Source organism: Chlamydotis macqueenii, chromosome 14 (genome assembly GCF_036417535.1).
Source record: "Chlamydotis macqueenii isolate bChlMac1 chromosome 14, bChlMac1.mat, whole genome shotgun sequence".
In the NCBI taxonomy this organism is placed as follows: Eukaryota; Metazoa; Chordata; class Aves; order Otidiformes; family Otididae; genus Chlamydotis; species Chlamydotis macqueenii.
In genome coordinates this window covers 20,165,772-20,218,443 of record NC_141569.1, presented here as the reverse complement: position 1 = coordinate 20,218,443, position 52,672 = coordinate 20,165,772, and the positions used below count along the sequence as shown (strand labels likewise).

The following is a 52,672-nucleotide window of genomic DNA, read 5'->3' as shown; positions in this document are numbered from 1 at the left end:
TCTGCGCTCTGTGATTAACGCTCGTGTTGTGTTTCCATCTGATTGGAAAGGAAACAGGATTAGAAATGTCTTGCAGCGGGCAGGGGTGGTTCTGAAGCTGACCGGCTGGTTAATGCTCATCTCCGACCAGCTCTGTTTTGTGAATGCTTCTTCAATTTTTCCTGAACTTTAAGGGCCAGTCTGCTTCAGTTGTACTACCACGACAACTGAAACCCCGACAATCGGCGAGGCGGCCGGCCGAGGGGCTGTGACTGCCTGGGCTGGCCGAGGGGCTGGGACTCGCCCCTTCAGCGCAAGGCCCGGCAGCGGGAAGCACACCGTTCATCTCCCGAGCGTGCCACCGGGTGCTGAAGCTCTGGGCGGCCCTGTCCCCGGAGCTGACTGCGACTCCAGCCCCTCTCCCGCCTGCGGATGGCTGAGGCAGGGACGGGGGCTTTTTCCAGCCCCGAGTTTCTAAATGGCCTGGTGCAGCGAGGCTCTGATCCTGATTGCAGGCTCCGGGTTCTGCTGCAATATACAAGGCAGTGATGCTAACGCTTAGCATTTATATAACACTTTAAGTCTTCAAAGCACTTTCCAAATGCTAATTCATCTCTGGAACGCCCCTCGGGCTGAGCACCAGCCCCACTTTATGTGGAGAACACCAGGAGAGGAGGCCGCACAGCATATCAATGTCCAATTTGGGATCAAAGCGTGGGGCTGTCCTGGTTCTCCGCCTAACGCTCAGACCATCCTGCTGGACTTTATGATCTGCCACCGCCGCTCCCCTGCAACGCGTCTCGTAATTGGGCTTACAAAATGAAGGCAGAGCTGGAAAGCTGCTAGTCCTTCCCTTTCATTTAAAAAGGCTCCGTTTGATGCCGATGCTGTAATTAACTCCAGGCTGGATGCAGCGGGGTGCCTGGTCTGGAGGACGCTGCTCCTCGGCAGCACTGGCGCTGCGGAGGCTCCGGCACGGCCGCGCATTGCCTGCTGCCGCCCCGGTCCCGCTCCTCGCCTCGCCAGCGCAGGGGTGCCTCGCACCGAAGGGGTGAAACCGCTGTAACACGTATTGACATAGTCTTTTAATCAAAGAGGTTTACCATGAACCTGGAGGTTGGGAAACAGCACTTACAGCAGAAATAGTCGCTCTGCTCTGCTGTGCCCGTCCTCACTTCGGCTGCACACGCATGTCTCCCCACGGAGCTGCATCCTTCGGCTTCCCCCACCTCCAAAGTCGACTCAGAAAAGAGCTCAAATGATCCCAAACCAAACAGCAAATACGTTTTGTCCCCATCATCCCGCAGGAGCCGTGCTGCCCCGTGAGCGCTTCTGCCCAGCTGGACAACGTCACCGCCGGGCCAGGCTGTGTGTGCCCAGCCTTGCAGGAGCTCGTCCGCACGCTCGCTCCTCTGAGGAGAGGGCTTGCTGCCGCTCCGGAGAGCACGGGGGTTTACAGCCGAGTCTCTTGCTGCTGATGCTCGAGCCTTGGCGAGTTGTTCCATGGCGAGAAGCGTCAGTTTGTGCTCTCAGGGCTGTCACGGCGCGTGCCTTGTGAGAGCCTCAGTCTCTCCCACCACCTCACACCAAACCCTTCTCCTCCTGGCTTCTCTGGGAGAAAATCAGAGGGATTTCTGTGTTTACCTGAGTGTGTGCCGCTCCTCCTGCTTTAACCCCGGCTCGTGGCTCTGAGTTTCCAAGGCATAAAGACAATGGTACAAAAGTATTGTCTTTACCAGCTCTGAATTTCACCGTTTTTAGCATTGCTGGCTACAGCCGGTTCTGGTGGTTACGAGACACTAACATATAAAGAAGCTCTATATTTAATACCTTTAGATCACAAAGAACTCCATGCGGTTGGATGTAATTACTCCTGTTTACAGAGGGGGAAAATCAGAGGTGGGGCGACTCTTCAAGGTCATAAACGCAGGCAGTGGCAGAGAGGTGAGGGAAGCCGACATCAAACAACCCCGTGATCGGCTCTGCCTCACGCGTGGCCTGATGTACCGGGATGCACCCTTACCGTACCAAAACCGGCTCACTCGCTTTTCTGACGGCTGCCTGGGCAGAGGTACCAGAAGACAGGGCATGGTTACAAGAAATGGAGAACTCCACTCATTTCACACGTATCATACTGTTTCTATACCGAAGGGTAATGAAACACAGGAAACCTGCTCGTGAAAGCCCTGCTGTGGCAAAGCAAACCCTTGGTCTGTACAGCCATGGAATTTTTAAGCTGCTGCTCTGTCAAACCAAGCGGGTTTTGTGTGGCACACCAGCAGCATGACTCCCACGGAGCTCGGCCACCTCCAGTCTTCCGGAGAGGCTGGAGCAGCTGCGTCTCCGCTCAGCGACCCCGGCGGGCTGTGGCACCTCTGGGCGCCGTGCCAGGCAGGCTGCCCTCGCCCCGGCTGCGTGAGGTGGCTCTCCAGGCCTGACGTCCCACGTGGGGCTGTCATGGGCTCCTAAAAAGTCCCCTTGGCAGCGGTGGGGCCACTCTCGTTTCTGGGTCCCTCTGAGCTCCCCGCTCAAAGTAACAATGGGGAATGGTGTGAGCAAGTGAGAGGAGCTTCCCTCCATCACTCCTTGCCTCGTGTGCTCTGGAGCCGTCCTCCTTGCCTGTCCTCCATCCCACCACACAGCACAGAGCCCGGGCAGCCAGTCCCGCGGGCGTCAGGGACCCCATGCCTGCTGCGAGCGCCGCGGGGGCACCAGGCTGCGGTTCAACGATCGCTACGGCCCTGCCGCGGACGGGGAGCGCAGGCATGGCAGCGCTTCCAGGGGGCTGTAAAACGCCTCCGCTCCCCTGCATCTCGCGAGTGGATGCCACACGCCTCCTCCTCCGGAGAAGAGGGACCTCTGGGGCTGTTTTTAGCTCCTGGAGGGCAGGGAGAGGGGGTGCCTCTTGCAAACTGCACAAATTATAGCTCTGAAGCTAACAGCTTGTCCTCCTACCCACCCCAAACACAGCGCGCGGTACTGCTGCTGAGGGAGGCCGAGCGGCACGTCCTGCCTGTGCCCCCGGCCCCAAGGGCCAGGAGGGGGAGCGGTGCCCCCCTCATCTCGGGATCGCTCCCTCTGCCCCTCAGCTCCCCCGCGGACCGCGAGCCATGGGCGCACAGTTGCAGTGGTGGGATTCGACATGTGGGCTCATGCTAATTCAGAGGAGCCGGCACATTTAGTAAATGCACTGCCTTCGCTTGAAGACATAATTAGGCCAGCGCGGATCTGCTGGCCAGGAGTGCAAAAGTCTCCCTGAAATCTTCCACCTCTCGGCCCTGCACCTGGTCCCCTCCGCTGCGTCCCGGTCGGGCAGGCAGCCAGCCGCCACGGCTCCCTGCTCCCACCGCCCCGCTCCTCGCCCTCTGGAGGGGCACACAGTGGCGACAGACCCCTGGCAGCGCGATAGCAAGTCTGTCTTTCGCCTTTTTGCCTTTTGTTAGGGATGCGCCAGCGGGCAGACAAAAGCCAAGCACGGAGCAGCCGTCTACGCTTATGCAAGAGCAGTGGTTTGGAGAGTGGCTTGTGACTCTGAGGGAGGGTCAAATGCTGGACTTTGGGTGAACAGCCTTGCACAGTCCTGCTGTCGGGCAGCACGAGGGCTTCAGCCCATTCTGAAGCAGCTGGAGCAGAGTGGTGCCTATCCAGAAATAGAGAATTATTTTTAAACTAAATTTATTCACTGATTTTCCTTAAGACAGATTGTTATGTATTTGTTGGAGTGTCTTTAGAAGGAGCTGGAGATGGAGCAGCAGCGAGCTGGACACCATTCTCCCTGCCCCGGGGAGGTCACCCAGACCTGCTCCTTCTCCTCCTCCTCCTCCTCCTCCTCCTGCCGTCTGGCCTCTGCACCGAGGGCTGCGGCGGCAGCCCAAGAGGGGAATGGAGGTGATTAAAGGGGACACCAGGCTTGGGGGGGTTCTGGGCCAGACCCAGAACAGGCTTGGGCACCTCTGCACCTGCGAGGTCTGAGCTCCGGCACCACATCCGAGTGGGTGCAGCTGGCGGGCGATGGGGTGACACAGCCACCCCTCCTGAGGACAGCCGCCCTGTGCGCCGTCTGCGTGGGTGACGGGGCTCCGACACGAGATGAGAGCCGTGCGGCGGGCTGCTGGCTGGCCTGCTGTTGGAGGGTCCCGGGGAGGGAAGGGACAGCAGCCCCTGCTCAGGGAACCCAGGCTGGATGGTGAGACCGTGCCTCAGCGGACCAATGCCGCTGCTGCCAGCCCCTGCTCCGCGCTCCTGCCGCGGCTCTCTCTGTCCCTGCTTTCTGGTACATTCATCCTTTTTTCCCTACAGCGCAGCTAAGAACCGCAGAACACCAGCACTGAATCCTGCTCCACTGGGGCTGGCCCAAAAGGGCCGAATCTGCAGGGACGCAATTCTCACTTTTAAGATGAAGAGAAATACGGTTCCCAAGCAGCGATGGGCCCGGGCACCAGCCCAGCAGGCCTTTGAAAGCGGCTTTGGGCACTCCTCAGCTGCTCCTCATGCAGCTCTGACCACAGAAAATGTCAGGTTTCAGTTACCTAATTAAACACAGATGCAAGTAACAGCCCAGCCTGCACCCACGCATCACCTCCCAGTGCTCCCAGCTGCTGCTGGCCAAGGGCGAGTGCTGCAGCCCGGAGCAGGGCCCACGGCTCAGCGGGCGAAGCCGAGCAGGCTATAAATGCTGCTGCCTGTGGCTCTGGGCATGGAGGGGGTGCTGGTGGGACAGGAGGGGGAGCATGGAGGGGTAAGTATTCAACAGACTGCTGCAAATGTACCTCTGCTTTATGGAATTAAGGAACAGCTGGCTCAGCTACCTGCTGCTGGTTCGTTTGGTCGTGTGATGACCTGGGGGCTGGCAGTCTGAGCCAGCTTCCCCAACAGCTCCTGCTCGCAGAGCAGTGCTGCTTGTGGAAGGAGGTCTGGAGGTCTGGATCCAGGCTGCTCCTGAGCCCAGTCCCAGGTACTGTGGGATCGGAGTCCTCGTGGCAGAGTTACCCTGTGCTGGCAGACTGGTTTCTGTGTCTGCAGGCTCCCACCTGGGAGCTGTGCTATGGACCAGCGATCCTTACGTGCTTGCCTCTGATGTGAGCCGGTGTTTGTCCAAGAGCTGGCCGTTGCCCTTCCCTGGCTCCTGTTCGGAGCTGACCCCCATGTGTCTCTGGAGACGCTCGCTGGGCAGTGCCGCCCTCGTGCCGCGGCTGCTCTGCTCTCTGCCCAGTGCACGCGTGTTCTCCTGAACGCTGGTTTCGGGCTGTGCTGCTGCTCTCAGGAGGAGCTGAGGGAGGTTTGCCTCTGTAGGCGAAACTCAGTCCTTGGGAATTTCCCTCTTTGAAGCGCTTTTTCCTGGTTTTTGTTTCTTTGTGACTTCAAGATTTTTGTGCTTACTTAGGGCTCTCACCTGCCCAGGTGATGGTCTCCCGGGCTGGGGTGGGTGCGAGGTACGCTGGCTTTCCCCAGGGAGCCTGGTGCTGCTGCCAGAGGTGCCGGCTGTCCTCCGCTCCCGCTGACCTCAGCCCCCAGGAATGTGCGGCGGGCCCTGCCCGCGCGTGAGGCGAGGCCGCAGCCGGCAAAAGGAGACCTCAGCTTGGTTTCCTAAAGAAATGGAGTCTTCTGAACTTGCAGTGCATGTGAAGGTGTGTATGTGCAGCTCTGCGTACCCTCATAACTTGTGAATGCAGTTCGGTGGAGAGTAAAAGCGTCTGGAATTTTAAATATCCTGTGACTTTTGTGAAAACAGGCGGCTGAGCACAAAAGAAGGAAACCCTGTTAGCCCCTTCACAAAGGGAGACATGCAACATGACTTCACGCCTTATCTCAACTCTAGTGAGGTGCTCACGGCTCCCCACAGGAGATGTTAAGTGTGTGCCAAACAAGAGAGGAGGTCTGCATCACAGCAGACATCAGAGAATCCAACCATGAGCTAAATCGATATGAAATCAGGTTTTCTTTAGCTGCCCTGTGCGTAAATCTGCTAGTTCTTACCAGAATACCGATGGCTTCTTCCGGCTGTGCCCAGCCCCTTAGCCACACGGGCTGTGTCGACAAGGGAGTTCACCCCTGTTCGTATGAGGCTTGGCTCGGGGCAAGAGGTGCCCAGGAAGCCCCGAGGCTGGGAGTGTGCACCGGCGCTGGTGGTGGCCGAGCAGCGTCTAACCGCCGAGCGATGCGCGTGCGGGTCGGCAAGCGAACGGACGCTGCTGGGGGAGCAGATCTCTGGGGCGCCACTGGCACCCCGCACGAGCAACCGGGGAGCGGAGCGGGAGCGTGGGGGCTGCCCCGCCAGCCCTCTGCGGGAGCGGTGTGAGTCTGCTGATGTGTCCCGGCTGGGAGGGAAACCCCTGCTCTGGCTCCTTGGAATTTCAGCAGCATCCATGCCTGCCCCTGTATTTCACCACAGGAATGAAGTTGCTTGCCCAGTGCTTCAGGGGTTTTTAGGTAAATCTCTGGCAGGGGATGAAGATGGCCGTGGACTTCAGCGATGCTCCGTGCAGGTCAGACTGCTTGCCATCACCAGAGACAAAGCTTGGTGCCTCTTGATCTGAGCATTACAGCTCGCGCTAGCGTCCAAGGCTGAGCAAACCTCGCCATGCTTTCCATGATGTGGAACTTGTGTTGTTAGGGTAATTAGCTTCAGTGCTGCTTGCACTGGTGCCACCCATTTCAGTTCATGGGTGCTGCTCTTTTGTGCCTGTTTTCTGCTGATGGTATTAAACAAATTCGCTGCTGTGCAGATCCGTAGGAACAGAGAACACCACACAGGCTGCTTGGAGCGGGAGGTGGGATTGGAGACCTCCTGGGGTCACTTCCACTGGTGACCCACAGTGAACACTACACAGCTGGCACCGAGCACCGTGCGACCTGCACGTTCAGCTGGAGCTGGCTGGGGCAACTCGGACTTAGCAAATTCTTCAGACTGTTTTTAAATTGTTTGTGTAAAAAATGATGTGGTGTCTAAGGTCAGATAAAAGATTACAAATGATAGGAGCTGCTTGCAGAGATAAATGGGAGACAGCTAGAAGCAGAGCTTTGCCTGTCTTTTCTTATGGAGGCTTTTCTTATGGGTTTGTAAGACCCCCAGTACACAACAATCTCAGCTGAGACGTTCTCGATGCTGCTGAATAGGAAAGCACAGAGCAGCAATCTGCAGAATACTTTTAGTTACGAAGGTGTGTGTCTAGCTGCAGCTGCGGCATCTCCCAGTACTGTGGGTAAGCAGAGGCGTAAGGCTGCTGTCTTGCAGCCCCACGTCCATGCCCCACATCTCTGCCTGCATTTTTCTGTAGTGTATTTGCACCACGTCACTGTCACCTGCCCAGCGCAGAGGTGGCCACGCTGCTGGCTGGGGACCATGTGGGGACACGATGATGCAGCTGGTGTGCCATGCGATGGCCAGCCTCCTACCAACCGAGCTGGAGGCAAAAACCTGGCTCTAAGGAGTGCTTTGGGCAGCGCTTCCAAGTGCAGCCCTTGTCTGATGGAGGTGGTGATCCAGCCCAGCACTGGGAAGAAGTTCAGCACTTGAAAAGGCGGCGATCTCGCTGCTCAGCAGGCAGGGTGTTGCATTTTCTCCTACATGGGAACACAGGACTTTATTTCTGAAACACATTTAAGATATGCCAAAAGGGGGAATTATTTTCTGCTACAGAGCAGAGGACTGGTCTGGTCCTGTCCTTTTTGCCACCATTCCCCAGAATTGCTATACTTCACTGTCACTATAACTGTCTTCAACACAAACATGTGTCGTGGTAGCAGTTAATGGAAAGAGGAGTGGTGAAATGTGAATCTTTACATCAATGGCATGTGCCCATTTACTGGAATGGAAGCCTGGCTGGAGCAGGCTCATGTGTCACCACTTTGGCTAAAAATACAGGTGGGTGTTTGACAGACTTGGATGGGGCAAGGGGAGCCAGCAGCAGCGGAGCGCCTAGCTTGAGAGCTCTGAGACCGTGCACCTGACAAACGCAGTACGTGCCTGTGCCAAGTCCAGTCTGGTGTGAGAGGAGCGGGTCCCTGCGAGGAGGGGACGGCACGGACCCCCAGCCATCAGTGGAGGAGGGCTGTCCTGTTCCCAGGGCACAGGAACGCATCTGAACCTCCTGGTGGCAATTCTGCTGCTGGGAGGAGAACGGAGCGTGGCAGCAGGGAGCCTGAAAATGGGACTGAAGAGCAAACACGTGAATAACTGCCAAAGGGCCAAAAACCGGCTCCGGCTCGGACAAACCCCCCGTTTCTGTGCTGGGACTCTGACTGCCACTCCTTACATTGTTTTTCCGCTTTCACAGCGACTTGTCTCCATGCCTGAGCCACTGGCTAACGGGCTTGCTAGAGCCAGCAGGCTAACGGCTGCGAGGGGATACGACTGCTCTCTAAATACACCCGGAGGTAAAACTATCACCGGAGAAGCGGTGTTAAACCAAAGGACAGTATTGGCGCAGGCACAGATGAGTACCAACTGGCTGCAGACAGGTTTAGGCTGCAGAGGAGAATATTTCTAATTGTGCGAGGAGCTAGCATGTGTAACAGAGAACAGCAAACAGAGGAAAGGTTCCCTTTGCCAGCAGTCAGCTGTGGTCAACGCGGCGTGCCTGAGCTCCTCACGTGCCACCACCTTCACTGCGGCAATACCACTGTCTTCCCTACCACTAAACCTCACACCCAGCAAGCGAGCCCTTCCCTTCTTGCTCTTCGTGCATCCAAGAGGTGTCTACGTGCTGGTGAGGTTTTCCTAGCACATATCCAAACGTGACCTTTTCCTCAGGTTAGCGGCTCCGTTTGTGACTCCATGCAGAATCTCTTCTCTCCTGCGTTACTTGCTGGCCTCTTCAGCACGCACAGAGCCTGCTCCAACGCCTTCAAATTATCACCTAAAATTATTGTATTGACCTGCTGACTCGAACCTTTCTGCTCCCTGCTCCCACGCTGAAGCAAGCGTAACGCTTGTGTCCTGGCTGTCAAGCCTCTACCCGGCTCCTTCGCTTCCTCCGTACTGGACCTGCCTGCTCGTCCGTGAGCTCCAGCCCTTCAAAGCCTTGAAAAAGCAGCAGTGCTGAGGCCTGGTTCACGCAGGACTGACAGGAGAAAGGGGTGGATCAAGCTGCTCCAGCAAACGCAGCGAGAGCTGAGCTTGATTCATGCAAATCAAAGGTTTCACATAAGGTGAGCTCCTCCTGTTTGAGATAGCACGGGAGACTGACGGGATGTTGTAATCGCGGTGTGGCAGGGAACAGGCGTGTCCGTGGCTGTGTGTTCACCCAGGCGTGTTCACGCACGTTCCCTTGGTGGAACGCGCATCTTCTACCTGTGCCTACGATGAGCTCCCACAGCCCGAGGAGCCTGCAAGAGCAACGCTGTCAGGACAGGAACCGCCCCCTACGCAGGAAGGCTGGCTGGGGTCTGCGCTGTAGGGGTTCCCTTCGAGCGCAGGGTAGAGCACTGATAGGATAAATGCTTCTGAACTGCCCTCACAGCGTTTCATCAACAATCCTTTGACAAATGTAATAAACCAACCTACTGAGAATATTAAGCTTTCAGAGTGCTGGCTTTGAATTAAAAGAGGACAGCCTTTGCAGGAGGTAGGCAGAAAGCTAAGTCCCGTTCAATGAAACTGCACTTAGTAGTGGAAACTGACTGAAACCGTGGAACCTGAAGGAAGAGAGATTTTAACTCCTGTTGTGTGTACTTGACACAAGTAGGTATCAGCAGAAGTTGAACCCAGACAGCAGTTACTCTGTGGATGCATTTTGTAATAACTGTACTCTTCATTTTCTCCCTCAAAAGGAAAGAGAAGCCTGAACCACACAGCTGGGGACGGGTGCGGCGGACAAACTCCACTTTAACAGAGCGACAAAGCATGTGCAGCAAGGTACTGGGTTTGGGGTAACCGGCGGGGATCTCCAGCAACAGGCTGTCACGGGAAGGCAGTTTGGGTCGCTGCCGCCGTCGGGATGGAGGGCTGCCTCCACGCCCAAGGCAGGGCCCTCAGCTGGTGCTGAGCAAGGCTGGCTGTAACCAGCCCCCGGCAGAGCTGCGCAGAGCAGAGACCTAGCACTGACATCCCTTCTCTTCCAGGATCACCCAAACCCTGCCTCTTCTGCTCTGCACCTCTGCAAGCCTCTGCTTTGCCTACTGTAAAAGAGGAGGACCAAACTGGAATAGCTGTGTTATCTGCGCTCCTTGAGCGCTGGCAAGGGTGTTGTGGTTTAACCTAGCAGGCAGCTAAACACCATGCAGCCGTTCACTCACCCCCGCCCCAGTGGGATGGGGAGAGAATTGGGAGAAAAAAGGTAAAAGTCATGGGCTGAGATAAAAACAGTTTAATAATTTAAACAGAATTAAAAAATAAAAGGAAAATAACAAAAAGAGACAGAGAGATAAAACCCAACACAGACAAATGATGCAAATGAAAAACAATTGCTCACCACCAACCAACCGCTGCCCAGCCCATTCCCTGAGTGGCAGCTGCTCCCCAGCCAACTCCCCCAGTTTATATGCTGAGCAGGACACCGTATGGACTGGACTGGAATATCCCTGTGGCCAGTTCGGGTCAGCTGTCCTGGCTGTGCACCCCCAGCCTCCTCGCTGGCAGGGAGAGAGAAGCTGAAAAGTCCTTGACTTAGTGTAAGCACTACTTAGCAACAACTAAAACATCAGTGTGCTACCAACATTATTCTCATCCTAAATCCAAACCACAGCGCTATACCAGCTACTAGGAAGAAAATTAACTCTATCCCAGGCAAAACCAGGACAAAGAGACTGTGAATGAGCAGAGGATCGGGCCTCTGGTCACTCTCGGGAGGTGACTGTCTTTAAAAAATGAAAAGCAAACCCAGAACAGTCAAAAGGCTCTGAAAGCCTGCAAGAATTACAAATAGGGATTGAAAGCTAGAGAGAAAATCTTAATTAGATCTCTACCAACCTGTAGAGGAAAGCATTTGGATTAAAATGAAATGGAGCTTAGTACTCTCAGGGTCTCAGTGCAAGAATGGATGAGGAATTATTCACATTTGTTATTTGTGAAGCTGGATTGCTTTTTCTGTGAACTTGTCTTAACTTCTCACCTTGTCAGAAAATTGTGAAAAGCTGCCAGGATGGTGTATTTGGGGTAGTTCTTATCACAGCACAGAGCAGAAACATTTCCATGGTTTCAGAACATGGGCAGAGTTTAATTTAATCCTGCCCTCCGCAGGTGAACTCCTCTCCTCGTGTGGTGAGCCTGCCTGCCCACCATTCAACAACCTGCCTTGCATTTCACTACCATCGACGTTTTCTCTTTGTGATCATCAATCAATATTTAATACAGTGGTGTCAGTTCTGAGGTAAGATGAGAGGCACTACTAGAAACCTTGAATTATGCATGGTGTGGCTGGGGAAAGCTCGGGACAGTTTCCTTTTGGACCCAAAGCTCTCAGAGTTGATCTCCAGGACCTGCAGCTTGAAGTCTAACAATGGATGAGCACCAGCAGAAACTCAGTCAGCGGCACGAGGGAAGGCCCCGCAAAGTGAGGTTCAAAATATCGTCAGCTTACAGCGGGCGAGTGTTAAAACAAGTCTACGAAGACGGGCAGGAACTGGAGCCCCCCGCCAAAGAGCACTCTCGGCGCTTTCTCCGCCACAGCTTCGAGCCAGGGGACCGTTTCTGTGGGGCTGGGGAAGCGCCAGAAAACAGGCTGTACTCGCCAGCCCAGCTGACTGCCCAGCGGATCAGCATATTCAAAGAGGATACGAAATACAGTCTCTCCAGCAGCTCGCCGCTCCTCAGCGACTGCCCGGCCAGCGACAGTCACTGCAGGGTAAGTAACGCCCAGCCTGGGGCTGCAAACGCGGGGAAGCCACGCCAGGGTAAGCCACTGTACAGCAGTGTGGTAATGGGAGTCTCAGACTGGAACCTCATTCAGCTAAAACTCAGTGTTGTCAGTCCAGGATTTTAAAGGGTGATTGTAATCTTCAGCCTTTATCCCACAAATTCTGTGTTCTGCTTACCCTGCAAATGGCAGGAGCCGTGTTTCGCAGCAGCAAGCGAACAGCATCTGCCAGCTGTGCTCCAGCTTCTCACTGGGCTGATCCGCATCTGTTCGTTCTGTAGAACAAGATACAACATCTCCATATACATAAATACCTATACATAGTAATCCTCATGCATCTAAAGCGGTCAAATGCACGGTGGATATTACCTTAACTAGTTATATTTTAAATATTAAAGTTGCATGACTTGAGCTGGCTGAAAGGTTGGTGCCACGGGCAGCGTACCAGCCAGCCTGCAGCGAGGCAGCCGCGTCCTCTCAAGGCAGAACTCCCCTTCTGCGGCTTTGAAAATCCCAGCTCGGTTTCACTGGATACTTTGGTAATATATAATTAATGCCATTGATATAAAGTGTCTCTTTAGTCCTAATAAAAAGCCTGTACATGCATAATATATGTTAAGTTGATTAATGCACAGGGATTACGTTCATTTTCTTACCCTGGCGAATTAGATTTGTGTATCCTTTACTGGCGTTCGGTTTTATAAAATCTGGATGTACCAACTAAACCATTCGTACCAATGCTGGCGTATGGACCCTGCTGGTAACAGCCGCGTCACGCTGACACGCACGCTCTCCACGGGGTACCTTGTACCGATCTCATCAGCAGGCTTCCAAAACTTGAGGCGAGTCTGCTCAGAGAAAAGGTGATAAAAAGGAAGATGGTGTGAGGTCAGCCGGCTTGCTGGATCGGGGTCAGGCCTTTCCCTGGGAGATGGCTCATTCCAACGCGGTCCAGACTGAACGACGAGCAGCGCTGGCAAACAAGCCAGCCCGCTGGCCAGTCCCCTCGCGCACCAGCCCCGTCCCGTCGTGCCTGCTGGGCCACGGTGCCCCAGCTGCTTGCAGAACGCTCGAGGACTGAGCATCTCCAGAGGGAAACGCGGGGTCACTCCAGCACGCCCACCGCTGCAGTACAGAGGAAGCTGTGTCATCATCTGTGGTGGGCTTTGGGTGAACAAGGAACGTCACTCTGGCATTGCGCTACTAAAGAGACTGAAGGGCTTCAAAGAGTACAAAATGCTTTTTATGGCCTCGATTTGAATACATTGAAAGTCTATTAATTGTTGGTGCTAATCAAAGCTGTGTGTAGGAAACCCAGATGGCTGATATCTGACCTATATTTAGTTGATACACCGGACATCTGCTTTAACTGAAAATACCAAACCACGCTTCATCTCTCCTGCCTAAGGATGGAGCACTACTGTGATCTTATCTGCACCATTAATTTGTTCTGCGTTCTTGGTAACTCTCACCTGTACTCCCCAGTCTCCCTAACCATAAGTGTCCTGAGTAATCCTGCTATCCAGTACCAGTTCTGTTTTGTATCAACATGCCTTTGGTCTCTGGAGACACCATGTCCGCGTAGCGCATACGAGGCTCTTAAAGCCTCCTGCTCAGGGTAAGGACCGGTGCTCGCCTGCCTCCCCTCCACGCCTCTCCCATAGAGCAGCAGCGCCCTGCGGCCCGGAGAGCTGTCGGCCGCCTCACGCCAGGTGATGGGACTCTGGCAGTGTATTTTCTTGGGAGAACATCTCTTCTTGACACAGACACTAAACAGAGTGAAATATGAAGAGTGTGTAAACTGCCAGGTGATACCTGTGCAAAGGGAAAAAGGGACCAGGTAAGCAAAATGCTGCTCAGAGAAATGTCTGACCGTACCCGGTTTAGCTTTTAAATCATTAGAAAAGAATACAAATTCAAGTGTGCCCAGAGATGGTTACTGAGACTGGCTCCTCAGCACTAGGAACACAATTTAGCATTAGATAATGAGGTTTTTTATCATCTGACCCTTTTGCCAGTATTAATAAATGACAAAGAAAAGCTTTCTTTTAAATCTGAAAAACTCCATCAGAGGCTGCAGAATAGGGCACCATCACGGGGAGTTTCTGCTTCTGGCCAAAGCCATGAATGCAGCTCTCCACGCCCCACACCCTCCTCCAACTACTCATCCTTCAAAGAAATGTAGATCGGTCCCCGGTGCAGAGGCTGCTTTTCCACACAGGCCAGCGCCACTTGCAACTGTGCCTTCTTTTCTTCTTGCGTATAGGTTGGAATGAGAATTTGTGTCCCAGAAAGCCTTCCCCATCCAGAACGTGACATTAACGAGAGGCTCCCAAGATGGACCCAGAGCCTTGGTCTGGTCCCGCAGCCCCGAGGGCCGTCTCTCTGCCGCTGCTCTGCTCCGTGCTGGGGGTGGCAGTGGGGAGCTGGCTCGTGCTGCAGAGCCCACTGAGCAGATGATGGGCGGAGGGGATGTTCTTCTGAAAGCGCAGTGTTTGCGAAGTGTATTTATACAGGCCAGACACTGATATCATCCTTCTGCAGGTTTCCCCTGTTGTAGACTTTGGCAAGATCATCATCTACACCAATAACCTGAAAATCATCCGTGCACCCATGGACCAGAAAGAGCTCATGAGAAGAATCATCCAGACTGAGGGAATAAGTGACTGGGCCTTCGTATACCGGGAGAGGAAAGAAAGATTTGGTGGCGGACACAAAAAAGATGTGGAAAAAAAGGTTGCCTGCAACCAGTATGTGCAGGTAAGGGAAAATGGAAAGTGCTTTTTTTTTTTTTCCTAAGGTTTTTGGGTCTTACAGCCCTGGTCAGAGCACTGAGTATTGCCACCCAAGCCCCGTCTATGTCTGTATCTGGCACTTAACTAAATTTGGGTTAAAACCATCCCTTTGTTCCTCTCTCCGCTCGGGAGATAAGCGATCAACGCTGCACTGCAGTTTGCGCTCTGGGGACAGCTGTTCCGTTTCCAGATGCTCGTGTCTCCCACTTGGTTCTTCCCCTGGAGATCACTGACGTTCGTGTAGCTTGGCTTAGGTCCATCCTTCGTCACTGTCTCCCAGGGGAATAGGAGCAGGCCGGAGTTTCTCCAGCCTGACAAGGCTAAACACAGCTGCTCTGCGGTTGAGAATGCTGGAGGCTAAAATTTTAATATCAGCTGAAATAAGATCGTGCCTTCGCCTTGTTTTCTCATGGGTTAGTCTCTGTTGGTCAGAACCCCAATTAGTCTGACCACAATGTGATCCCACAAAACACAGTGTTGTGGTGCAGGGCAAACACGAAGCGTTACAGTTTTGTGGATCTGAGACCAGCCTGTGCCGAGGGCAGGCCACCTCGATCCTTCTGCAGCCACGAGCCTTGCTGAGGGCTCACTGGCACCAAGACCCCTGGAAACCGAAAACAGCCCTGAGAAATTTTGGCCTTTGTCAGTTTGGAAATAAACTGGATTTTCAGAAAGACAGCATTAACATAAAAGCCAAGATTCATCCCATCTACTTGCAAACGCCTATCTGAGCCATCAAAAGATCCCTTCAGGCCTTTGGGGGAATATATGTCAAACAGGACCTCCACGAGGTAACGGCCTGCCGTCCTCCAGTCGCCCTCACTGGAGGAGCACGCCTCGGAGAAGGACAACAGCTCCTTTAGGCACTGTTCCAGAGAAACCCGTTAACCTTGGGAGAACGCGGCAAAGTACTTCTGTGCTCCCTGATGTTCGGGAACAAAAAGTAAAACACGAAGGTCCTAAAACGATGGTTTTTTTAAGAATTATTTTAGACTTTCTATGCACTGGTATGACTGTTCATTTAAAGATGACCAAAGCACAGGAAGGTAGTTCTTCTGAGAAGTCAGTTAATTTAGACTATCAAATTCATAAGCAGGCTCTCATGTGAAGCATACCTGGCGCCAGCTCCCCATCTCTTAGTGAAAACCTCGTTCTACAGTGCCACGTGAAGCAGAACTGCTGCACAGGAACGATGCAGGACTCTGAACCTGACATCAAAAGACTGAACCTATGCCGTGCCACATCCTTCCCAGTGCAGATATTTAATCATTCCTGGGCTCTGTGGAAGCATTTAATTTTAAGATGGGGTTTGAAAGAGGCTGTCTGGTACCCTGGGAGAGAGTTTCAGGCACATGGGACAGCTTGAAAGAAGCTGTGCACGTTGGTGATACGGGATCTGGGGGGAGAGGGCAAGGAGAAATGCCTGAAGAAATGAAGCGTGGCTCAAAACTGAGGATGCAGAGCTGAGAAGATAGACGTGTTAAGAAACAACAGAAAGATGAGTGGAGTTATGCAGACCTTTGCAGGAGGGGAAAGATGAATTTGCAAGTATTGTGTTATAAGCCCAGTTGCATTGACTTCTCGTTTTCTAGACGTATCCACAAATTGTTCCCAAATATACAGTAGCCTTTTTCTAGACAATCTTGCTGTAGAGAACTGAACATTATTGGCAGAGTGGCACGTCAGGAGCAACAGCTACTTAAAAGACCAGAAGACAGAATTCCCTCTTTCAGGTATGTTACTGACTTTGGTGTCTGATACCCAGTAACAGACTCTTCCATCATCTGTCTCTTTTAGGAGGGAGATGCTGAACACGGTTGTTCCCAGTGCAAAGGGTCAGGCTCTGCTCCTTGCTCGCTGTGCCATGGAAGCAAGTTTTCAATGCTGGCAAACAGATTCAGAGAGTCTTACAGGGCTCTGCGCTGTCCGGCTTGCAACGAGAGCGGCCTGCAGCCCTGCCAGATCTGCGCGGCCTGATCAGGACCGCCACCCCTGCAGCAGGCTACAGGCACCACAGCAACGTTTCGTTGAGAACTTTGAATTGTCTAACCTTCAAGCAGCCTCACTATGATAACAAGTTTTTTAAAAGTGGGAAAGGCACGTTATACATCCCTCACCATAAATGAGAACACCACATGTCTGCTACCGACTGCCCCTCTCGTCTGCTACGCACATCTGTCCAACTTCCGAGTCAGTCAGCCCAGAGCCCAGGGTCCGCAGGGGTGAACGTAGCCCCCGACACGTAAATGTCTCTGGCACCTGGGACTCAGCCTAATTTGCTGGCGCTGTCCCGCAGAGGGGTATTTGGTGCTCCGACCCACCAGGCCCTCCAGAAACAGCGTTAAAAGCAGCAGAAGCAGGTGCAGTGTGGGCACGTTGCTAACGTGTCGGGGTGTACAACAATGATTTAAAAGCTAAACTGTCTGTACGACAGCAGCAGAGCTGTGCCTCCCCAGGGTTTTACCTTGCTGAATGTTTTAAGATGGCACTGTGTCTTGTCGTTAACTGTGTACTGCCCTGCAGTGTCACAGGCGTTTCCTGAAGATTTGGCTGATTCTCACATCTGCTTTAGCGGACACCACGATTCCTTTGGGGTCTAATTTATGGGAAGAGGTTGGAAACTCTTCTTAAACACGGAGCTATAAAAATGTGTAATAATTTATTATTATAAATAGAATTTACTAAGTTTTTAGCCTACTTATGAGGAAGCGCTGAACTAAAATTCCCCTGTACGATGCTCAGCACTTTTCAGGATCAGGCTGGTGGTGAGCAGGGCTTCTGTTGCTCAATATTAATCCCATGTTGTAATCTGCAGAAGGTAAACTCTAATTAGCTGAGGTGAAGCAATGATGTGGGATACTTTGCAGGCTGCCACTGGTGGCACAGAACACAGGGGCTTCAAGAAGCTGCGGCAAACAGGGGAAATGGTGTTTTTTCCCCAAAGCATTAACTTATTACATTTAATATTCAGGAGTAACATTAATGCAGCCTTAACTCACGTTACCTCCGAGACTCCGATGAGTTAAGAGACTGCTCGCATGTACTTCATGCTGAGGTTGCAAGCCTAGACAGGGTAATTTATGGCCAAGTTTCTGTTTTCCTGTGGTAGGTTATAAGATCTCTCTGCAATATTTAAATGGTCAGAAATAACACTGGTTTAGCTCTTAAACTTCCATATGTCTCCTACTGAAATTGTTCAGTGGGTACTAAGGGTTTATTTTTTAAAAAGTGCATAATTCTATAGCAGATACTTGACTGGCTTCGTTTATGGTATCAGGATCTGCACTAGGAAAAAGGTAGTCCTTGGGGTATTTGCTGAGGGCAGGGGAGACCTCACGGACCAGAAATTGTTGTCAAGCAGATCTCTTCCCTCAAATTTGACCTGGTTTGATCTCATAGTTTGCTGGGCTTGTTTAAAAAATTGCTGGCTAAAGATAAGAAAGAAGCAACCAGGTGAAATTGTTGCCTGATAGTTTAATGTTTACAGTAAAAGTAGATGCAAATATGCATTTATAAAACCAATATTTATTGTTCTTTGGTAATTACCATCTTTCTCAACCACTGTTACTCCTCCTGGCTGCGTCAGCGATTCCCATTCCTCCTGACACGTCAGCGGGGCGATGCTTGCAGCGAGGAGCCGTGCTTTTCCCTTATTTAGCCCTGAGTCTCGCAGGCCCCGGCACGCGCCCTGCCCCAGTGCCCCGGGGACCGCAGGACTTGTCCCTGCGCAGCATGGGCGGGCTGTGAGGGACACAGTCAGAGGAGCGCTGGGTGGATCTGCGTTACGTGCACTCATTTTATTTTTGGTAATACACTGACTTAATTTACCCAATAAATGCTCTCTTATTTCACGTGCAAAGGAGGTTTGAGCTTTCCTAAAGCAGCATGGTGAGGCTATTGTTGAGGCAATGGGTTACTTTAAACATGTTGCCGGTTTTATTTCCTTATTAGCCACAGGCTGCCGTCCGTCCCACTGGGCCCAGCCTGCGGCACACAACGCGGTGCAAAGGCGTGACGTGCAACGCTGGCTGCGGCCCTCGCTGGCTGCTGCAGTCAGTGCTACCTTTGTCCAGTCCAGTTTGTTACCAGCTTTGAGAAACACAAATCTGCCAGGGCCATCACCCGGTGTTTGTGGCCGAGCCCAGGCCTGCTGTGAGGCATCAACGCTGCAGGACTAGGGCTGTGGGCTGGGGGCTGCAGCTGAGGCGCTCCCTTCATAGCACAGAATCCCAGGGTTTGGGTGGGAAGGGACTGTTAAAGCCCACCCAGTCCAACCCCCCTGCCAGGAGCAGGGACATCTCCAACCAGATCAGGTTGCTCAGAGCCCCGTCCAACCTGGCCTGGAATGTTTCCAGGGATGGGGCTTTCACCGCCTCTCTGGGCAACCTGGGCCAGTGTTTCACCACCTGTATTGTAAATAGTTTTCTCTTTATGTCCAGTCTGAATCTGCTTCCTTCTATTTTAAAACCATTTCTCCTCATCCTGTCACAGCAGGCCCTGCTGAAGAGTCTCTCCCCATCTTTCCTGCAGCCCCCTTTAGGCACTGGGAGCCGCTCTCAGGTCTCCCCGGAGCCTCCTCTTCTCCAGGCTGAACAGCCCCAGCTCTCCCAGCCTGGCCTCACAGCAGAGCTGCTCCAGCCCTCTCAGCATCTGCGTGGCCTCCTCTGGACCCTCTCCAACAGGTCCATGTCCTTCTCATGTTGGGGGCTCCAGAGCTGGACACAGTGCTGCAGGTGGGGTCTCACCAGGGCAGAGCAGAGGGGGAGAATCACCTCCCTCAAGCTGCTGCCCACGCTGCTGGGGATGCAGCCCAGGATGCGGTTGGCCTTCTGGGCTGCAAGTGCGCATTGCCGGCTCATGTTGAGCTTCTCGTCCACCAGCACCCCCAAGTCCTTCTCTTCAGGGCTGCTCTCCATCCACTCTCTGCCCACCCTGGATTTGTGCCTGGGATTGCCCTGACCCACGTGCGGGACCTTCCTTCCGATCTGCGGTGGTGCTGTGCAACAACACCCCGCCACCAACCCAACCGTCCCGCGGCCCTGTGCGCGGCCTCTCGGCAGCCCCTTCCAGCGGGGCAGGACCCCGCCCAGCCCGGCTCTCCGGCGCACGCCGGGGCGTAGCGGGGGCGGCGGCCCCGCCGGCCGCACACAAGATGGTGGCGGGGCGGGGCGGCCCGGCGGCGGGCCCGCGGGGCGGAGCGGGCAGGAAAGGGGTCGGGCCGCGCCCCGGGCCGCAGCCCGCCATGGGGGTGACGGTGGAGGTGCACCGCGTGTACCGGTACCCCTTCGAGCAGGTGGTGGCCAGCTACCTCCGCAAGGTAACCGGGCCGGCCCGCCTGCCCCGCCCTCCCGGGCGCTGCCGGCCGGGGCAGGAGCGCCTCGCGGCGGCGGCGGGGCCCGGCCGCGGGGTGTGCCCGCCCCGGAGCCGCTCGGCCCTGCGCTGCCCGCTGGCTCTGCCCCGGTTCTCTCTCAAACAGCCTTTCTTTGTCCCTGCTTGCGCGGTGACTGTGCGGGAAACCGGCGGGGCGAGGCGCAGGGCGCAGAACCCAGCACCCGCCTGCTGCCTCTGCGGGTCCCGCTCTGCGGCCTCGGGCGTGTGCGGGCCCTTCTGCAGCCGAACGCTCAGCTTTCCTCTGTCGGTGCTTTTCTCGTGCTTGGGTGGAAACGTGTCTTTCTGCGCCCGAGGTACTGGTTGCATGTTCGCTGCTCCAGAGCAGCGCGGCCTCACCCGCACCGTGCCCGGGCTGGGTCCGGCTGCCTGGCCCGCGGTCACTTCCAGCAGGGCCGGTGCCAGCCCTGGTGTAGAGGACAGCGTGGGCAGCGCAGTGGCCATGCTGGAAGGCATGTGGCCATTCTTCCTGGCCAGAAGCAGTCCGCTGCTTGCAGAGCATGGCCTGGTCGAAACGTGCGAGAGGCGCTTCGATGCACTAAGCAAAGCCACCAGATCTGCCCCACAGGCGGTGTGTGCCGGTCTACGAGCCGCGATGGCCTCGGCAGGGCACGGCCAGGCTGCCCCGTGGCACAGGGGACGCACACAGCCGGGACGGCAGCGCCTGCCCTGCCAGGGACGCGGCCGTGGCGGCTGGGATCTGCTCCGAAGGAAGATCGGGTCAGTAGAAGTGAATTCTGGCTTTCTGTCCTTGCGGACCGCGAACCCCAGCATCACTGCTCAGTGCAGTACGGCTTTAGGCCTAGTACAGCAATCGTTAGACTTTTAAGTAGGCTTTAAAATGAAAATGTTTTGCAGTGGCGGAAGGCTGTGTTAATGGCAGGTAAACAGCATTTCCGTGTTGCAGCTGCTCCTAGCAAAACAGCATCCTGCTAAATTTTCCTTCTGAGCACTGTTGTCTCTCAGACCCAAGCTCCAAGCTGTGCCTCAAAGCTGTCTTTTTTTTTTGGTGTTTTCCTTTGAACAGTACCACAGAAACAGGGACAAATTCTGATCTTTATTACAAGGTGATGCCGGGCTTTTGCCCTCTAGCTGACTGGTTTTTGTGAACACCAAGGTGAAGATTAGAGCAGGTTCCATTATATTTGTTTTGGCCGCCTGTGTTTAAACATTAACGATAGAAGTGAGCAGCTTTATAGCGCAGGGCATTTCCTTGGCACAAAACCCCATGGGCCTGTGAGTGTTCTCAGCAGGACAAGATGTTTAAACAAATGTTGTCTTTGGGCTAAATTTATCCGTGATGCAACCGACTAAAACACAAGGAAGGGTTTTTTTGTCTCAGCCAGCTGCCAGTTCTCCATCTCCTGTTAGCAGACGTCGGGCTTTGACGCAGGCAGTGCCAAGAGGAACCCGCGGTGTCCCCGCCTGCGAGACGCACAGCCCGCTCTGGCACCCCATGGCTGTGTGACGGATGAACGTGTGGGGCTGTGTCCTGTGGCCCACCCTGCCCGGTGTTCTGCTGCGGTGCGGGCACCCAGGGCAGCCCTGGCCGGCGCGGCGGTGGAGCAGAGCCCCACGCGCTCACTTGCAGCCGAGGCAGTCCCAGCGACGCTAATTCATCAGCGGTGGCGCGACAACCTGCGGTGCGCAGCCTTGCTCCCGCTGCTGTGCTGGGAGACAGAGAACGCCTCGTGCTACGTAGCCTTTTATTAAAAATTGTCAGATCCTTAAAAACTGCATTGGTTTTATGGGCTAGGGTAGGAGTGGAAGATGACATGTTGCAGTTCTACCAAGAAATAACAAGTTTTTCAGTGTTTGCTGAAAGCCTGTAAAGGTGACATTGGGCTTGCTGAAGTCACCAGGCTTCTGCACACGATCTTGGTGGGGTCAGCGTCTCGTCTCCAGAGTCCCTCTCTTGAGGAAATGACTATGAGACACATGAATGTCTAAAAGACATGATGACGTGTTTCTGTTTTAATTGGCTGCCTATTTTTTTTTTTCTGGTGTTCGATGGCTCAGTACAAAGTGGAATTGGATCTCTGATGTGATGCCCTGTACTGAAAACCAAACTGACATGTACATGAAATTCTTTTACAAAGGAAAAACTCCAGATTTCCTTACAAGCCAAAGCGCCAGAACTTTGAATGGTAAATACAGGAAAAGATGTTTATTTTGGAGTCTTTCTATTTCTCTTCTGTTAACGTTCTACAGCTGTTCTTTTCTTTTTTGTCTTTTTTTTTTTTTGGCACAGAAGAGGACTGTGCAAAGATGCATTTAAGGTTTAAGGTTTTCTTTTTTTTAAAAAAAAAAAGGCAAAAATGCAAATATGTTTTTTTCTCCTGGGCTGGTACAGAAATCCTGGGCTGTATTCCTGGCGAGCTTGGGCAGTTAGATTTGCTAACCGTGTAGTTTAGAGTGCCACACTATGGCTGAGCAATGCATGTGCTCCGAAATACTCATTTGAAAGCTGAACAGACTTGGAAAAGAGAAGGCAGGGCCACCTTCTGCTGATTCTCTGGAGTGCTTGGCAACTAGAGGTGAGAGGAACAGCAGAGTTAGGGCTTTTCGTTGTGGAAGATTTGAACCAGAGTGGAAAAGCAAATGGAAATTGTATTCTGTAGTATACTTCCATGTGACTTGAGAAGGACAGTTGGAGGTGAATAGTGAGGCTAATTATGACAGCCAGAAGCACAGAGCAGAAAGGTTAAAATAATCCTCATTTGTATGTGGCAGCAAAGTGCATGGCATGCTTTTAACCAGGAATCTGATATGATTGAAAAAATAATTGCCATAGTTACTCCTAAATGCCATAGTTAAAGTTGACTTTAGGGTTCCTGCTCTTGTGCTCTTGTTCTTTCTGCCGTGACTCTGAAGTTGAACCTTTGAACGTTGTTATGTTGCAGAACAGAGTGGGAAGGTGCAAGCAGACGTGCTCTCAGAGGAGACCAAAGCCAGAGCAGTCGGGGTTCTTCAAGGGCACGTTTGTGCCGAGACACCCCCGGCTCACAGAAATCCCATGTGCTGCCTGCGCTGGGGCATTTTGCGCGTCGGCTGCAATTGGTGATCTCTGAGGATGGAGCACAGAAATCACTCAGGCTGTGGAAGGCGTCAATGTGGGCTTTTTTTTTTTTTTTTTTTTTTCCCACCACCCCCTCCCTCTTGTGCATCTCTCAGGTTAGGTTTAAAACATCGCCACACTCTCTAGCAGAATTACACCCAGCTTCTCTAGAACCGTGCCCTTACTGGAGAACTGCGTCCTCTGCTTTCCTTACATAGAACCAGGGGGAAACAGGCAGTGATCAGGTGGACAGCCTGCTACATCAGTATTGGGGTACATATTCTTCTGTGTGGGTTCAGAAATATGCTAGAAAATATTCTGCTAGAAAATATTCTAGATGTGTGTCTAGAGAAATGGTACGAATCCTGGAGCGGGATGACGGCGAGACGTGGTGCAGGGCTCTCTGGGCGCTGCGTCGCTGAGGCTGTGGGAAGGCCATGCTGGTCACTTCATGCCTTTGTGGGGTGCGGAGCCGCACGCCCAGGGCCCGAGCCCGCTGGCACCCACAGCAGCTTCTGCCAGGGTGGCCTTTGGGCTAGCGCAGCTGTCGTTTTAGTCAGCCTCTGAACTGTGAATCGGGCATGTAGTTCAAGTATGACAAATTGATTTTACTTGAAATAAGTGTATCTGTATGTGAAAGGCTTTTGTATTTATTCATCTTTATCACAGCAAGTAATCTGTGCAGTGAGTTTGCTAGACTTTTTTTTTTTTTTTTCCAATTTACGTTTATTCACAACCACCACCCTTCCAAACCGGTAACAAAGTAGAGGGATCTGGAAAGGTTTAGCTGATTTTGCAGTGTCACTGCTTCATTTCCTTGCAGTTAAAAAAGAAAGAATCAGAATATTTATGAATGTAAATATTACTTTTTGCAAGTCTTTGAAGCTGTCATTTTGATTTATGTGGGCTCCATTTGATCTTGCCTGTAAAACCAGCCCTTCATTGCTTTGAAATATTTCATTTTTATACAAATCATTATGTGTAACCTGCAGTGATTTCTCTCTGCTACTAAACACGGTGCTGCTTTTAGAGGCCTGCTGTTTCCCTCAAATAACTTCTAAGAAACATCGCTGTGGTTAGGAACTGCTACTTTTGATAAATGATCGTACACATTCCAGTTAGGAACGGTATGTGAGGCTCTTAATTCCTGGGATTCAGAATAATGACTAATGCAATCATTTCTGCTTGTTGTTATTTGTAGCAAACAATCAATACGTTAGCAGGAAGACCGAATGAGAGCAGAGGAATTCTCTACCGGATTTTAATTGTTGGGTTTTTGCAAGTGGAGAATGCGGTGCTTCAGTTCTGGTAGGAGTGCGATGAGGGGTAACCCCGAAACGGCTCGGGTTCCCCCATGCTGGGTGCTGAGGGGTTTCTGGCCGCGGGGCTCTTGGCGATGCTGAACTGCTGCTGGCCAGTACCGCGCTTGCCGCTCCGCACCTGTAACGGGGGAGACACTCATGACCGGCATCCGGGGCAGAAAAAAGTAACTTAAAAACTATGGATAGCTTAAAGTCAAAGTCAGCGTGGTGGCTTCCGCTGTCGCTGGTTTGTGTGGGGCCCTCTTGGTGTGCTGGAGGGGAAATGTCTTCAAAACGAGAAAATCCATCTGGAAAGAAATTTACTAAAGGAATTGATTTGAACTATTTATTTAAAAGCAATGCACTCTCTATCTGGATGAGTGTTTATTTTTCATAGAAGTGCGGGAGCGGGGCCCGGCGGCCGGCGCTGCGCCGCTGCGGGCCGGCCCACAAGATGGCGTTCGCGCCTTACCGCGCGCGGCCGGCGCTGCGGGAGCGGCCTCGGGTGCCCGCGGCACTGGGGGATGCCGCTGCAGCCCCGGCGGCGCCGGGCTTTGGGATCTGGCCTGCCTGTTCCGCTGCCCTTCGACGCCCCGGCCGGCCTCTGCCCGTCCTCTCGGCTCGCAGCCCCGTGCTCCTGGTCAGCCCCGGCGCGCTCCCTGGGGCCGGTGTGCCAGCGCAGGCGGAGGGGACGGTGGCTGCGCCTCCAGAGCTGCCAGGGCCGCATGGCGAGGGCGGGTCGGCGGCCCGCCCCTGTCTCGGCCCGCCCCTGTCTCGGCCCGCCGACTCCTCTCTCCCGGCGCCGGGGGCCCTTTGCGGCGTGGCTGCTGTGTTCGCGGGGACCCGTGCGTGGTGGGAGCTGCCACGTTTGGGCACGACGGCCGGCGAGCAGCACAGCAGCAGCCGCCTCTCTTCAGGCAGTTCCGAATTTTGGAAGTCCGTGCTCTGTCCTGTGGCCCGGCACGCGGCGCTGGGGATGCAGGCGCTGGGGCCGGTGTCTGTGTGGCCGCTGGTGGGGCCCTTGCCGGGCAGGAGAGGTGCTGCGGGCGGTTTGGGCTTGTGCTCCCGGGCCAGGGGGCCGCGGGGCAGCGCTGAGCCCTTCAGACGGGAAGGGGGGTCCGGTGCCCTGCTTGCCGGGAGCGGGGCTGGCGAGCTGGGCTCCTGCGGGGCTGGAACAGCGGCCGGGCTGAGGTCTCTGTTCTCCTGCCCTTAGCTGCGGCCTCCCCGGGGAATGGCAGCCTTGCAGGGAGGCTGCGGCTGGCTGGAAACACTATTTTTGTGCCTGTTAGACTCTCCTAGCCATTACATCTGCTTGTAAACTTGTGATGTTATTTCTTTTACTGTGGCATGTAGGAAATTGAGTCTATTTCTGTTTAAATGCTGGGGTAATAGAGCCTGCTATTTAGTGAAAGATTTATGTAAATGGCTCTTTGTTTCACACGATTGGGCCTTACAGAGCGAAAGTTACATCGATAATGTAATTATGCCACTACTGCCATTTCAAAGCAGCACGTTGTGGAGGAGCCTCCAATTTCTGTATAGAATAGGACTTGAAATCTTGCACTTTTAAAATCAACTTTTACTGTGCAGCAAAAAAAAAAAATAATAGAGCTGGATTACAGAACAGTCTGTTCTGGAGTTGTCCATCTTTTACGCTTAGAACCCAAGATTTATATCAGAATTTTGGAGCATCTGTTACTGCACATCATAATTGCATTACATGAACTGAGTTAGCCTTAAAATGCAATTTCCCCACCTTTCCTAAAGCTTTGTATTTTGTTTAATGTTAATCTTTATCCAGTGCTCGGTATTTCTTCAGCCTGGTGTTTGTATTAGCATGGAGGTTACAGTCACTGTTGAGTATTATTTGAGTTCAATAAATTATCTTGTGCTTTACAATTTAGAGTTCATTATTCAAGTGAACGTTGATTGCTTTTTGCAATGTAGAGCAAGGTCCTTGTAGCCTTCTGTGTCTCATTTCTAGCCAGAGGAGGTTGGTAACTTCCAAAATAGACTCTTCATCCTTGGAAGTCTTGTTCTTGTGCATACCTTTCTTATATAGGAGGTTGCCCTGCAGGCAATTTGTACAATTTTGGCATAATTCCTTTTCAGTGAGGGTCTTGGAGCAGGAATCTCTTTCTTCCAGGCTTGAAATGACTTGTCTGTGCAGCCTAAGGAAGATAGGTTACCCTGAGCAGGAGCAGGCCGTAGCAATCCCTTGCCCTTGCTGCGGGCCAGCCCCTGAGCAGAAGAACGTGCCCTCATGCCAGGGTGGACCTGCACTGCGATCCCAAGTGACGTCCTGCTGTCACGCTCTCCTAGCAGCTTTTGTGGGACAGGGAAATGTTATGTACTAGAGTCTGCATTCAGGTGACGCTGCACTGTACATTTCCAGGTTTTGTCTTGAGGAAATAGGTTGGCTGTGTGGCTGAACATGCTTAGTGGCAGTGACAAGGAGCTTGTTTGCTGCAGAAGTTCGGACGCTGTTGTTTTCTGCGGAGTGCAGCGTGGGGTCTTTGGCCCGTGGAGCTGCTGTGCTGCCGAAAGCTCTGCTTAGCCCTCGTTTGAAGGATGTTTGAAGAACATGATACAGGTCATGTCTTCATTTCTGTAGTGTGGAGGGTGTGTGGAAGATGTCTGTATGCTGCAGCAAGAGCTAACATCTCCCCTTCAAGTGATTCTTCTTGTAGCAGTATTGTGGGTTTTCTCTTTGTTTTCTAATCTTTCTTACTAAGCTAATACTACTAAATTCTTTCTTTCCGCTAACTCGGCTGGAGACTGCAGATTGTTAATATCAGGCAGCTCATACCTGTTGAGAGAAGCTATGAAACTGCCTCTGACTTAACAAGTGACAGCTAGCAATTTTCTTTTACCCGTGTGAGAAGTGGTAATCTTTACCCTATGCGTTTTTATCCCAGTATCCCAGTCCCATGGAGAAACACATCACTGCTGTAGAAACAGTGGAAGAGAAAACAGGTAAGCTGCCTGACTTTGCTTACAGAGCTAATTAAAATGCTTCATAACCTTTAAAATTAATTATGTACTAATTGCATTCCAGTGGAAGCTGGGCACTGCAAACATGCCTGGCATTCCTGCGTGCTGGGCACTGTTGAAGTAAGACCAAGAAAATGTTAACACCTGTGCCCCCAACTGAGTCTTGTAACTGCATTAAGTATTTGAATTTTCAGCTTATTCTGAGGCCGTTAGACACGTTATGCCTGACTTCTCTGTAGTGTGTTCTTTCATTTTGTACGGTTCCCTGGCATTTCTGTGATGGTTTTGGTCTGCAGTGCTCTACAGATAAGATGTAAGGCCCCTTGGAAGGAAGCAGAGTGGGCTGTGTGGATCGAGCCTCGGGAGCTCCACAGGCATCGCGCAGCTTGGCTTTCATGATCCCTGCTTTTGGAGGGATCGCTTGCCGTTATCACTTCCCAGATGAGGAGGCAGATCCAGGAATCAGAGACTTGCATGGTGGTCTTCTAGGATGTAAGAGTCAGAAAATGATCACGGATCCCCAGTCTCTCGCTTTCTCAGTCAGTTCCTGAAACACCGAGAATCAGATGTTACCATTTCCCAGTCATATTGACAGGAAAACAAACCTACTCAAGTCAGAGCGCGGTTGTCACATCAGGTCTGCTGATACCACGTGCATTTTTGTTTTTCAGTTGCTGAGCTTGCAGGAAATGCTTACAATTAGACACTTAAAGCCAGAACACAGCAGCTACTGGGAGGAAAACTGGCTCCATCCCAGCCAAGCCCAGGACACATGCCTGTGGAGAGGATGTGTTAAATGGTTGTGCCACTGTATGGGAAACAAGTACCACAGGACTTAGCGCGGAAATAGACAGCTTTCTTCCAGATAGAACTGTCATCAAGTACTCATTTGGGAAAAAATAAGAATTTGTGGACTTTAAAGTGTTATTCCCAAGTGCTTGTGGGATGCTTTTTATCATACATTTGGAGACATCTTCTGTCTTGCAGCTCACATTTAATGGTGGCTCTTAATTGCTTATGCTCCCTTTCTAAGCATGTTGCTAGTGAGGTTGCCCTGGGATTCAGGAAAGCCGAGCATTAGTGCTGCTGTTGCTGTTTTCTTCAGATGCAGTAAACCGTTCTTCCGGCAGAATGCTTTTCTGCTCTCTGTTGGATGGGGATGCTCCACATTACTAACGTGGTGTGTTTGTTAGAGTTCTAGAAACTGAACCCCGCGAAGTTTTCATTGCCCAAATCCCACCAAATGCAGCTGTTCGAGGAAGTACTCTTTTATCCTGGAGAAGGCTTTAACCTGGGCTGCCTGCCAGTTGGCTTCTTGTTCGGTAGCATTCTGTTCTTGATCTGGGTCATTAAATATTAAAAGACAAAGTGGTTCTAAAAGCCAGCCGTTTTTTGGAGATACTAAATAACTGTAATTTCTTTCCTAATAGATAGTTTTGTCCTTGTCACCGGGTCCAAGTCCATACAGAAATAAATGTGTGACGAGACAGAACTGTTCTGTAAATCTCAGACACAGTGTTTTGCCCAGAGAATGAGCCAGAGAATGTACATTGGGATGGGGACAGAAATAAACTGGAGTCTGCATGTTGGTCTGGTAGCTCAGTCACCTGAGCTTTTCTCTCGCCCCCGTCATCGTTCACCTGGTGCCACCAGGAGCAGGGTTCTCCAGTGGGTCCTGCCAGGCCCCGCGTGGGCTGTGGGCAGTCCTGCGTGCGCCCAGGCGGCCTGGCGCTGGCACTGCCCGCGGTGCTTTGCTACCCCGGAGCACCACCGTGAATGCCGCGCGCTGGATGGGAAGGTCTGGATCGCAGCGATGGATGCAGATGCCCTCCTCCCGGGGCGGAGCGCAGAATGCCCGTAACAGTCTGTCTTACAGCCCTCTGGCTGGCAAAGCAGCAGGCATACTGAGTTATACGTAAAAAAACCCAAACGAAAACCACACCCCCCAATGCTCTGTTAATTTGCCAGCATTTCTGCTTGCACATTTGCTATGCTGTGAAGTCTTCCAACTACTTTGTTTTTATTTAAAAAATGGTAATATTTACTACTGTAACTTTTCCCTTCTCATTTTCTTTTATCATCAGATTTGTCTACAGGGATTATTTACCGGAGGAGAATTGCAACTTGCCAGAATGTAATTCCTGAAATTTTAAGAAAGGTAACTACTTTTTGAGAAATGTAGTCAAGTTGTAAAACCTTAATGCTTCACGGTGGTTTATCTTGTCTAAAAGGATCACATTTCCTAATGATTTTTCTTTAAATTAGAAAAGTTACTTTTAAAGAGACGTTAAGAGGAAAACATTCTCTAGGAACTGACTTTATATTTAACTTGAATTGATAAAATTGTAGCCCTGAGCGCTGTAAGATGTAACTGGTTGTGATGATTGTTTTACACGCAGTGATGGGCTTTCAGCTTTTATACCTGGAAAAAGTAAAGCTGTTTTAAAATGTTACCTGGGCCACAGTGACAGTACAGCCATTTCCCCTGCTCCAATAGAGTAATCGTACTGCTGTCAATGCTCACCATTATTCTGCGGTAGATGGTATTTTTATAAAAGCCCAGTCTCTTGGATCTCAAGATCCACAAGAAGGTGATGGCTAGCAATAAACACTGCGTAATTATTTCTAAGCTGAGCTTAAGTATTTTGGATGTCTGAACCGTGTCTCCTGAGCACATGGGGTTCATCCTCTCACAACGTCTCTCACAAAACCGTTCTGCAAGTGAATTCAGAGGGAATTAAAATAATACTTAGTACAGCTATAGCATGTCACAAGTTAAATACAGCCTCGTAGAGTCCCTATAAAGAGTGTAAAACCTGATTCCTTAAAGGCTGTAGAAAGCGTAAGGACCTGAGTTGTGCAATCCCTTGGTGTTTCTTTTCTGTGTCTCTTTCGGTGACAGTCCTTTCTTCACAGTTTGTTATGGGAGAAGAATTAGCCTTAATTTATTGCTTGGTTTTTTGCAGAGTATCTTGCAGCAGATAGTCTGTGTGCAGAAAAGTACGTTTGCATTCACACATGGTTAAATAACTGTACTGTTTCACAGCCTGCGTGCTTAAAAGTGTGCATGTTCTCTTCCTGGTGCTGACGACTCTGTATGGTTTTGCTTCCTAACATCTGTTTGTCTCTTCCAAGCCTCACTTGCCAAGGAGAACATGTCGTTGCCCCATAAAGGCAGAATGTAAATAAACCAATGGTGAGAGTTTCATCCCTTCTTTAGCCCACGCTTGCTAGAGGAAGGTCACTCAGGTGGGCTCTCAGAGGAGAGTGGCTCCTGGAGGAGGGCATCAGCCGCTGCGCCTGGCAGCAGGAGCCTGCGGAGGTGCCAGCCTTTCTCCTGCCCTCCTGGTTTCGCTGGTGGGTTTGCCTGTTTGGAAGTGGCCCCTCTTATCCTTCCTTGTTGTAAATTAGCTGTCAGCATGAAGTGATGCAGGTAAGTTGGCCTGTAGCGGTTTTGGAAGCCCAACTGGGGACCAAGCACCTTCCCTAAGTTTTTGAGTGTCTGCATGGCCTTTAGTGTCTGCTGAGGAAGGTGATTATTCTCATCGGGGCTGACCACAGCTGATGTGCCCTCTGAGGCTAGTAGTACTTTCAAAATCCTGAGATGTGAGTCTACCTTTTTTTTTTTTTTTTTTTAAAAAAAAAAAAGCCAGGGGAAAAAAAAAGCTGTAATTCTTCTGTTTTCCAGGTGAGTGCCTTAAAAGTGCCCAATATCTACTTGGAAGAGGAATCTTGGCTTAATATGCAGAAAAGAAACATGTCTATGAAAACTCATTGTCTTACATGGACACAGTTTGCGTCTCTGAGCGAGGAGTCTGTCTTCAGAGAGAGCCTGGAGAATCCAAACTGGTGAGTGCTGGCCTCTGGTTGTAGCAGTGACTGTGTGCCAGCTCAGAGCTGCTACTGCAGGCGCATGGCCCTGGGAAAAGATTTTCTGTTGCCTTTTGAATGCTTGGAATGAGAGGATTCTGAAAAATAATTTATTTGGTATGTCTTGAATGCATTTGAAGCAGCAACTGTAGATGTCCTGTAGCTTTGCTCTGGCTTGTTCAGACACGAGGTTAAGTTCTCTGGCCAGAGTACAAATAATTGCTGGAAATTAATTTTCTGTGTGCTGCTCTGCAGTCATAGAAGGCTGCCCCGCTGTTCCTGCACAGCAGGCATAGCCAGAGTGTTCGTTTTGCTCTCATGTCTACCAACAGATGCTTGGACAGCAGTTTTAAAAATTATCAGCTCCCTCCTGCTTGCCAGCCATTGGCGTGGAGCGTACTTGTTCCCAAACAATTTTATTTCTCTGGTGTCAGACCCGCTATGCCCTAAAGACGTAAGCTGCCGTGGGGCCTTGTCTAGGAGAATGCACACTTGTGTTTGTGCAGAATGGAGCCTAGAAATGCCCTTATACACATTCACAGCAGGATCAGAGTGGAATTTCTAATTCCCATAGCATTGAAATGAGCAGGTATGTGATACATCTTTAAAAAAAGATTTATTTCCAACGGATGTCAACCCCATAAATTATTAATTTGTTTTGATATCGCTTGTAATTAGTCCTTACTTTAGCCTTGTGATGTTCCCTGACAAGCGTGGCAGGGTTGTCCAGCAAGGTCCGTGTGACTTTGGGAAGCTCTAGGGATGTTTAAGAAAAAGACCTGGGGCGATGGTGCCTGTGGAGGTGCCGCGGGCGCCGGCGCAGGTCAGCAGCCGCGATATGTAGCTGCAGGAGCCCGCGGGGCTCAGCAGTGCCACCCTGACCGGGTAGTTTTGAGGATAGCTGGGTGTGCCTGTGCACACCACTGCCGCCTCTTCTGGAGTCTCGTGGAGGTAATCGGATCTAACAAATGCTGGCAAAACAGGTGGCGTGAAGTTTCAGCTGCGTGTAGTATATGTACGGCGACATTTACATTTGAATAGATGAAGGAATTATGCAAAGGGCATAACAGTAGCAGCACACTGTTGCACTGGAGAGAAATAAGAAAACACACAACGAGGAGACTCAAGTGATCCTGATTAGTGGGAAAATTGTACATTATGCCCCTAAAGAGAGAACAACATTACCAGAGTGATGGTAACCTGAGTACAGACAGAAACTTGTCCTTCTCCCCTACTGAGCACTGCTGGGCAGATTTCACTAGCGACCTCCTGACACTTGTCTGGGCACTAAAAGCATGAAGAGAATGAGAAAATTCTGCACCTCAGTCAGGCCCCGTGTGCGTTGTAGCATGTTGTAGTTTGTTTGTTTAATCAGCTTTAACACAGCATTGTTAAGGATGCTGATACATGAAAGTGGAGCACTGCTTTACTGGCTTGCATCAGGATCAGCCGCTGGAGCAGGGCAACTGCCTTGGCCTCTCCCCGCACCTCCCGGCTGTGTGGTGTGTGACGCGCTGCACACTGGGCACTGCCCGCTCCCTACCCAGCTGGGTAGCAAACAAACGTTCCCGTAAACAAATCATAAACCATTGAAAAAGGCATGATGAGACATATCTGTATATTCAGAGGCCAGAAAGCACCTGTGTTTTCCCCTTGGCTTGACTCCTTCATGATGCGATTTACTTGCTTTGCATGATTTAATTGCTGTTACAGACAAGCATCTCGTCTTGCTGTCTAAAATCCAAAAACACCAGTGAGTCCCCATGGACAAGGCCTGGCCGCAGGCAGAGCCACAGGCTGGGTGGGCCCAGACTCGAGCGGCAGTTACCTGCAGAGGGTGTGGGGCGGCTTGCCGGCGCTGTCCCGGTGTTGGCCGGCGCTGCCCCGGTGTTTGCCGGCACTGCCTGCAGGATGTGGCTCTGGAGGGCTGCGCGTCTCGCAGCTTTCGCTGCTGGCCTGTCAGACCAGCGTGAATCCTGTCAGCTGTTCTCCTCCACTGGCACGCATACATGCTTGTTTTGGTGACGATTTCTAGAGCAGTTTTCTTGCGCTTACCCCAAAAGTGTGTGTTACATGTTAGGTATGAGCTTGCTTTCCTTGCAGCTGAGCTGGGCAGTGTCCGTGCTGAGGGGAGGGCTCTGGGAAGAGCTGTCTGTGTGCAGTGCCGTGCCAGAGGGGAAAGTCAGTGGCAGAACTCCCCTGTAACTGCCTGGCTTTGTGTGGAAGCTGTGTACTGGCAAATTGCCATGTGTCTGGGCAGGTTATACCCATCTTTCCGCGGTGGAGAACCCCTGTGTAGCTTGAATTTTGTCTCCAGTGTCACTTGCCATCCCTCTGTAGTTTGGTTTGACTGCTTTTCCCCCTGCACAGAGAGCGTTTCTTTGCTGTTTCGTTTTGTATCCCTCAGGTTGCCATCAGATTCCCTTTGTCACCCAGCACTTTCCCTCGTTTCAGCCCAAGGGAGTTGAAGTCTCTCGCAGCGCCATGGGCGCAGGGTGAGAAGATGTCTCCCTGATGTGGAGATGCACGGGATGCATGAGCAGTTCTCATCAGCTGGAGATGGGAATTAAAAGATCTCTGGTACGAAAGCTCCCTCTTTTGAAGAGCCTTGCACTGGATGTAAGTTCAAATTTAGTTTGGAAAGCCGTGCGGGCTTTGGAAACTCTCCCTGACATCTGAACAAGAATATTGCTAGACTTTTTATACTAAAGGCACTTCAATTAAACTCCCATCATGAAAACAATTAGACCAAATTTGCTGTACTTAACTAGTCAATAATTTAGTAGTTGGATCTCATTAATAGTCTTCTCCCTGTGACTGCGTTGTAATGATGTGGCATTGCCAGCTGTGTGCTACAGAAATCAATCAGAGATCAATATTTTCCTTCAGCTGTCTTCTTTTTTGTCTCCTACAATGGTGAAACTGCAAAATAAATAAATAAATAAATCCCAGGCAGAGCAGCCGAGTTCAGTGGTGGATTTGTACTGCTGACATCCATCCTGTGGTTGAGGGGAAACTTCTCGCGTTCTCCGGCTCCTTCATTTGAACTCCACGCGTTTGTCTTATTACTGTGCTGACAGAAACGATAAATGGTCCTGGCCCGCTGCGGGCATTGCTGGCGCCGGCTTCGCCTGCGTGCTGCGAGGCGTGGGGAGTGCTCTCCTCGCTGTCACGGCTGCTGTCTGGCTTGGGCGGGATGATGTCCTGAGGACTCTATAAAACCGTGCAAGCGCAGTTCACCGTTCCTGCGGCTGGCTTTTGCGGGGCTGGAGGCAGCTGTTGTGTCCCCTCCAGGCCTCTCTTGGTGTTGCTGCTCTTCGGGCTTCTCCAGTAAGCGCATGGCTTTCCTGGAGCAGCGTCCAGCTGGACCTTCAGCAGTGCTGACTGTGGGAGATCTTCGTTACACGCCTCTTGTTATGCTGCTGTTCCTGTGTCTCCTTACATTTGCCTTTGAGATTGTCATACAGAGTATACGAGCGTAACAGATCGCTTCCTTACTCGCGTATCCAATGCTTGCTTTGTAAGGCAGAGTTTACGCTTAGTGTTTGCTCAGTGGACAGAGCAATAAAAGGCTGTTATGTTCCTGTTTCTTAGGACAGACTTCACACAAAAAGGCAGAATATCCATTACGGGGGCAGGTTTGCTCAACTATGTGTTGGAAGCTTTTGCTCAATCATTTTTAAAACAAGGTGTGAAGAAGGTAAGTAATTTATTGCTTGAATTTCTTCCTCGAATCATACTCTAAATTTTTTCAAATCACCAGATCACCTGGTTTCAAAATTAAATTGGTGCTTTAAGTCTGGATTCTTTGCATCTTTTAACTATAGAAAAAATATTTGACCTTTTCTTTTGTCTACAGAGAATAAGCAGAACAAAAATGGATTTAGTTTTATTATGGTAATTGTTTTATTTCAAATACATCTTAAAACGCCGCGTGTATGACTGTATCAGTTTCTGTGATTCATTCTTATTCCTGATTTCCCCCAGGCACTGAAACAGTTCTTCTTCCTAATGTCTCATTGTACCAGCTAATGCTGTAATAATAATTTGCGGTTCCATAGCACCTTTACACTGAAATAGTCAAAAGTAGTCAACATGAATTTATATCATGTCCCACATTTTTATCCAGTGACATTAGATTATTTTGGCAGCTTGATGTATTTACAATAGCCGCAGTCAATCTCCCTGTAGCAGTTCTGCATACTTCAATAGTTCTGTCTTTTAGTAAGAATTATGAAAGAGAATAAAAGCTATCCAGTGATCCAGCAGAGCGTCCCGAGGGGGTGCGTGTTCAAAGGCTTTTCGTTTCTGGGAGTCATGTCATATTGATAAACTGGGTTTAACAGCAACGTCTCCCGAAGCGTTCGTCGGGAAATGAAGTTTCTTGGAAGTTTTGTTCTCTAGAAGTTTGTGCCTTGAAGTGATTTGGGGGTTCAGGTTGTGCAGTGCAGACTGTTTTGAATTTACCCCTGCTGAAAAGGGAGCAAGAGCTCTGGAAGGAATATTTAATTAAACTTTTAAAATGAGAAAGTAGGAGGGAGTTTTTGCCCTTTGGTTTTTTTTTTTAACTTCTTTTCCCTGCCCGCTCCAGTTTGTCTTGTTTCAGATGAATGAAAGCGTATACATGTGCCTGAAAACATGGCATTTTCATGGCTGGGCTCCTGAGTCCTATGTACTACAAGACTACAATGAACCTACATTTACCATTATTTATCATTTCTTAGTTATCTAATGGAGAAATTTGTTTTTCAGATGACCTTAGATGCCTGCAGTTCAGATCATGCCTTATGTCATTCTTGCAATTACTCATGGAGACTGATTGGATAATACTGTTGAAGTCTGGGGTTTTTTGTGAGTGTTTTGGGTTTTAAGTGGCCTTAGCAAGGTCCTGTCTTTCTCCCACTGGAGCTGGTGGGTGCTGGAGCGTGGAGCCTGGGCAGCGCCCCCCATCCCTTCGGACATTCCTCTCTGGCACACGGGGGCCCACAGCCCCAACCTCTCCTTCGTGCTTCAGAAGCTGATTTTGGAATCTGTGCCCCAAGAGCTGTGGATGGAGAAGTATTTCAGACAGCATGACTGTTTATTCATTTGCTTATTCTTGATAACAGAAGATCTTTTTGTTGTGGCTTTAAAAGAAAGAAAGAGACAGAAGTAGACAGCTCTGCTAGTGTAAGCAATGACCGTGAGCTGTGAAGTGCGTCTTGCCGGTTTATGACAGCGCAGGGCTGGCAGATAACACAAACTGGCTCACAGTATCTCTACAGTGCTGCATTAGAAATCCTTTAGCAATTTTGGCTGCGTCTGCAGATCTGTGAGAAAGAAATACAAGCACACCAGATCTGGTATAAACGTACAGCCTTCCTGGTTTCCCCCTGCCCGCCACCCACCCGTCTCCCTAAGGCAGCAGCGGTGTCTCTGCTCAGTTTCTCCGGAGCTGTTAGATAGGGCTCCTTTTCTGGCTTGGTCACAGAGTAGTTCTGAGGCACGTTTTACCCAGATGTAATAAATGGCAGTACAAAGATGATGTTTAAAGTTTCAAAGCGTATGTTAAATGAATGACCACGCTTGATAAATGTTCTCTGAGCTCCCATTTCCTTCTTCCAGTACCTGCTCTGCGTCCTTCCTAACGGCCTGACCAAAACGGCATTGCTTTTCTTGCCCCTGCTGCAACTGGCTGGAGTAGGTAGTGATGTTACTTTCAAAGCCAAGCCGTGATTCCTGCTTTGTCTCCTGGGTCGTGACAGCCGTGCACTTCTCCATCCATCTCATTGGAGAGGCTCAGATGAGATAAGGGCGTCAGGAAACAGCGAGAAGCAGCCATGCGGCAGAAGAAATGGAGACGGGGATGAGCTACATGAGCAGGAGAAAATAAAATACTGTGTGAATATGAAATTTTGTGAATGACTACAATAAGGCTCATGTATTCACACAATCAGTATTAAACATCTTTCTTTTATAGAAGGAGAGGGAAAAGTTACTGTTCATGGACACCAAAGGCACTGACGTTTCTAATCATTATTTTTGTAACTGCGATGTGAACCTATTCTGTGGGTAGGGGGGTTTATTGCCTAAGAGAATGACAGTGTCATTTTTTGTCTCCTCATATTTGTTGCATTTCTCTTCTTTTACTCCAACTCTGAACAAAAATATAGGAGGTGAAGTTCTCCTGCCCTGCATTTGTTTGTAGAAGTCATAGTGCGTTTGGATGGAAATTACAGCATTTATGATTTTTTTTTTTCTTACCTGTTCAGAAAACGTATTAATGAACAAAGTGCACCCACATTATCGCCAATACAGCTTTCCTCCTGAGTAATCCAAAGCCTGAGCAGATCTGCTGGTAAATCCCAGCTGCCAGGACAGCCCGTGCTGGCTCTTGGTGTGAGAGCCTGGCTCCCTGTGGAGCGGGGAAGGGTTGATGTTCCCTAGTCTGCAGGCACAGTCTGGGAGAGGTTCCAGCCCAGGAGGGGTAGTGGTGGCCCCTGAAGTCTGCCTGTGTGTGTGTGTGAGTGTTTAAAGTTTGTTTAAAAAGTGGCCTAATTAGTTCATGCTTGTCTAGTGGTGATGATCTCTGCCAGTGTGAAGCTGTAGGGATGACAGTTATGAGCGATTTGAAGGCCATGCGATAAAGGAGCATTTGTAGCAAGAAACCTTAGTTATGTTGGTAGATGTTTTATCAGTTGCTTCTTAAATGTTGCAACATTTCTGTCATTTTCACTTCTTTGTTTCTTTTTTAGATTCCTTTTGCTTTACTTGAACATGTAAGGAGATGGAAATTAAAGGCTGTGATGCAGTGTTCGTGAAATGATGGAGCTGAGCTCCAATAACAAATATTTAACTGAAAAATGTTTTGTCATGGTTACAAAAAGAGTGAAAGGTATTAGGCACTCTTCAGAGACAGCATGAAATTTCCTGCTAGTCTGTTCAAATGCTTTTGTACTGGCGCTGGAAATGAGGTGTGCACTGTGATGTGCATTGCCTTCATCGCATTCAAACAGGCCGTTTAGACTTCTCCTGTACTTAACCTCTCATTTGGTAAAGATGTGGAGTGCGTTAGGGACGTGACACGTTCTCTCTGTCCCTCTCAGCTGGCAGTCCAGCCTGGCTCCTGGCAGATACTCCAGGTCCAAACGCAGGCTGCTCAGCAGCTCCACGATGCTGGGAACTCAGACTGCCGTTTCGCGTTTTGCTCCTTACCATGCCACCCCGCACAGTGGCGCTTGCTGGAGGAGTCACCCACAGATTCCAGCTCGTTCCTGAACTGGGAATCTGCTGGGCTCCCATCCATTTGTGTCCTTTTGGGGTGTTACAGCGGTGAGGGTAGCAGCATGCAGACACGTACGGCAGGACAGCTTCTTGCAGAGCAGAGTACCTCCACCTTTGAAAAATAACACTGTTCTGCGGCTTGCGGGTGGGAGAAGCGCTGCAGCGGTGCAGAGTTCAATGGACAGGCCAGGTTTGTTCTGCATTTCAAGTGCACCACTGCACTCCGAGCAGTGTAAATTTAGCTCCCTTAAGCCTGAGCTCCTGGGGCTGAGATTTAAGTGTTTGAACTTTAGTTGAAAGGAATGTATTGATTAGGCTTTGATTTAGTCGTTCCTTGCTGAAAAGGTACTGGGTAATGTCTTGTACCTGCCCTTTTGTATTTTATTCATTTAGTGGAATCCCCTCCCATTCCCCTTTTCTTCCTCAACACATTTTATTTAAAAGTCTGCAGTGCTATAAGGAACAGTGAAAGAAAAAGCAGTTGTCACACTGTGACCATAATTGATTCAATAAGTAACATTTTAAAATTCCCTGGGTGGACCTCTGAGCCTTCACCTCTGTCAATTAGCGCTTCGTTCTGTAAGCAGTGGCATGTCTAATTTAGACGGGTAGACTAAGGTAGTCAGCTTACTGCTTTCTACAAAGAACAGGCATGGAAGATGAACTGTTTTTATAGATTTAAAATATCTTGTCCAATTTTTTTTTGAGATGTGAAAAGAAATTCTCTTGACCTATTTGTTAAAGTTAATTGTCTTTTTTTCCCTTGTCTCACAGTGACTCAAACTGAGAAATCCTTTTTCCTTTCTCTTGACAAACAGAGAGCACACTAGGGCAAGCCTTAGCCCCACACAGCTTCTAGCTAAGCTCTGAGCTTGCTTCAGTCCACAAGAGCTGACCAAATATTGGAGGTAGGGTTGGCAGATCATTACAGTCTCGGTACACAGACAGAGCCCAAAAGTATGGGAGGAGGGGATGGTTTAGGTTTTCTTTTCTAAAGTGAGTGGTTTTTACTTTCACCAAATGTGAAGCTTCCTGTCTCTCACTTTGTACTGAATCTTGAACTGAAATTCCTTTCAAAATAGTGAAGCATCTGGCTGTGGAGCAGTCTGTAGCCCTGACGTGGGAAAAGCCTGGGTTGAAAGCTGCCCCCCGTTTTTTCGATGGCTGCCTTGCTGTGAGTGTTCCGTGGTTTGCCGCTGCGCAGCAGTTGCTGGTTGGTGAGCGCCCAGGGCTCGTCTGCCGTGCACCCCCAAGCAACCAGAACCCCTGGGTTCAACCGACGTTTTGCTTTATTAACAGCTCGTTGTTTGTACTTCCTCCTTCCTTCGCAGGGCAGTCCCGGAGAAGGAATAGTCACCTGCCTGGTCTTCTGGTGGCATTATTTACTTAACCTCAGTGTTGCTCTCCCTCATGATAGCAATGACTGTGCTGGCTGCTACAGGGAGCTTTCAGCCTCGCACACCCAGTGCTTGCAGAGAACCCCAGTGATGGTATTGCCTTTTTAAAGGGGAATACGCCACAGCGCAGGGGTGAGGAGTGGCTTGGTCCACGCAAAGAAGTGGCAGAACTGGAATGAAATGTGTGACCTGAGCAAGTGCCCTGGCTGCGCGTGGCCTTGCCTTGCAAGCTGCGGAGGGTCCTTTGTCCCCTCCGGGTCCCCCTGCGCAGCCTGTGCCGCTGGGCTCCTCGCGCCTCCTGGGCAGCACGGAGCTGCGCCGAGGTAGTGACTCGGGGACCGTGACGTGACGTTTCCCTTTCCTTAAGGCTTTGCTGGGGTGTTGTGAGAAATACTTACGTTGTGTGTAACACTGGTGTTTATTTGTACTTTTTTTCTAGGGTATTACAATAATGGAGACACTTCTTCAGGAGCAGTGTGGGTGATTGTGCGCTTAATGAGCAGTTGTAAGTGCAACATCCGTCTACAGATAAGAAAAATTGTTCGGAGTTTGAGATACCTGTGGCACGTTGTGCTCCTTGCAGTTATGCAAATAAATGTGGGGGTTTTTGTCCATTATAAATAGCATGCAACTTTTGTAGAATCTTCGGGAAAAATAATGATCTGCTGCAGCGTTAGGCTTAATACTATTCCAGAATTCCTGAACAGTATGTTGGTTAGGACGTCTGTGCTCTGTATTTCATCCTCTCCTCTCTGCTAATGTACCATGAATGCGATGATCCTAGTAAAATTGCACTTCGGTTCCAGCCAAGGATTTTTACTCAAGAGTAGTATCTTCAGGGGTTATCTGTGGAGGGAAGATTTGGTCAACTCTTAAATTAGCTTCAGAACAAGAGCAAATGGCTATTGATTACCTCCTAATAAATGTTCTTCTAAAACCTGTTTTCTCTGCTTTTGCAGGACAAAATGTATTTGCATAGAGTTTCCCTGGAGCTGCGTATCTTCATTGCCATCGGAATTCCATGGCCGTTGTCTGAACTCTACGGGTACCGTTTTCTTGAGGAAAGAACATTCAATATACACAGCTGGAAGAAAAGAAGACCACAGACTGCAAATCTTTTGTAAAAGATTAAGGAATTATACTACTTAAGGGAATGGTGATCATAAAAATCACAGAGGAACAAGCGTATGCTTGGAAACAGCATTTTCCTGTGACTGGTGCTATAATCTCTAGAGACTAAGAATTTGGTGAGGGAACATAGAGCAACAAAACAAAAATAGCCCTTGTTGCTATGAGGATACCCTTGTCTAGTCAGCCAGTTGCTTTGTGTCGTACCAAGGGAGGTGCAAGCACACCCGGCGTGCTGTTTATTCCACAGATTCCTTCTGCACTAACAGAGCTGAGCTGGAGCAGCTTATCCCGGTTTCGGCAGGGATGGAGTTAATTTTCCTCTCTGTATCTGATGTGTTTTGGATTTCCTTTGAGCCCAAGGACACTGTGTGGCTTCCCAGGTTTCACTGAGGTGCAGGTGCAGGAACCTGGGAGGGGTGCAGCCAGAACAGTGGACCCAAACTGGGCCAAGAGAGTGTTCCATGCCTTAAACGTCACGCTCAGTACTTCCGTGAGGATTGGCTGGGGTTGGGGGGGCATCAATCTCTCGCTTCTATTGCTTGCTGCTTGGTTTAATTTCTGTGATCGCTGCTCGGGACGGGCTGTATCGGTCATTGGGACAGCGGGTGGTGAGAAATCGTGCATTGTTCATTTTGTGTGGTTTAGTGTCCTTATATTCTGTTATTATTGTCATTTTCCTTTGCTGTTCTAATAAACTGTTTTCATCTCGCCCCACGAGTTTTCCTTTCTTCCCAGTTCTGTTCCCCATTCCGCCGTGGAGGCGGAGGGTGAGCGAGGAGCTCTGTGGTGACCAGGGCTAAGCCACCCCACAGCTGTGTAGCGTTACTGTTCCCGGTTGAGTGACGCATTAGTGCAGTTTGGGTTGCTAGGCTGGACATGCTTAGCTCTTGCACCCCTGCCAGCGTGGTTGTTTTCAGCTGTAAAGACATCCCTCAGTGCAAGCGTTGCATGAATCTGAATTCTTCCAGAAAGTACTCCTCTCGTATGGCTTCTGAATAGAAGCAGCACCTGGAGGGGAACTGATCAAGTGCAAGCCAGGTTCCTGCCCCAGTGTCTCATACGCGTCTGCTCCTTTTGTTCCACGCACCGCATCAGGACAGTTTATTTAAAACTTCCCATTTGAAACTGAGATAAGCACAAGCCGCCTTTGATGCCCTCCCTGAGTTAGGGTAGCAGCACACTTTGTAAATAGCCCCATTAAAATCATTAAAACTGTTCTGTGTGGAGTTTTGAGCCGCTTCTGTGGTTGCCCTAAAGCAAAACTATCGGCTTGGCCTTTTTCAAGGAGGGTTGTGTTTTATTTTCTCACGTGACGTGAACTCCCGGTGGACTCTCCCTTACGCTGTGCCTGAGTGCTGTGGTTCTGCTTGTTTCGGTATTTAATGGTCTCGGCTCCCCTGTTCTGCAGCGGAATGATCACACTGAAAGAGCCCAGCCCCAGAGTCGCCGCGCACCAGCTCTCCAGCCATGTGAGTCCGCGTACCCTTGTGTGTGTGGCTGGCGCCGTAGGTTTGTGCTACGGAAACGCGAGCCCCTGCCTTACGGTGAAAGAGAGCGCTGGGCACCGGGAGCAGGGAGGAGCTGGACGTGCGAAAGTGAAACTGTGCACAAAGTCACCCCGCAAGAAAGGAGGCTGGATCGTGTGGACTGAGGAGTGGGGAGCAGACCTGGCCTGGGAGGAGGAACCAGCTCGGGGATGAGGAATCGGTGTGGCCGCAGCGTTGTTTGACGTGACGATGACAGAACACGCTGGCTGTGGGCTGGGTGCTACCGCTGCGCTGCTGGGAGCCGTTCTCCTGCTTCAAACAGCTGGAAGTTTGCCCTCGCCAGAGCTGTCGCTCATTTCCATCCCGACGAGCTGACAGCTCTGAGTACACACGTTAATTAAATTCACGATAGTTTAGCTGTGATCTAAACCCATCACTTTAAAACTCGGTTCCCAGCTTTCAGGCCTGCCTTATTTTTTGCTGTGTTTATTTCTTGTTTTGTGAGTGCTGTTTCATGCTTGTCTCGCTAATGGGACAACATTTCAGTGCGAGTGGCAAGATTTACAGCACTTATCTGCTTTAATGTTAATCAGCCGCCTATCTGGAGCGATAACGGGGCCTCGGGGAAAGCCGCGTTGCTGGGGATGTTTGCAGCGGGAAGCGCACTCACCCTCCAAGGAAAGGAGCCCCGCGGGGCCCCGCAGCCTGGCCCCGCCGCGGCATCGACTCCTGCTGAGGAGAAGAGGCAAAATGTGTGAGAGAACCAAAGAGAGCGTTTGGTAAGGGCAGCGTGGGGTGGGGTGAGAGCCTGCTGTGGCAGTGGCATCGCCGAGAGCGGGGCAGGATGGAAGGGGCACGGCGTGGCGTGGTGCACTCGCCTGCAGCGCTGCGTCCGTGTTCCGCACGATGCAGCACGTGCTCAGGAGGGCGGGGGGGCCGGGCACACACAGTGCGTCCCAGGGCCGCCAGGTTTGGGTCAGACCTGCTGTGCCCCCAAGCGCGGGGCCGCGGGCGACCGCTGCATCTCCCGGCCGCTGCGCTCCGTCTGCCTGCTCCGGGCCGTCACCTGCGGCCACTCCTGGCGCTGGGATTTTAAATTTTGTGCTCATTTGCTGTTTCTCAGTATCCTGCCTCCTGGTTGTTTATGCAGTCAAACTCTTTCTGCTGAAGCTTTGTTGTTTTTTTTTTTTTTTTTTTTCAGGGAATAAACCCCTCACCTCGGCTACTGGCTGGAAACCTGGTTTGGCCTAAAGCCTACAGCGGCAGACAGCGGCAAGAGAGAGCCAGGTGCGAGAGCCAATTAAACAGAACACTCACAGTCCATCCGGTGCTGCTACCCTGCAGTTTGCCTCAGCTGCAGACGAACGGGCTTGGCGGCCGCACAGGTCCTTTGTGCTCTTTAGAAATCCCGTTTTGAAAGTGCTGAATACGTGGTGGACAGTATTTTCTTACTAAGAAACAGTCCCATTGCATTTTCAAAGGAAGTAAAGAATACCCTGACTGGGTCCTTTCAAAGAGAATTTGTAATTCTGTTTGCTGCTGCCATCAATTAGGAGAAGTTGTGAAGGGGCTGTGGCCGTCGGAGGTGGGACGCGGCTCACGGCAGAGCACTGAAAAAACTCCCGTTTGCTGTTGCTTCGTAAACAGAAAGTGCTGTAAATGTTTCTGACATTTGAGGGGACATCGCTGTAATCTTAGGTCACTAACACGTCTTTGGCGGAAGAGACAGGACATTTCCACTGGTGGTGTTTTTTAACTGCCAGATGCCGGTCGTGTGAAATATAAATGGTTCCAAATGTCAGGAACGGCTCTGCTTTGTGCAGGAATCAAATGTTTTGTTCTTCAAAGGTGCAGAGCTGCCCCCTCTCGCTGCCTCGAGCCGGGGTGCTGCTGGGTGCAGTGAGCGGGGAGGCAGCGGGAATCGCCGTCCCTGCCTGGGTGGCTCCGGCCACACGCCGCCGCTGCGTAAAGGCGGGCTTGCACGAGCGTTCATGGACCCGAAGGCTCCGGCGGGATTTCTAGGAACGCAGGCTGGCGTTCAGTGCGGGAGGGCGACACGTGGGAACCCGCCGGGTGCTGCTGGGCTGCCCCTCCTGGGCCAGGAGCCTGAGGAGCATCCCCTCCTCCTCCTCCTCCTCTACCTCCTGCTACTCTTCCTCCTGCTTTCAGGTCCCGTCCCCCGCCACAGCTCCTGTCCGGGCCCTTGCTCGCGGTTGCTGCCCACAAACCTGTTCTGGTGGCACATTCTCCAATTTCTCTGCAGAAGTCCCTCACACCTGTTTTTCATTTCCTTTTGCTTCAGTTCTCATCTGTTTTAAACCTCGGCACATCTCCAGCCAGCGGCGCAGTCCCAGGCTCTTTCACAGGACGCTGAGGCCGTTAAGGTGCCGGGGTTGTATGCGCTTTTCCCGTTGGTACGTCTCTGAAAGACCTTGCGATCCAACTGCTCTGCCTTGATTGATTCCTTCTCATTATCAGCCCTGAATTATTTGCAGAGGTAAATGACAAGGCTTTATTTTCTCATAGAGCTTTATCATTTTACAAAATGCATCCAACGAGGTTGCTAATGGAAAAGCTTTTAACCTCCGCAGGCGTGGGGTGATCCATGTCCGTGCGGGTGAGCGTGTGGCACGTGGAGCTGACAAACGCCGCGGGCTGTGGAACAACCCCGCTGCCGCCTGTGTGCCCTCCCTCTGGCTGCTGGAAAGCTAACAGGCAGCCCAAGGTGACTGGTGCAGCAGCGGGGATAAATAGTTTGCTTCCAAAATTAAAGGGAATAGAAAGGACAAATCTCTCCCCCTGCTTTGGGGGCAGGGACGCTGAATCCACGTGTCCTGGCTTCAGCGATGGGTTTGCAGGAGCCCGGGCGGCTGGGAGGATGGTGCTGGTTGTGCTCCGTGGCAAGATGAAAAATGGATGGATTCCCGCGGACACAGGAGTAAATATCACTGCAGAGCGCAAGGGAGCCAATTGCCTGGGCTGGTTCCCCCAGCGCAGTGTCACACCGTCCGTCTGTCCGCCCGCCCCGGCAGCTCTCTGCGCTGCGCGGCCGTGGCGTTACCCACGGCTGGGGCTGCTGAGGGGCCTGGGGATCCGGGGAGAGAAACCGAACCAGTGTATTGCCGGTGGAGCAGCCAGAGCAGTGTGAGTGCAGGGGAGTGACAGCTGCCAGGTTGATGAGATATATATTTAGGGGGAAAAAAAAAAGCCAAAGACCTCATTTTTAAAGTCTTGAAAAATGTTTTGGTTGTCCCCAGCTCTGGGCTTTGCAGGTGCCGCAGCCAAGGGAGCGGAGCGTGTGGGGCATTGGGCTGGACCCTCCCTGGGCGAGTTCCCACTGCAAGGTCCGGCTGGGCTGGAGAATGCATTTCAGAGAAAAAAAAAAAAAGAGATTTAGGGCGTCTGGAGAGGAGGGAACGCCCCTCACCCAGCTGCTCCAGCACCGAGTCCCTGGCTGCTGTGGGCGCTTCACCTTCTGCTCCTGCCAGGCCTCTGTGCGCGGGCGGGAGGGCTCCTCATCACCCGGGTCGGCCGTTGCCCGGGTCGGTCGCTCTGTCAGCGCTCACGGGTTACGGCCGAGGCATTTCCGTCGCCTGTTCTGACAGTCAAACGGGTCCGTGGCTCTGAGCACGGGCCATCTTTTCTTACTCTTTGAGCATTCCCAGCCTCTCCCCCAGCTCTCCGCGGGCTGCGCTGCCCCATGTGCCCCACTGGCCTGGTTTGGGACACAGCCCCATGGCGCCCAGCTCACGCCCGCCCTCGGCACCGAGCCGCCAACGCCACCGCTAACGCTGCGCCAGGTCATCTCCCGGCTGCAGAACGGCCTCTGCGGCAGCCCTGCCGTGGGGCTTTCTAAAGCTGAACCAACAGTCCCCCTGATTTGTGTCTTTACGTGACACGGGGGTTGTTACGTGTGCTCCTGATGCTGTCCATACCGCTTGCGACTGGCAGGACGCCCGTGGGTGCTGGAGTGCAGGAAACCCCCAGCTCCCAGCGCAATCCCAGCAAGGCGGCCGCGTGTCGCAGCCTTGCGTTTGCTGCGAGCCCAAGGCCTGGCACAAACGAGCGGTTTAACGGCCCAGCTGATTATTTCTTTGGGCCAAACGGAGCCATAACGCAGGACCGGATGCGAAACGGTTCCTTCCCGGCCGGGCAGCGCCGGGAGTGCCGAGGTGAGGTGTGATGAGTGCCGCTGTGCTCATAACGCCTCGCACCTTGTTCCGCGGCGGCTGTGATTTTCAAAGCCCGCAGCGGTTCCTCCGCGGGTGCGGGGGCTCCGGGCGCTGCTGATGTCCGTGGCAGCGGCACCTGAGAGCGCGGCCCGGTGCCCGCCCACCGCCGTTATTTGATCCCCTCGGACCCGGGGCCGGGTGCTACCGGGGAGGGTGCTGCTGCGGGGCTCCCGTCGCCGTCCCAGGTAGGAGGCTCTGCTTTCGGGCTTTTCGTACTGAAGGGGGTGGCCAAATTTTGTGGGGGGCTGTGCTTGCGAGGGGTCCTCACCCGAGCCTGGAGGGACGGTGGCAAGGGAGGTGACATCCATCGGGGGTGGAAGGGCTGCGCCCCCTCCCTGTCCTGCGGAAGGGGGGAGGAATGGAAGAGACGTGCGGCGCTGCGGCTGGGACCCCGGGGAGCAGGTGGCCCCGAGCTGGGGGTCAGCTGGGTGCGGGCTGTTAAAGCCCCTTATTTGGGGACAATTTGTGGCTGCTATGGCCACGTCACGGCTGACCCCAGCAAAACACGCGTGTGTCCCCAGCACGGACTTGCTGGTGTGTGTTTCAAAGGAAGGGTTACCCTGGAGGTGAGAGAACCTGAGCAGCCGAAGTCCTGTTTAAACTGAAGGTGACTGCAACCAGCTTTCTGCGTGAGGTTTGTCAGCAGGCTCTCCTTTCCTTCCCCCTCTTTCATTTTTGCTGTCTTAATAATTTTGAAAGGAGTTTTACGATGTTTAAAACTGGTCAGATAAAAACTGTTGCACAAAGGCTGTGGAGGCTCTGAGTCAGCGCACTATGAATAAAACAAAACACTGGACTAAATCTCATTAACAAGTTTACACAATATATTTTAATCTGAGAGCCCCACGAGTTCCCCTCTACCTGCCAAGGGTGCGGCAGCAGCTGCTGTTCTCTGTGGGAAATGGGGGGACGCGCGGGCTGCCCCTCGCTATGGGGAAATGTCAGCAAGGCAGAGCGGTAATTAATAAAAACCCAGCGCGATCAGAGCACCGCTGCCAGGAGAAGAGCGTGTTAACACACCGTAAGTTCCTCCTGCTGCACCAGCTGAGGCTGAGCCGCCGGGAGAGCGCCAGGGTTGTGTTCAAAGGCACAGCAGCAAATTGCTAACAACTGCTACTTAAAAAACAAAGTGGATGTTATTTTTTTCTTCAGCATTCGACTTAATGTAGTGTTTTTGTCTCGGCTATGTTACATAAACCCCTGCCAGCAGTTTCTCTTGTTTTACAAAGCGGAGGAAGCAGGGCCATGGATACAGATGCTGCGAGCTCTCGGAGAAGGGGTCTGGGGATGTTTGGGGATGTTTGACCGGGGGTTTCTGAGGGCAGGAGCCGCCAACCGCTGAAGTGCCCGTGTTGTGCCCAGTCCCTGTGTACAGTGTGCGGCCCCCAGCCCTGTCCTCTGCTGCCCAAAGACCTTCGCCCTCCGTGTCCTGGCCTGGGGTGCTGGAGCCGGCAGCTCCGTCAGGCTCCCCATGGTCACGGCACCCGGTGCGGGACGGTTTCTCACAGCGATCAACACGAGCCCGCTCCCGTGGGATGGGGCGGGTGGCTGTGCCTGGGAGCGTTGTGGGGGTTAAGCCTCCCAGGACGCGGTGTGTCGAGTGTGATGGGACGTTCCTGGACCGGGAAGGGCTTCCCGAGCACGCCGGCAGCCAGGAACCGCGTGTCGTGATTTAAGACAGCCCCCATTTTTCACCCACAGTGTGAACCCGTCCCCGCCGGTCTTGAGCTCTCTACAAGGAGCAGCAAGTATCTGGGAAATTCCACAGTGTACAGTGACCTACTTTACACCAGTTTTTTTTAAATACTGGGAAAACTGCCAAAAAGTTAAGTCTTAATTTTTCTGAGGCTGGCCCATCAGCTGCTGCCTCTCCTCCCAAGGCAGCGGGCGCTGAGTCCGCAGCCGGAGCGCGGCCTCCCCGGTGGGTCTGGAGCTGCGCCGGCTCGTCGCAGCGGCGGAGGGTGTGCTGGGTGAGGAGCTGCAGCTCTGAAACTCGTCCCTGCTTCCCCAAGTGCTCCAGCCTGGGCTCGCTGAGAGCTGGATACCGGAATGTTGGGTCAGTTTTTCTGAGAGGAGGTGGATTTACAGGAACACACTTTTAATATGTAAATAATCCTGCTTTTGAAATTGGCTGAAAAACACCCGGGAGCAAACACGGAATCGGTTTGCTTTCCTCTGTAAAACCAGCGGGGTGCATCGCTGGAAGGGATGCGCTCCAGGGTGGGCGAGCGTTGTCGCCAGGGTCCGTGGCTTTATAGTGGGCGGGTCTGGCAGAGCGCTGTGAGGAAAGGCAGCGCGGGAGCCCCTGGCTCATCCCAAGGGAGCTCTTTGGGGAAAGGCTCCAACCTGTTGTACCTGCAATGGCCTCCGTTACGGCGGGCATGAGAGCATGAGCCTGAGCGGAGACGGACGTCTCTGTGATCTCGGATGGTGACTCTTGAAATACGGGAACTACTTTAATGAGGATGAGATCTCCTTATACATATACACTTATAAAATATTTTCATTTTCTCCCCTCTCTGTGCCCAGCAGTCACTGCCTGATTGTAGCTTTTTCAGACTCACAGGGACGCTGAGGTTCTCTGTATCCCCGGTGGCATTTGTCTTCCAGGAAAACTTCAGTTATAAAGATAAAAAAGAGGGGTTTGAGTCCCTGTTTTCTGGCTGAACGTCAACATTTTTGATAGAAGTTGTGCAGTTTGGAAAATTTCAGTTGGCCAAAACCGGAGTGTTCTTCCTGGTGCATAAAAAGTTAGAAGCAAACTGAGCAGAAGCTCTGTTGTGATCTACCTCGGGGTCCCCAGGGAGCCAAGTGTCCAGCAAGTGGCTCTTAGCAGCGGAGCAGCAATACTGGTTACACTGGTCGGTCTGACATTAATTCACAAGTGGGCAACAGATCGCTGGGGGAAAAAGATTCTGTGTTTTTGCTGTCGCCTTTGTTTTGCTGTGGAAAATTCTATTCCAGCTTCTGCTGGAGGAGTCGGGAGCATTCCATCAGGTTTGGTGGGAAGGGCCAGAAGAGATGCTCCAGTGCTTCACAACATAGAAATGCTGATACAATCCCCGCCTCGCCCCCCCAAATTCTGCTGGAGACCGAACGTCCCCTGCACCCCCAGAGCACAGCAGCCTTGGCTCCGCGGAGCCTTACCAGGTCTTCCACTCATTGGTTTTAAACCAAGTGCTGGTGACAGGAGTCCCAGCTCCCAGCTAACGGCTCATCAAAGTCTCTGTGGGCACCTGGGTGCCAGCACCCTCTGGGTGGAGGGGATGCGGCAGCGGCGCCTGCGGTTCGGCAGCTGGAGGAGCTGGCTCTTGGCTCCCCACCGTTCGCTGAAATCCCCCTGACCGTTTTGAAGTAGAAATAAGTTGGGCTAATCAGTCTAATTTTTCCTAGGTGCGCTTCATTATTTGGCTTTAAAAGGAAGGAGAAGAATTACAGTGAGCATTGCAATTAATCTGAGCTGTTTTCCGTAGCCGCCTTTGAATCCCGCTGGAAACACAGCCGAGCGGCGGGCAGCGGCCGGGCACTGCGGTCCCCATGAGCGGCTGCTGCTCGAGCTCGGGGGCCGCGGGGGTTCACACGCAGCGCTTGCGGTGCTTCGGGTGCCGCAGCCTGACGGGGCCGGAGAGCAGGTCAGCGCTTACCTGAAATACGCCGGTTGTTAGCTGCGCTTCTCGGTGTTTCTGCAAGGCATAATTTAAAACCAATTTTTCTGAATTGCACCATCTGGAGGAAGAAAAAAATCAATAGTGTATTTACATGCTGTTCGATAGCTCTCCCCACCGCGACAGCGTCGGTGGCTGCAGCTTCCATCGCCCTGCCGTTTCCAGATCTTGGGTCCGGATGATGCCGTCTGGTGGGGCGCGAGGCTGGGATCTCTCTCGGGACGGGCGCGTAGGAGGGGTGATGTCGTCGGCGGGGGGTGCGGGACACGCTCTGCTGCGGCCGCTCTCCTCACGCTCGCGGGCGTTTCTCAGCAGGATGGCAGCTCGTTAGGCGGTGAAGCAACTCGCGGGCTGTGCCAGGGAATTGCTCTGTCGTGTCCCAAAGCGGTTCCACTGTCCTGCCCGAACCGGGATCGCCGGGGCGGTCTCTGGGCGAAAGGACACCGACCTCCCGGGTGCCGCTCACGCCAGCGCTTGGCTCGGCTCGCTTGTGGGCTGGACCAGAGCTTCAGCTGCACAGAAGGAAAGCAACTTACTGGAGACATCAGGAAAAGAAGAGGAGGGGGAAAAAGGTTGTTTAAAGCCACAACCTTCCCTCCTGAGCAGGGGCGGGCAACGCTGGGTTGACCCTTGGAAGCGGGACAGCCGTCCTGGTGAGGGCTCAGCAATGGAGGCCGTTGTCTCGAAAAGGGAGCAGAAATGAGGGCTGTGAGTAAATACGAGCCGGCGCTGGGCTTGGCTGTACCAGTTGCTCCAGTTTGGTGCCCAGAGAGTCCCTGCGCGTCAGGGTCTGTGTTCTCCAGTTGTACAGACAATTACTTACCCCTTCTCAGCTCACTGCGCGAAACGATTGACTAACGCCGAGGCAGTGCCCTGGGTGCAGCGGTGCGGTTCAGTGCTTTTTTTCCAGACAAATGAGGTTCAGGAATGTCCTCCTCCCGCTCACATTGGTAGAAAGAAGGAGCACTTCTCGCTTAATGGAATGAAGCCAAACCCCGGTGACGTTAGTTGCTGGAGACAGGGCGAAGTCTCCATTTGATGGTGATGGAGAGCACTTGTGCGTGATTTTTTTCACTCGAGAAATCAGGACCCCGAGCCGCGGGGGTCTCGGATGCTGCTGGCAGCTGCCTGGGGGCTGTCGCCTTCCCGAGCTGGAGGGGGCGGCGGGATTTGCTGGATGATTTGAAACGCGTTTTTCAGATGTGACCAAAACACCTTTGCGGTCGTGTTTGGGATTTCAGTTTTGCTGGAACTGTAGATAAATGAAAGGTGAACAAAGAACGGATTTGAAAAAGGCCAGATCCAGCTTTACCTTTCGCTGCCTCCCAGCACGGCATCGAACGCCCAGCTGATAAACCGGTAAATATGAAACCTGCAGCCGTAATTATCGTTCCGAGAGCGAGTCTCTAAGCTCTTCAGTTGGTGGTGAATTGCACCTTAAAAGCAAGCCAGGACCAAACAGCTTATTGCTAAACTACCCCCTGCGCCCAGTCTAAAAACAACAGCAAACCTCTCGTGCAGCCTCGGTAAATGTGTTCACTTTTTCTTGGTATGGTGCTCACATAAACATTTTGTACGGTGTTCTGTACTGCTAGTGAGAAGCAGGAAAATGCAGCTGTTTCCTTAGCAAGCAGATTCCTTCCTCTGGTTAAAAAAAATAAAATGCAGATTTATTGATAAGCCATTCCTGCATGGCCTGGGTCAGTAAGCTTCATGCTGGCTTTTTGCGTTGCCCCTCAGCCCCCTCCAGCTCCATGTTGAGCATCCGCAGGTGTCACCGGGCCAGAGTGCGGGGTTCGCAGACCGGAGCAGCTTTTCTGCTCCGTGTGCATGGCAACGATGAAAGCAATTGAGACCCCAGCGAGAACCGGCTGCTCTGCGCTGGGCTCCTCGGCCGCGCGGCTGGCATAGTTGAGTTTGGTCCCTGCGGCCGGGAGCGTTGACCTCGCTGGGGCCATGCTGCCTGCAGCGTGAGCTGCTCGGAGAAGGCAGCAGACGATGCCACCAAGAACACGTCCTTCCCCTTTCCTCTTGGCCGCGGGCAGAGACAAATCCAAGACCGCAGCTAACAGGAGGCAAACGGGTCCCAGAGGCGGATAACCCGGTAACAGGCTGAAGGCAGGTTGGCAGGCAGGGGATTTCCCCGTGCCGCCGTCCCACGCTCTTGCCTGGAGAAGCGCCTTTGCACGGCGCCGTTGCTCCCGCTGGCTCGCTCCCATCTCAAGTGGAGCTGGTTCCGGATGGCGCCTGCTCTGCCGGGAGGATGCCGTGTGGCCGGAGCGCCGTGCCATGGAGCCGGGATGTCTTCTGTGATCCA

The 52,672-nt window shown here is 51.9% G+C and overlaps 2 protein-coding genes across 3 annotated transcripts; both read left to right on the top strand.

The window, feature by feature from the left end:
* The first annotated feature begins 11,417 nt into the window (after positions 1-11,417).
* On the top strand, positions 11,418-18,349 carry GRXCR2 (glutaredoxin and cysteine rich domain containing 2). The gene is made up of 3 exons (XM_010124768.2): positions 11,418-11,762; positions 14,319-14,534; positions 16,367-18,349. Exons 1-3 carry the CDS (start codon positions 11,418-11,420, stop codon positions 16,544-16,546), a joined length of 741 nt encoding a protein of 246 aa, XP_010123070.2. The 3' UTR covers positions 16,547-18,349.
* Positions 18,350-19,791: 1,442 nt separating this feature from the next.
* Positions 19,792-41,681, top strand: PRELID2 (PRELI domain containing 2). Of its 2 annotated transcripts, XM_086759196.1 has the most exons (7): positions 19,792-19,886; positions 27,235-27,292; positions 29,395-29,468; positions 30,999-31,159; positions 34,775-34,880; positions 40,280-40,345; positions 40,800-41,681. In XM_086759196.1, exons 1-6 carry the CDS (start codon positions 19,812-19,814, stop codon positions 40,322-40,324), a joined length of 519 nt encoding a protein of 172 aa, XP_086615322.1. In that variant the 5' UTR covers positions 19,792-19,811; the 3' UTR covers positions 40,325-40,345; positions 40,800-41,681. The 2 variants fall into 2 exon arrangements, with proteins under 2 accessions (XP_086615322.1, XP_086615324.1); XM_086759198.1 differs by lacking the exons at positions 19,792-19,886; positions 27,235-27,292 and adding an exon at positions 28,189-28,310.
* The last annotated feature ends 10,991 nt before the right edge of the window (positions 41,682-52,672 follow it).

What these genes read in the sequence shown, in the direction of transcription:
- GRXCR2 (XM_010124768.2), top strand. Translation starts at nt 11,418, where the DNA reads ATGGATGAGCACCAGCAGAAACTCAGTCAGCGGCACGAGGGAAGGCCC. An exon ending in CCAGCGACAGTCACTGCAGG is followed by an intron (nt 11,763 to 14,318) that starts GTAAGTAACGCC and finishes ATCCTTCTGCAG; the next exon opens with GTTTCCCCTGTTGTAGACTT. An exon ending in CCTGCAACCAGTATGTGCAG is followed by an intron (nt 14,535 to 16,366) that starts GTAAGGGAAAAT and finishes TGTCTCTTTTAG; the next exon opens with GAGGGAGATGCTGAACACGG.
- PRELID2 (XM_086759196.1), top strand. Translation starts at nt 19,812, where the DNA reads ATGGGGGTGACGGTGGAGGTGCACCGCGTGTACCGGTACCCCTTCGAG. An exon ending in TGGCCAGCTACCTCCGCAAG is followed by an intron (nt 19,887 to 27,234) that starts GTAACCGGGCCG and finishes TTTTTATCCCAG; the next exon opens with TATCCCAGTCCCATGGAGAA. An exon ending in TAAAACAAGGTGTGAAGAAG is followed by an intron (nt 34,881 to 40,279) that starts GTAAGTAATTTA and finishes CTTTTTTTCTAG; the next exon opens with GGTATTACAATAATGGAGAC.